Source organism: Myotis nattereri, assembly GCF_964212035.1.
Source record: "Myotis nattereri genome assembly, chromosome: 3".
NCBI classification, from domain to species: domain Eukaryota; kingdom Metazoa; phylum Chordata; class Mammalia; order Chiroptera; family Vespertilionidae; genus Myotis; species Myotis nattereri.
The window spans coordinates 189,744,962-189,812,420 of record NC_138077.1 but is presented as its reverse complement, the minus strand read 5'-3'; the positions used below and the strand labels follow the sequence as shown (position 1 = coordinate 189,812,420).

At 45.4% G+C, this 67,459-nt stretch overlaps 3 protein-coding genes across 5 annotated transcripts; 1 reads left to right on the top strand and 2 right to left on the bottom strand.

The window, feature by feature from the left end:
* Positions 1 to 10,678: 10,678 nt before the first annotated feature.
* On the bottom strand, positions 10,679 to 18,479 carry UQCRH (ubiquinol-cytochrome c reductase hinge protein). Of its 2 annotated transcripts, XM_081087308.1 has the most exons (4): positions 18,310 to 18,479; positions 14,631 to 14,654; positions 13,776 to 13,937; positions 10,679 to 10,888 (listed from the first exon to the last, which is right to left on the bottom strand). In XM_081087308.1, the coding sequence occupies exons 1-4, from the start codon at positions 18,361 to 18,363 to the stop codon at positions 10,856 to 10,858; spliced, it is 273 nt and encodes a 90-aa protein (XP_080943434.1). In that variant the 5' UTR covers positions 18,364 to 18,479; the 3' UTR covers positions 10,679 to 10,855. The 2 variants fall into 2 exon arrangements, with proteins under 2 accessions (XP_080943434.1, XP_080943435.1); XM_081087309.1 differs by lacking the exons at positions 14,631 to 14,654; positions 18,310 to 18,479 and adding an exon at positions 14,059 to 14,136.
* A 327-nt stretch (positions 18,480 to 18,806) lies between these two features.
* LRRC41 (leucine rich repeat containing 41) lies at positions 18,807 to 38,190 on the top strand (the record flags this gene model as incomplete). 2 transcript variants are annotated; one of them, XM_081085858.1, is made up of 10 exons in its annotated part: positions 18,807 to 19,005; positions 22,758 to 22,844; positions 23,488 to 23,558; positions 30,620 to 31,760; positions 35,296 to 35,556; positions 36,080 to 36,244; positions 36,336 to 36,434; positions 36,963 to 37,085; positions 37,303 to 37,378; positions 37,488 to 38,190. In XM_081085858.1, the coding sequence occupies 10 exons, from the start codon at positions 18,807 to 18,809 to the stop codon at positions 37,705 to 37,707; spliced, it is 2,442 nt and encodes an 813-aa protein (XP_080941984.1). In that variant the 3' UTR covers positions 37,708 to 38,190. The 2 variants fall into 2 exon arrangements, with proteins under 2 accessions (XP_080941984.1, XP_080941985.1); XM_081085859.1 differs by lacking the exons at positions 22,758 to 22,844; positions 23,488 to 23,558 and having other exon boundaries at positions 18,852 to 19,005.
* A 90-nt stretch (positions 38,191 to 38,280) lies between these two features.
* Positions 38,281 to 62,419, bottom strand: RAD54L (RAD54 like; the record flags this gene model as incomplete). Its single annotated transcript, XM_081086081.1, has 18 exons — positions 38,281 to 38,515; positions 38,609 to 38,772; positions 42,580 to 42,759; positions 43,076 to 43,154; positions 43,394 to 43,517; positions 43,688 to 43,798; positions 44,367 to 44,497; positions 44,603 to 44,677; positions 45,700 to 45,826; positions 51,916 to 52,066; positions 52,374 to 52,498; positions 53,187 to 53,475; positions 53,599 to 53,668; positions 54,042 to 54,177; positions 54,868 to 54,928; positions 59,639 to 59,758; positions 61,563 to 61,649; positions 62,390 to 62,419. The coding sequence occupies 18 exons, from the start codon at positions 62,417 to 62,419 to the stop codon at positions 38,305 to 38,307; spliced, it is 2,271 nt and encodes a 756-aa protein (XP_080942207.1). The 3' UTR covers positions 38,281 to 38,304.
* Positions 62,420 to 67,459: the final 5,040 nt, after the last annotated feature.

Below are 67,459 nucleotides of genomic sequence, written 5' to 3'. Positions count from 1 at the left end.
CAAAACCCACGCCTTTAAAGTCACCTATGGTTTCACATTTCAGTTTCTTTACAGTGGATTGCAATCTTATGAGAGCATCTACACACAAAATCTTCCCAGGTTTGCGTGCTCTTCTTTCCTAATCTTTACATTTGTGTTGTCAACAAGCAGGTTTTTCTTTTCCAACCAAAACTTGAAAATGCATGGAAGGCATTCACCTTGGTTTTCGTGGACACAGTCTTCTGTACAGAGTCACACTTCGTACGTGTCGTGTTTAAGTCAGTTATCTACCGTGACATCAGGTGCAGCTGACCCTGGCTGGGGTGTAAACACGCCTGAGCCCCAGGAGGCAGTGGGTCGGTGCTGGGAGCAGAGGTTCACGGGCAGCGCAGAGGTGCCTGCTAGGAGCAGCCGTGGGAGAAGTGTGTGTCACGTGTCATGTGAAACCTTGAAGCAGGTGGGGTTAGCTGGAGGTTAGTCACGGGACAGCTACTAAAATATATGTTATTGTAGATACTTTGAAAAGTAGGAAGTCAAATAGAAATCACGCATCTTCATACCATCCAGAGAGGTACTATGAACAATTTTGGTATTTTTTTCATGTATGTAAATGTGATATGTGTATTTTAAACTTAGGATCAAGCATGTATTTTTTCAATTATAAGCACTTCCTTGTTTTTTTTTGGGGGGGGGGGGGAAGAAACACGCGTGCGATTGGTGCCAGCAAGAGCTTTATATGTATCACACATGCACGAGTCAACTTAGCCTTTTTTAGATATACAATAAATTTGCTTAATTAGACCTGCTTTCTGATTTAGCTAAACTTTTTCAAGCCCAGTGAAGCACCCCAGCTTCTCTTTAGGTAATTGTCAGCAACACAGCAGTAAAAATCAACATGAAGCAGATTATTGTAGATCACGCAGAGAGAATAAAGGGTAAAATTTTTTTTTTAATAGTTCAGCTCTTTTTTAAAAAAATGTATTTTATTGATTTTTTACAGAGAGAAAGGTAGAGGGATAGAGAGTTAGAAACATTGATCAGCTGCCTCCTGCACACCTCCCACTGGAGATGTGCCCACAACCAAGATACGTGCCTTGACTGGAATCGAACCTGGGACCTTTCAGTCCGCAAGCCAATGCTCTATCCACTGAGCCAAACCGGTTAGGGCTCAAAGGGTAAAATATTTAACTGCAGCAGTGTTTGACTATATTCTGCACCGTGAGAAAACCTGAAGTCATTTTCAAGATCCACCATTTCTTACTTCTTTTCAGTCGGGTCAAGTTTCTAAGCTTTCTAAATCTCTGTTTTCTGGCTAATGAAAAGAAAATAGGATTCCACTGAGTCTCCTATCTACCTACTCCAGGACTTCTGTGAGGATCAAATGAGATGAGGCACGGGAAAACACTTCACGGACATTTGGTTACAGTGTAAAATGTTTGCACCTGGCTATAAAGCAAGTTGTGTTCCTGGGCTGAAGAAACTGCAAGGAGGCTAGTCACTACGGAGAGGAAGCAGGGCATTGCTATGTGATGTCATTACCCAGAGAGACATTTAGCATATTAGCCTTTTATATATGTAGATTGCCAAGCACCTGTATCATTTTACATTCTCACCAGCGATGAATGAGAGTTTCCATTTCTCCATGTCCTTGCTAGCATTTGGTATTGTTAGTGGTTTGGATTTGGGCCATTCTAATAGGTGTTTAGTAATATCTTGTTTTATTTTTGTTTATTTTTCTTTTTTAAAAAAAATATATTTTTATTGATTTTTTACAGAGAAGAAGGGAGAGGGATAGAGAGTCGAAACATCGATGAGAGAGAAACATCGATTAGTTGCCTCCTGCACACTCCCCACTGTGGATGTGCCCGCAACCAAGGTACATGCCCTTGACCGGAATCGAACCTGGGACCCTTGAGTCCGCAGACCAACTCTCTATCCACTGAGCCAAACCAGTTAGGGCTATTTATTTTTCAAAATCCTCAGTTTTTCTGTGTGCACTTTATTTTTTTTAAATATATTTTTATTGATTTCAGAAAAGAAGGGAGAGGGAGAGAGCGATAGAAAATCAATGATGAGAGAGAATCATTGATCGGCTGCCTCGTGCACGCCCCCTCCTGGGGATCAAGCCCGCAACCTGGGCATGTGCCCTTGACCAGAATCAAACCCAGGACCCTTCAGTCCGCAGGCTGACGCTCTATTCACTGAGCCAAACCAGCCAGGACTCATTGTTGTTTTAATTTGCAGGTCCCTAATACACAATGTTGAACATCTTTTCATATGCTTACTTGTCATTTGTATCTTTTTGGTAAGGTGTCTGCTCAGGTCTCAAATAGCAATCTAGTTCTAATACCATTGCTGAGTAATTCCACATTACCCCACTCATTTGAAATGTCACCCTTATAATATATTAAATTTAAATTATCAAGTCTGTTTTTGGGCGTCCAAATTCATTTCACTAATTTATGAGTATATTTCGGTAGGGCAATTGTGACTTTATTATTCTTGGAAAATTTTATTGGTCATTCTGAAACACCATTCCAGGTAAACTGTAGAATCATTTAACTTAGTAAAAAGCAAAGTTGAGATTTTGACTGGGGAGTATTAAAGTGTAGGAAAAGTAACATATTTGGAATGTTCTATTTCAATGCATGAATATGGTGTATGCCTCTGATGTCTTTCTTTCTTTCTTTCTTTCTTTCTTTCTTTCTTTCTTTCTTTCTTTCTTTCTTTCTTTCTGGATACAATTTTATTTTATTTTACTTTGGTAAAAGTTCATTTTATTTATTTGACAGTGCAATCCCAAGAGGACAAAGCAGATAATTAACATTACAGATTCTTAGAAAGGTTTTGCATTCTATTGACTTTATCTGAATGCATTAACTCACACACACATGCCAATGCAAAGAAACAACACGGTACTGGACTAACTACACAGAGACCTCATTGTTGGAACATAAACCAGGATTATTATAATACTAGTGGCCCAGTGCACGAAATTCGTGCACATTAAAAGGGGGTTAATTAGAAGAAATATTTTAATATTGCTATTTGCCCTTTCTCTATAATAGAAGTGTCAGAGATGAAAGAAAATGAGTAAAATCTATATGAAAATCTTCCTCCTGTCAGAGTCTGGGGCGGGCGCGGGACCCAGAGTCAAGTCCCCCCTACCCTCAGGGCCTCAAAATCGCGTCAGACCCAGACCAGGCCAGCCCCACCCTGTCAAGCCCCGGGCGGGGGGATGGGGTGCAGCTTCAGGTCCCCCGGCCTGGCACCAGGCAGGGGGACACAGTCTCAGGTCCCCCAGCGCACCCTCAGGTCCCCCAGCCCAAGTTCATCAGGAAATTGCTGCCAAACAAACGGAGAAAGCAAAAACAAGGTCTGGGGCGCTAAATAGCGTGTTGTCATCACCATTAACACCGCCTGGGTCTCCAGTGCAGGGGAGGCCCGGAGCGGATTCTCATCCTGTTGGTCGTCTGGGGTTTGAAGCTCAGGGCACGGGGTGCGGCCCCAGAAGTCCTCCCGTGGCTTCTCCCCAACATCGCTCCACACCACGAGGGCCCGCGCCGCTGCGGCACCGCCTGGTGGTGACTGAGCAGCCGCCGCAGCAGCTCCAACCTGTCGTGGTCCGCAGGATGTGAGTGCGGGAAGCCAGGGGGACGGGGCCTGGGACGCCACCGCCCGCCGCCGCGGGAGCATCGCGCCGTCCTTGTGGTCGGGAAGGAGAGTGGTCGGAGCCCCAGCCGCCAGGAGCAGACGAGGAGGCCACCAGAGAGGGCGGAGCACGCGGTGCCCGGCGCTCCGCCAGGGCGTGTGCAGATGTGGCAGCACCTCGTCACCGCGATAGTTCACATGACTCCCTGTGGCTTCAGCGCCAGCAGCAGACTCTCTTGGCGCTGGGAGAGCAGAGGTGGCCGCGGAGCCACCGACGTGTTTGCTTGCAGTTCGCGGGCACAAAATGGGAGGGCGTCTCGCCGGCTCACTTGTGTGTGTGCGTGTGTTTTGCTGGCGGATCCACGCGAGAGGGGGACGCCCCACTTCCTGTCCCACCGCACCCCGAGCCAGTCCTGCTGGGCTCCGTTTCTTCCTCCAGGTGACAGTGGGGGTCATTCAGGGGATGCACCTGACCTTCCCCTACAAACTCCAGGAAAGGCGCCCGAAGGCGTGTCCCCAGGACGAGGCGGCCCTGGGACCCATCAGGCGCAGGCTCGCGGCCGCTCCCCGCACACGCGCCCACATCCCTAGGATCACAGCGGCTCACGGTCGCGCGTGACCGCACGGAGGGTCTGGCGCCGTGTTCAGGGCGCCTGGACGGGCCACAAGGCCTGGGCTGTCCGCGGAATGGCCGGACAGGACACGCGGTCCCTGCATTCCCGGGCTTGGCTGCCTCCGCGCCGGGGTTTAACTCTAACTCGGCACCCGGCCACAGGGCGGGAACATGGGCCCATAGCGCCCATCTCACCTCTGGGGTTTCTTCCTGAGCACGGATCCCGGCGCTTCGGTCCCGGCTGCTACCGGCCATCCCGCCTCGGATACAATTTTAAATTTAATTTTACTTGAATTATTTTTCCTGTGTCTGGTTTCCGCCACCTGCCTCCCCTGGCAGATTTTGTTTTACCTTTAAAAGAAATTGATTCGGGGTCTGCAAACCGTCTGACTTCCTGCATTTGCTCTGCCCCTGTCCGCCTGGTCCAAGTCCCCGATGCCACCCCGCCTGGGTGGCAGCATCTCTCATCCCCCGGAGCCCCATTCAGCGCTCCCCTGCAGCTTCAGGGACCTGCTGAGCCCGAGCCCCAGCCTGTCACTAGTCCCCCTGGTCCTGCCTGCAGCCCCAGGGTTCTCAAACTAGTCTGGGAGGGGCCGGTGGGTTGACCTCTTGGCCAGAGGGGTGCAGACACCAGGTGGGCACTCTGCCTGCCCCTCTTCCCTGCCCCAAAACGCCTTGAGTACCGAGTCTATGCTGCCGTCCAGCTCATGGAGGGCTCGGCCTGAGCAGCGTGACCACCAGAGAGGACCTGTCTGCAGAGTGGCAGGAGGGACAGGCCTCCCAGGGCAGCTGGAAGCCCACCTGGCCCCAAAGCCCTCCTTCAGCCCCCCACTTACCCCTTCTAAAGGGTAACCGGGTGTGGTTTCCGCCCCGCCCAGCCCCGCCCAGCCCCGCCCAGCCCAGCTGCCTGCCTTGGGAGGAGGCGGCAGAGACTGTCGCCATCTGCTGTCCCGTTCCTGTTACTGCAGAAGGTAAGGGTCATCCCTGCCGCCAGGATGGAACAGACCTGGATGGGGAATCAGGACGGTCTCTGCAGCTGATGTGTGTGGTCCCCATTTTCACGAACCCAGGAGGCTCCAGGGTCCTCTGTGCATTTGTCACTGTATGACCCTGCAGAGAGGTTACAAGAGTTAAGCCCCAGAGATATAGAGGTCCCTTCAGGACACAAGCTGGGACAGGGTGGCCAGGACTTGTTTGCAGCCTCTAGGATCCGAGTCCTCTGCTCTTTCCTCCACATGCTGCAGGGACATCCTGCCAGGCGCTCTGCTCAGAAATAAGAGGGTACCTTTGCTGGCAGGTGTCCATGAACTCTCGGCTGCAGCAGTATCAGAAGTTAGCAGTGTCCCAGCTGATAATTTCACAAGGCAAGTTCTTCAAAACCTAAACCCCTGTAGGTTCCAGTTGGGCTACCTTCCTCTCCTCAGGTCCACACCTCGGCTCCCCTCTGGTTTAAGAAGCCTTGCCCTGACCGGTTTGGCTCAGTGGATAGAGTGTCGGCCTGCAGACTGAAGGGTCCCAGGTTCGATTCCGGTCAAAGGCATGTACCTTGGTTGCGGGCACATCCCCAGTGGGGAGTGTGCAGGAGGCAGCTGATTGATGTTTCTCTCTCATCGATGTTTCTAACTCTCTATTCCTCTCCCTTCCGCTCTGTAAAAAAAAAAAAAAAATCAATAAAATATGTTTAAAAAAAAAAAGAGGCCTCTTGCCTCCATTCTTGCTCTGCCCACACATCATGGTGGGTCTTTGGGCTCTGGTGCACAGCAAGGCCACTGTATTTTTATTTTATTATTATTTTTAAATTCTTCACTTGAGTATATGTTTTATTTTTACAGAGGGAGCGAGAAATATCAATTGGTTGTCTCCCATACATGCTCCGACCAGGAATCAAACCCACAACCTATGTATCTTTTGAGGTACAGGATGATGCTCCAACCAACTGAGCCACACTGCCAGGGCAGATAATTGTTGGGGTTTTTTTTCTTCACATGTTGTATTTTTAAGCTCCGTATATTCTATTTGATTCATTTTTATATTTTCCAATTCTCTCATTATGTTGATTTCCATTAAATTCTTCAGTATATTTATAATAGCAATTTCTTTTTTAAAAATATATTTGTAATGTTTCCAGAGAGGGAGAGATAGAAACATCAATGATGAGAGAGAATCATTGGCTGCCTCCTGCACGCCTCCAACAGAGATCATGCCCACAACGCTGGCATATGCCCTTGACCAGAATCAAACCCAGGACCCTTCAGTCCACAGGCTGACACTCTATTCACTGAGCCAAACCAGCTAGGGCTATAATAGCAATTTCAAAGTCCTTGTATACTGTTTTATCATCTCTGTCATTCTGGGTCTGTTTTTATTGACTGTTTTCTCTTGGTCACATTTACCTGCTTCTTTGCATGTCTAGCAATTTTTAAAAAATATATTTTTATTGCTTTCAGAGAGGAAGGGAGAGGGAGAGATAGTAACATCAATGATGAGAGAATCATTGATCGGCTGCCTCCTGCATGCCCCGCACTGGGGATCAAGCCCGCAAACCAGGCATGTGCCCTTGATCAGAATTGAACCTGGGACCCTTTGGTCCTCAGGCCGACACTCTATCCACTGAGCCAAACCAGTTAGGGCTATCTAGCAATTTATTTTTATTTTTATTTATTTTTTTAGAGAGAGGAAGGGAGAGGGATAGTTAGAAACATTGATGAGAGAGAAACATCGATCAGCTGCCTCCTACACACTCCCTACTAGGGATGTGCCCGCAACCAAGGTACATGCCCTTGATCCGAATTGAACCCGAGACCTTTCAGTCCGCAGGCTGGTCCTCTATCCACTGAGCCAAACCAGTCAGGGCTATCTAGCAATTTTTAATTGAATTCTTAGTGCTATGAAATTTACATTGTTGAATGCTGAATTTTGTTGTCTTCCTTTAAAATGTCTTTTTAAAAACATTTTTTTTTTTTTCAGAAAGGAAGGGAAAGGGGGAGAGAGAGAGAGAGAGACATCAATGAGAGAGAATCAACCCAGGCTTGTGCCCTGACTGGGAATCAAACCATGACCTCCTGGTTCATGGATCAACACTTAACCACTGAACCACACCAGCTGGGCTAAAATGTCTTGAACTTCGTTCTGGCAAGCAGTCAGGTTTTTTTGTTAATCAGCTTGATCCTTTCATGGCTCCTTTTAAGATTTGTAAGTAGCCTCTCCACGGTTAGTTTTAGCTTTATGCTGAGGTGTCCCCTTCTGAAGTTCAAGTTCAGTATTCCAGGTGTTCAAAAAATTCAACAGGAACTCCCCATATTAGCTCGTCAAAATTCAAACATCTCCCAGTCCTCTGTTAACTTCGGGAATTACTGTTTATAGCTATCCAGTAGTTCTTTGTCTGGATACATGGAGCTTCACTATACTCATTGGCAGCTTAGTACTCAGCAACAGACTCAAGCACCCTCTAAGCAGAATTCGGGAGCTCTTCCTCTGAGTAATTCCCTCCTGATAAAACTAGTAACATTTTAGTAAACACCAAGATCTGAGTAATGAATTAAGGATGTTTACTACAAAATTTCAGCTTTGCTCTCTTTGGAAATTAAAGATGTTTGAAAATCATATTACATACAACAAATATAATGTCGCCATTTGTAAAGGTATTTGTGAGATCACCATGAAATGGGTTTTAAGTCAGAAATGGCTGGGAAATGCTGGCCATCCCTCTAGCTAGGACAATAGGTTGAAAGAGCACCTAGGTTCAAGTGGCTCTTTGCCCCATTTTTGCAAACATAAATCCTTCAGATTCTCACCTCCATTGTCATGTGCTCCTTTATGAAGCTTTCCTTAGTCTTGTCTATACTGAGTGTCAGTCTGCTGATTACTTCTGAAGCACAAGGCACTCATTTTTGGCCTGGCTCACTTTCTTTGGTGTATAAATATTTGCATATAGGTTTTTCTCACGTGCACCAGTGGTTGCAATCCATAGATGTGTTTAATTTGGCCTAAAGCTTTAAAAATTATTTGTCCTCATTTAAAAATTAAATTTCACCTAAAACTTGGATTTCTAGCTCCTTAACAAGTCATCAAGCAACACTGGATAAGCATTCTCACATAGCAGTAGCTGACTACAGTGCAGAAGCAGTTCCAATGCCTACTGGGCCTGCTTCTCTCAGTTACCACTCAGGTGGTTGTGTCTGCAACTGCTAGACCTCCCCTGTCTAATATGGTAACCACCAGCCACAAGACTATTTGAATATAAATTAATTCAAATTTTATTTAATTATAATGAAATCTTAAAACTCAGTACCTTAATCACATTAGCCACATTTCAAGTGCTCAAAACCCTCATATGGCTAGTGACTAGCATGTTGGACAATGCACAACAGAAAAATGCACATATGGCTAGAGGCTAGCGTAGTGGACAATGCACAGCGGAACTTTGCCATTATTGCAGAGTATTCTATCGGACAGTGCTTACCTAGCCTGTCTCCCCAAATGGAACTGGGAACATTTTCCCTATCCCTTGAGCAACATATACTACTAGCGGTACTCAGAGCCTCAGCCTCATCACTACCATTTACTGTTTTTATGGGGAAATATGTTAAGTCCCAACACTAGACATGGGATTGTGATGGCTAACAGCACTAGCTATTGACTTTTACGTCTGAAGTCAGCCTCTGTTCTACACATTTGGGACTTTATTGGGGTTTTGGTTTTTAATAATTTTCAACTTTAACATTGATATAACTGCCATAGAATATTTAGATTCCATTTAACTTTACCAATTGTCTCAATAAGGCCCTTAATAACAGGATCCAGTTTAGAATTATGTGTTGCATTGTCTCTATAGTCTATCTGGAACACTTCTTCAGTATTTCACTTTCACAACCTTGACATGGTGAGGATTATTCTGTACAATGTCTAATTTTTTTAAAATATATTTTATTGATTTTTTACAGAGAGGAAGAGAGGAATAGAGAGTTAGAAACATCGATGAGAGAGAAACATCAATCAGCTGCCTTCTGCACACCTCCTAATGGGGATGTGCCCGCAACCAAGGTACATGCCCTTGACTGGAATCGAACCTGGGACCTTTCAGTCCGCAGGCCAATGCTCTATCCACGGAGCCAAACCAGTTAGGGCTATGTCAAATTGCTTTAATCCAAGTTACTGCCTGCGAAGCTTCTCCAGTGTACTTTCTCCTTTTGTAATTAATATATATCCCTTTCCTCCCCAACATTCAACTGATTCACTTATTTATATTAATACAGATTCATGGATTCCTATTTTTTTTAAATATATTTTATTGATTTTTTTACAGAGAAGGGAGAGGGATAGAGAGTTAGAAACATCGATGAGAGAGAAACATCGATCAGCTGCCTCCTGCACACTCCCCACTGGGGATATGCCCGCAACCAAGGTACATGCCCTTGACCGGAATCGAACCTGGGACCCTTCAGTCCACAGGCCGACGCTCTATCTATCCACTGAGCCAAACCGGTTAGGGCATGGATTCCTATTTTATTCAATGAGCCATAATCTAATGCTTTCATCACACACACATTTTTTTTTTTAAATCCTTACCTGAGGATTGAAAAGTAACACTCCAACCAAGCTACCCTGCCAGGGTTGTCATCACATATTTTGATTCTCAAACTGCTCCAGGTTTGAATAGTGGTTTATGTACTTTTGACTCGTTCCTATTGTTCTTTGAGTACTTCCTTCTTTCTGGAACAAAATGGTTTCTCTTGTATTTTCCCTGCCCTGGAATCACCCATTTCTCCAAGGGGCTCTGGTTTCTTTTATTGGAGAATGAAGCCCTCTTTGTGGGCTGAGCTAGGGAAAACATATATTCCCTGCATGGACACATATTGGCATATATATTTATTTACACTGAAATCTGTATTTACTTAGTTTATACCAATACCTTAACTCTGCAGGGTTCATTCTGGTCTCTTTTTCCTTTTCCGTATTTGTAATTTCATTCTCTGCTAGCTCCCATTATCTTCAATATCCCACCTACCCAGACTGGTACGGTAACCAATCTCTCATTGCCAGCACCACCTACCTGGGTGCCCCTCCATTCTCACCTTGCTTAGATTCCAATAACCCTCCCTACACAAACCACAAACCTATCCCCTCCTCACTCCTTTTAAAATATAAATATATATATGTAATTTTTATTTATTTTTTTTAAGAAAAACAACTTTGTTGGGAACCAAGACCAAAAAACTGTCAAAAGACACTTCTAAAATAAGCTTTCGTATGAACTGGGTATTTAATAATGATATTAAGCAATTACTATTCATTTTAAATGTGATAATGGCATCAAATAAAGAAATACTGTCCTTATCATTAAAGAGATACATACTAGGTGATGGGTTCAGAGGGGTTATTACCTATCCTTATGCTTGAAAATTCAAATAAAAAAATCCAATTACAATAAAGGTGTGCAGATTACTGAACTTTTATTAAGATGTAATCACTCCTAAGTACATAGAAGCAACTTGCCTAACCAAAATCCATGAGGTGTTCACATGAACTTACAGTTACACAAATAAGAAACAAATGGAATATTCAAAACCACAAGGAAATATCCTGATGCCCAAGGGTGATTAATCTGCACATTTATTTCAAGCTGTTAAAGAGTTTGTGGGCCACCTAGAAGGAGGAAAGAAAGGAAGTCATTAATTGGCAGTTTTAATGTCATGGCTTACAGGATTCTGCATAACCTAGACTGGTCCTGTCCCTTCTCTCATGATTCCCCTTCTCACATACTCACACCTCTCCTGAGCCACAGTGAATTCCCATTACCTGAATCTCCCTTCTACCTAGAACGCTCTTTTCCATTTTCTTTCATCTTTTCCTTTAGAATTAAGTTAACATGAAAGGCTTCTCTAGGCCCTCTTTCTACACAAATCTGTTCCTCCTCCGTCTTCCCCACAGAAACATATACCTCCCATATCATAGTGCTTATCAATTCCACAAATATTTATACAATTCTAAATGCCAGGTACCGTTCTAGGTGCTGAGTTACAACAGTAAACACAATAATATCTCTGCCTTTTATGGAACTTAGAGATAACAGAGAAATATAATGTAGACATAAGGTCATTTCTGAAAGTGATAAATACTGAATAAAGTTAAAAGATGCACAGCATCTTTAAATTTTGGGTCGCTGAAGGCTATCCTAAGATGATTAAAGCCAAGAGACTTACCAATTTACTAACTGTTCTCTGGCCCATAATGAAGAGAGAGACCATGCCTGTCTCACTCCCAGGTCTTAATCTAGTGCTTTGCTCATAAAAGTAACCATTTTTAACAATACATTTTTGTGGCATTAAGTACATTCATACTGTCCCACCATCATTAATCTCCAGAATTTTTTTCACCTTCATCAACTGAAACTCTGTACCCATTAAATAATTCCCCATTTTCCCTTCCCTCAAATCTTGGCAACTACCATTCTAATTTCTGTCTCTATGAATTTTACTACTTAAAATATCTCATATAAGTGGAATGACATCTGTCCTTTTGTGATTGATTGATTCACTTAGTATGTCTTTAAGTTTCATATTTTGTATATCCATCCATTAACGAACACTCAGGTTGCATCTACCTTTTGGATATTGTGAATGCTGCTATGAACACGCATGCATAAATATATTTTTCAAGCCCTTGAACAAAGTCTCAATTCTTTTGGGTATATACACAGAAGTGGAACTGCTGGATCAATATAGTAATTCTATGTTTAGAGTTTGGGGTAAAGTGCTTGATTTCCTTTTTTTTTATTTTTGAGAGAGAGGGAAGAGAGAGAACAGATTTGCTGTTCCACTTATTTATACATTCATTGGCTAATTCTTTTTTTTTTTTTAAAGATATGTTATTATTGACTTCAGAGAAAGGAAGGGAGAGGGAGAGATAGAAACATCAGTGATGAGAATCACTGATTGGCTGCCTCCTGCACACCCACTACTGGGGATTGAGCCTGCAACCTGGGCATGTGCCCTGACCCGGAATCAAACTGTAATCTTCTGGTTCCTAGGTCGATGCTCAAACCATTACTCAATGGCCGGGCGGTTGGCTGATTCTTATATGTGCCCTGACCAGTGAATGACTCTGCAACCTTGGTGTATAGGGATGACTCTAACCAACTGAGCTACCTGGCCGAGGCTTGATTTCTTTTTATTGCCAAAGAATATTTCACTATATGGATATATCAGTTCATGGACACTTAAGTTGCTTCTACGTTTTGGCTATTAAGAATAATGCTTCCTTTGTAATACTTGAAGCAATAAAAGAAAAAGAAAAAAGAAAAAAAAAAGAATAATGTTTCTGCTGGGCCAGTGTTGCTCAGTGGTTGAGCATCTACCCATGAACCTAGAGGTCACAGTCCGATTCCCAGTCAGGGCATATGCCCACATTGCAGGCTCGATCCCCAGTAGGAGGTGTGCAAGAGGCAGTTGATCGATGATTCTCTCATCACTGATGTTTCTATTTCCCCCTTCCTCACTCTGAAATCAATAAAAAATATATATATATGTATATATATATATATATTTTTTTTTTAGAAAATATATATATGTATATATATATATATATATATATTTTAGAAAGAATGCTTCTATGAAAATTTGTGTATAAGTTTTATGTAGACATGTTTTCATTTCTCTTAGGTATATATATCTGAGTAGAACTGCTGGGTACCTCTATCTTAAACCCTTTGAAAAATGACACTTTTCTACAGGCTGTACCAATTTACATTCCCATCAGCAGTGCATGAGGTTTCCAATTTTTCCACATAGGCCCACACTTGTTACCTATTTTTTTTATAGGAGTCAATCTAGTGCAGTGGTGGCTAACTGGTGGCCCGCAGACCATGTGAGGTCCAAACGGTTGGCGACCACTGATCTAGTGGATGTGAAGTAGTATCTCATTGTGGTTTTGATCTGCATTTCCCTGATAGCTATGGTATTGAACATCTTTTCATAATGCTTATCAGCCACCCAATCAGTTTTAACATAAGCAACCATATCAAACTTTGCCTACCCTATAATTTATTTTATTATTATTTTTAATGTTTTTTTATTCGATCTTTTAGAGACAGAGGAAGGGAGAGTGTGTCTACCCAATAATTTAAAATACCTTATTATTATGTCATAAAGTCAAGCAATTTTACTTAAAAAAAAAAAAAAAAACCACAAAAAACTTTTTGGACCAACTGCTATGTAAAAGACACACTGGAGGATATACATTATTTTAAAGAATAGCCGGTTACTTAAAAGTACAAAATCCAACTTCCCCGCTGTTTAGCAGTACAAGTTGGGATATCATTTCTCTACTCTGAGCCTCAGTTTCTTATCTGTAGCATGGGGATGATATCTGCCTCAAGTGAAAGTGGTAGGATTATGTAAGATTACTTATGTAAAGTGCCCAGCACTGTACCTGCATATACTGGGCCACAATAATGCTAGGATAAAAGGTTGTCAGAACCAAGTCTTCCCTGGCCACTGTAAGCTTCTCCCCTCTTGACTTTAGGCTGACTTACACAGTGGTCCCTTGCATGCAAGAAGTCAAAGAGCTCCTCCGTGCAGTCCTCCTCTGTTTGTGACCTGGAGGAAACGCGCTCATCACAGAGCGCTAGCCGCTCCCGAGCCTTTACACATTTCTCCAACTGCTCGCATTGCTCTCTCACTGTTGTCAGGGGATCCTGATGGAGAAACAAACAAACAAAACAGAAAACAAAATGGGGTTTCAGGTGGCGATCTACAAACCATATGCTTTGATTAACACAACCACTAAACCAAGGCAAGGTGCTGCCTCTGAATTACCAGGCAGAAGGCCAGCTGGCAGAGCCATACTGCCACCAGAAATGGCAGAATGGGGTCTCTCATTCAATTCTGATGCTAAGAGTAGGAAAAAATTTCACATTTCTGCCTTCCAAGGTTGCCAGTATGCACTGAAAGCCTCAGTCCTATCTGAGAAATAAGGTGATAAAGGCCTTACTTGTTAACATAGCATTTGGGATTATGTAATGTCTGTGACTTTCAATCTGTCAGCAAGGCCTATGCATCCCAGCTAGAAAGGCAATGTTAACACAGAGAAGGGCCATCCAGGGAATGGTCCTTTCAGAATTATTAAACCACAAACAGCAGAGGACTGAGTGCCAGGCCCTCAAAACGCTGCTCTGCTCCCTGACACAACTGGAGAAGCCCCAAACCCAGAAAGGACCCAGCTTCCCAGGCCCACACCCCCAAACACTCCCCTGCATAGGAAGTAAAGGCCTTTTCCACTCCCATTCTCTCCAAGTGTCAAATACAGAGACTCTCAAAATGGCTTCAGAGTTTTCTGAAGCGCAAACTTCCTTTTATTGTGATGGTTCCAAAACGGAGACAGCTCTTACCACTAATTCCTCCTCCTCTTCCTCCTACAAAAGGAAAACAAAATTAATGTTAGCAGCATTTTTATGACATATGTATTCCCAATCATATTGATCTTGTAATTACTGATGATAGACATTATATTAACCATGTTCTTAAATTTCTGTATTTTATGATGTTTTGACATTTTAGGGGCCCTGCCAATCCTAGAGTCAGCCCCTCCCAGGGCTGGCTAATTCCTAGAGATAGCAACAACTTGCCTGGGGACATGCCTCTCATATGCAAAACAACCAATCCAAATCCCTAACCAACAACTACTTACTTATCTAACTCTCCACAGGAAACCATATTGCCCCGCCCTAACCACCCCAGGGCCCAGTACCAAACAACCAGGGACCACTCCCCTAGCCCAGAGGCAACTGAAATGATTCTAACTATCCAATCCTAACCTTGCTAAAGCTTGCCTATCCTGCCTCACCCCTTCCTTCCCTTAGAAACCAAGGCTCTGTTTTCCCTTGCTCCTTCTGCTCCTGAGTGGTCCAGGCACTTCTCTATGGGGTCCTAGATGGTATGGCCTTATTATTCTAAGTTCTTTGGGGAACTACCTATAATAATAAAAGCGTAATATGCTAATTAGACTGGACAGCCAAAAGACCTTCTGGACGACCTTCTGGACAAAGGACAAAGCCAGGGCTGCGAGGGCCAAGGGCAGCCACTGCGGCTGTGAGGGCCGAGCCCTTTGCACAAATTTCGTCCATCGGGCCTCTAGTAAGTAATAAACCCTTCCTTCAAAAACAATCCTCTCAATGTCTGTAACTTACCATACCTCGTAAAAACAAATCCTGGGTACATTTCAACAAGGACATACTATCTCACTTTCATTAGCAACAACCTAAAGCAGTGGTCGCCATGGGTGGTCCGCAAGGTCCCAAAGGTTGGCGACCGCTGACCTAAAGAATGCACAACACTATTGTGTATAAAGCACTTTCCTATGATTTGATTAATCACAACAGCCCTAAGGGACTCCCAGTTGAGACATAACACTAATTGGACATTTTCTGATATAAATTCAAGCTGCCAGACGTTCATATGGAACATTAAAAAAGTACTTTGTTCTAAATTCTGGTGAGTCCCATTATTATCAGAAATAGCTAAATTTAGTCCTTACATCCTAAAACCAAGTTAGGAGAAAACTAACATTTTTTTCTAGATTCTGAACTTGAATTGGGATATGAAAATGGCCAAACCAAAACTCTCCTTTAGCCAGAGCTTAACTAAAGATGGTTACAACCACTGATTTTTGACTTGCAAAACTCCAGGGCTCTAAGTAGACTATCAATATAAGATGTTGACACATGCCTCCATCCACAAGCTTGGAAACACCAGGCCCTTCCTATTTATTTCCAGTGCTGGTGCACATTCTCAAACTTAGTTTTCTTTCTTCCAGAGAGAACAATGTAAAAAAAAAAATTCTCTAAGGGAGCATCAGCATAGGCCTAAATCTGGGGCAAAGAGTCTATCTGATCAGTATTTCAACCTGTCACGCATGTGTCCACATTTGGGAGAAGGGAAAGAGAAGGTATAGAAGGGAATAAAAGAACTAGCTCAGCCATCCCTCAATAAGTTTCTAAAATTCCAACACAATCTGGCTCATTCTCTACCATGTCCTCCCAAGTAGGGACCAAAACAAAGCCCATGAAAGCTACGAGGGGTAGGGCAGGTTCATTTATTCCCACAATTGGCAAAGGCCTCTTCTAAACATAAAGATGTTTCCTTGGCCCTAGCTGGTTTGGCTCAGTGGATAGAGCGTCAGCCTGTGGACTGAAGGGTCCCAGGTTCTATTCCGGCCAAGGTCACATGCCTGGGTTGCGGGCTCCATCCCCAGTGAGGGGCATGCGGGAGGCAGCCGATCAATGATTCTCTCATCATTGAGTTTCTCTCTCCCTCTCCCTTCCTCTCTAAAATCAATAAAATATATTTAAAAAATAAAAAAGATGTTTCCTTGGTCGGTTTGGCTCAGTGGACAGAGTGTGGGCCTGTGGACTGAAGGATCCTGGGTTCGATTCCGGTCAAGGGCACATGCCCAGGTGTGAGCTCCATCCCTAGTAGGGGGCGTGTCATTCATGTTTCTATCTTTCTCTCCCTTCCTCTCTGAAATCAATAAAAACACTTAAAAATAAACATAAGGATGTTATTTAGGAGGCAAAATTCTAGTTTTCCATTAAATAAGGTTTCTTGACCTTGCTCTTTGAAGAAAATCCATACTAAAAAAAGTTTTAAAAAACACACAAATCACATTCTGCCTGAGTTAGAAACCAGAAATCAATTATCCTAGAAGCAAGACCTTTATATCATCCCCCCCATTAGCAATACTACGACATTAACTGTTCTGTGTCTTTGACAATTTTGTGTCAAAAGTATCATGGCTTGTTTTGGAAAAACAAATCCAACTACAAGTCTGGTTATGGAATACTTCCTGTAGAACTTCCCGTCAATGAGAAAAACCAACCTCACACTAACTAAAAAGATTTAATCTCTGGGAGACCTCCGTTTTCTTAAATTCAAAACTGACGACTTATTTACTTTCTTTGTCTCATCTGCCGCGGGGGTGAGCCCTACCGAAGTGTCTAACACCCTCCCTGAACTTCCTAGGGCTGGCTCCACGTCTTCCTGGTCCTCTTTCTGGAAACAGTAAGACTAGGAAAAATTATGGGATAAACTAGTTTCCAACTATTCCGAACCCATAAGCACAAAACGGGCAGAGGATGGGAAATGTGACCGGCAACAAGCGCCAGCCGCGCCCACGGTGGCTGAGCCCGAGCCCCGGGGCCTGCGCCTCGCTCGGTTCAGTCCCTGGCTCCTGACCCAGGAGCTGTGTGTCCTCAGACAAGACGCTTACCCTCTCTGCGCCCGTTTCCTCACCTGTGGCCTGGCAGTACTAGCATCTAACGCCTCGGATTAGCGCACATAAAGCACTCGGAACGGGAAGCAGGCAATAATTATTATATTGGCGTTCTTGCTCTGGAAAAGAACTCCCTTATGCTGCACATTCCAACACTGTCCCCAAAGAAAGATCCCTCCCCCCCTGTCCCCTCAAAGAAAAAGAAGCCGCTTCTTCACAGGAACCGGAGTAAAGACAAGTCTCCGCAGCCTCCACAGAGGGTGTATGTGGCAGGGGTTCCAGACCGGAGCTGCTTCCCCAAACACGTCAGGTCAAAAATATAGGTAGTATTTTAAAAAACATGTTTTTATTGATTTCAGAGAGGAAGGGAGAGGGAGAGATAGAAACATCCACGATGAGAATCGTTGATCGGCGGCCTCCTGCCCGCCCCCTACTGGGGACCGACCACGCCAATTGTGCGGACCCAGGACCAGGCGTGTGCCCTTGACCGGAATCGAACCCAGAGCCCTTCAGTCCGCAGGCCGACGCTCCGTCCACTGAGCCAAACCCGCCAGGGCTGGAGATGGTATTTTTCCAAAAGTAGTCAACACAGCATTGTCGCTCTTCACCACAGTCACAGAAGAGGAAGGTCGAGGCCCAAAGACTAGTCATCGACTCGCCCAAGGTCACTCGGCGGATTCTGGGGGTCAAGGGAGCCAGCTCTCCCTGCCCCGCACGCTCCAGGAGGAGGCAGGGCCACGAGGGCCCCGGGCGGGTTTGGGCGGGCTCGGTCCCGGCCCCCGCCCCTCGCCGGGCCTTACCTCCTTGGGGTCTCCGGACCCGGTCAGCATCTTCCGCTCGTCCTCCAGCCCCATGTCTGGCGACGGTTCTGGATTGAACACGAGCAGCCACAGCAGCGCCTACTCCACTTCAGAACCAAGAAGGACTTGCAAGGGTCACTCGGCGGATATCCGGCGACCTGGCCGGAAGTGCGGCAGACTCCTCGCAGCCCCGAACATACGCTCGGATTGGCATGTACCACCGTCCACAGGCAGGGGCGAGGGGTGGCCGGTATTTACACCTGAGAAGGATTTACTAAGCAATGTCTCTTTCGTCCCGCCAGACCCAGATATGTTGATGTCAGGGTTTATTTGAAATACTGCCCTCCAGGAAGCTTTGTAAGTAGGCGGATCTACTCGCTGTTCCTTCAGCGCAGTTCTCCTTCTCACCCACATCGCTGATGAAACCGTCCTAACTGCTGACCTTTTCAAGATGGCGGCCCGCGGCTGTCACTCTCGGGCTCGCGCACCTCCCCAAGATGGCGGCGCCCGAGGCCTGGCGCGCTCGGAGTTGCTGGTTCTGTGAGGTAGCGGCGGCAACGACCATGGAGGCCACGTCCCGGGAGGCGGCGCCAGCGAAGAGCTCGGCCTCGGGCCCCAGCGCTCCCCCCGCCCTGTTCGAGCTGTGCGGGCGGGCGGTGAGCGCCCATATGGGGGTTCTGGAGAGCGGGGTGTGGGGTAAGTCGCGGGGTGAGGGGCTACCTCTGGCAGTGAGCGGAGGCGGCCCGGCGGCCGGGGGGCGCGGGGGGCGAGGCCGGGAGGCCCGGGGCAAGGCCCAGCCTGAGGCGCTGGAAGCCGGGCCGTCCGGTCGGAGCATGAATTCCGCGACTGACGAGGCTGGGCGGAGTGGAGACGGGGACCCAACCGGCAGGTGGACCCGCACCGCGGCCTGGCCGGGGGGCGCGGGGGGCGAGGCCGGGAGGCCCGGGCTGGGGCGAAGCCGGCAGGGCTCGGACTTCAGAGGCTGGACTCGCCGACCGGTTCGCGGGCACCGAACTGACACTCGGGCTGGACCGGGCTGGGGAGGCGAGGATGTCGAGCCGACGGGCAGGGATGGCCCTGCTGTTTGGGGGCGGGGGCCGAGGTGGGGAGGCCCGGCCTGAGGCCAGGAGGCCCGGCCCGGGGCCACCCAACCTGATTGACAGCGCGGAGCCTCCGCTCTCCGCCTGACACCCATGGGGGCCGAGACCCCGTAGGCGCAGCCGAGGGGAGAGGGCAGCCCACTGGGTTGAGGATGAGGAAAGGGCCGGGCCTGGGGGAGAGGCCGAGAGGCGTGGGGTGCCGAGGCCTGTCTGACGGCCCGGGGCCGAGGGGAGCGGACTGAAGACGGGGGCCTCGATGCCAAGCTGATGGAGCGACGGACTGACGGGCCCGGCCGGGAGCGCCCGAGGCCACTCGGATCGGCTTGGGCGGCGGGGCAGGGCCGAGAGCGGGTGAAGGGAGGCCCGGAGCGGGTCCACAATCCGGGGAGGCTCGGATGACCGACAGGCGGGAAGGGCCCCGGAGGCCCCAGGCGGGGCCACGGCCCGGGTACCCCGTCCTGGGAGGGGGCGCGCCGCCGCTAGGAGGCCCCGATCCGAGTGGGAGTGAGAGGAGGCCCCAGGCCTGAGAGCGGCGCGACCCGCGGGCCCGGCTTGGGTGGAGGGCGCCCGCGCTGGGCAGCTGAGGCCGGCGGCCTGGGGCGCTGGGATGGGGAGCCCGGGAGGGGGGACGAAGCGAACCGCCTGGCCGAGGGGCCGGGGAGCGTGGCAGGCCGCGGTGGGCCGAGTAACGGAGGCGACCAGGCCTGCAGCCATGGGCACTGGGAGGCCTGGGGTGGGGTGGGTGCGCCTGGTCGCAGCCTGGCCGCTGAGGAGTCAAACTCGGGTGGGCATCGTGAGGACGAACAGTGGGGATGGAAGGGAGGAAAGGAGGGCCCTGGAGGACGGGCCTGCCGCGCAGGGACCGGGGAGGCCTGGGGCCTGACAGGCGGTGGTTGAGGGGTGGGGTTGAGGCCTGGGCTGAAGTTGGTGCCTATCGCAGGCCAGGCCGGCCCAGGCCTCGGGAGGGGGAGGGGAGGTAGAGGAGGCCTAGGCCTGGGGGGGGGGGGCGGGGGGGAGGCCTCGGGAGTGGTGGTGGCGTCTCTGCCAGGAGGAAGGCCCAGGTGAGGGCAGGATTGGTGGCTCCAAGTGCTGGGATGGGGCTCTGGTTCTACCATGAGGAGGATGTGGAGAAAAGGCCCAGGAGTATGGGGTTTTGGGGGTGGGGCCCCTGGGAATAAGCCCCAAGGCTGTGGAGATGGTCAGGGAGGCCCAGGGTGCGGGCAGGCCTTGGGGCGGGGGGGGGGGGGGCTGATCCTGAAGAGGCCGGCGTCTTTATGTCCGGGGGGGGGGGGGGGGGGATGGTGGATGCCTCAGGCCCAGTGGGGGAGGGGTGGGGAGCCTCTGCCAGGAGCTAAGAGGAGGGCCAGGCCGCCACAGGGCCAGGAGGAAGGGCCGCAGAGAAGCCCCGGGGCAGGTGGAAGAAGGCGGGGGCCTGGCTGCTCAGCCTGGAGCTTCTAGGGCAGGAAAGGCCCAGAGGAAAGAGGACGCGGTGTGGGGGCCCCGCGTTGAGAAGAGGAAGCATTCAAGGTGTGGGCCGGAGAGAAGCAGGGAAGAGCCGGCTTAGGAATGGAGAAGGGGAGAGGGGCGTGTGGATCATCCACAGGAGAGCGGGTGGCTAACCCGGGGTAGATTGGAGGGAGAGGAGGACAGCTCCATGGCCGGCTCCAGGTCAAGTCGCAGGAAAAGCTGGGTCTTAGGCCTCTCGGAGGAGCCGAGGAAGAGGCCTGCGGAGCAGCGCTGTTTGGGAGGGACAACCAGGAAAGGCTTCCTGGAGGAGGCGGACTGATTTCACTTTCTGGAGAAAGTGAGTAGAGGTAGCAGGAAAGGATACAATGAGGAAACATAAGTAAAACAGGCATGTTATACCTTGAAAGCCAGTGTCTGGGTTGACTTGCAGTAGAGAGCCTCCATTAGTGTAACAGCATAGGGAATTAGTGCTTTTATTCAGGCAAGTACTTTGAGTACCTACTATATACAAAGAATTGTCCTAGATTCTTGAATAGCAAGATTCAGTCATTCCACAAATAAATATAAAAAGAGATACTAGAATGGAAGTTTTTAAAGATTTTCATTAATTATGGTATACTCCAAGTTCTTAAACTTATTCTTGGCTGGACAGAGATGCTATTAACAGAATAAGAATAGTAATCACCAACATTTAGTGAGCTTATCATGGCCAGCATGGCCTTAAAAAGATTACAAGCATGATCATTAATTTTCACAACAATGTTATGAGGTAGTTATTATCTCTTTTAAAATTGAGGAAATTTAGGTTTAAAGACATTAATTTGCCCATGGATTCATAATTAAGTGGTACAATCAGGATTTTATCCAGTTTTGTGCAACTTTAGAGACCAAACTATTTAGCCATAATACTGTAATGCCTCTCAGATCTAGGGAAGTCAGCAAGCAAGTTTTGATTTTAAGATATACTGAATTTTTCCCTGACCAGTTTGGCTCAGTGGATAGAGCGTCGGCCTGCGGACTCAAAGGTCCCAGGTTCGATTCCAGTCAAGGGCATGTACTTTGGTTGCAGGCACATCCCCAGTAGGGGGTGTGCAGGAGGCAGCTGATCGATGTTTCTAACTCTCTATCCCTCTCCCTTCCTCTCTGTAAAAAATCAATAAAATATATTAAAAATAAATAAATAAAAGATATAGTGAATTTTGAGTATAGAGCCTAACTAGTTCTATTCTTCTTAGGAAAGTGCTAGTTTTGGACATAGGGGGTGCCCAAAGAATGGAAGTAGCCAACCTGGAAGAATGGGAAGGGAATTCAGGAAAGGCTTAATAAAGTGCATGTGATACTTAAAAGATGAGTAGTTGTTATTCAGAAAGTGACAAGGATATTCCTGATGGAGAGAACAGCTTAAGAAAGTGAATCTCATGTACAGAAGCAGAAAGCAGGGTAACACCTTAGATAAATGAAAAAGCAGTTTAGTGTGGCTGAAGTGTAGGAGACAAAGCAGGGAGCTGGAGAAGTTTGTAGGACCCAGATTATGAAGGACTTACTTAATCACACATATTCAACAGGACTTTTTAAATGTAGGATCATTCATTATGCTTGGACAGAAGCAAACTGACCAGCTCCTAAATGAGCATACTAGCTTGCTTTGTGGGATTATCTCACTCTTGTAAATGTGTAGGCCATGGAATTCTAGCTGCCAACTAAGTGGCTAAAGATAAGTGGACTGGAGTTTGAATTATCTTTAGGTTCGTGTCTACAGGGTTCATTTGTTAAAAGAGAAGTTTGCTCTTCTTCTTTTTCTTCTTTTTTCCCCTCAATAGGATAAATAATGCTTAGAATCCTGGCAGAAAAAAAGTAAATTTTGTGTTTTGGTTTTTGTAGCCCTCCCAGGCCCAATACTTCAAAGCATCTTACCTCTGCTCAATATATATTACTTGGAGAGGATTGAGGAAACTGCCCTCAAGAAAGGTGAGTGTCTTTCTCTCTCTTTCTCAGAGAATGATTGTAAGCAAGACACCATAATGTTCTTCAGGTAAATATTACACCTGATACCTGTGTAAAACTTCAGGATTTTCAAAAAGTACCCTCACACCTACTTTCTTATCTGATTCTTCAGTGCCCTATAAAACAAAACAAGTGTGTGACTCCTGGTATACTAATAAAAATGAGACCACAGTCACACCACAATTAATAGCAAAGCCAGACTAGAACCCAAATCTTCTGAATCTTTGTTTTTCTGTTTTACCAAGTTGCCTCCCAAGCCCCACATTGGACACATCTGTTAAGAGCTAACATTTATCTAATTAACCCTGATGTGCCAAGCACTGTACTTGGCACTCTACCTGAAGAAACTTATTAAAACTTTTCAACAGTTCTGTGAAATAGTTATTATTAACTACATTTTACAGATAAGGAAACTAAGGAACAGAAAAATTAAGTAACTTGCCCAAGGTCACACAGCTAGAGTGTGGTTTGCTGATATTTAAACCAAGGCAGTTTGTCTTTAGAGCCAGTTGCTCTTGTGAATCCAGAGAAGGACATTAAAAGGCTGATATACTTCACTCATGGTGGCCAAGGAGCAGCCAAGTAAATGTGATGTTTCTGCCTACAGGCCTCTCCACTCAGGCCATCTGGCGCCGACTATGGGATGAACTGATGAAGACAAGGCCTTCCGGTCTGGAAGTAAGTTAAGACATCAGGTAGAACTCTGGCCTGACTTTGCACAGTGAAAGCAGGAGCAGTACACAAACATAAGTTGTGTATGGGTAAAGTGCAGGGAGGAATGGATTGAATGTGGAAGGAGAGCTCTGATGGCTTATCATAAGATCCCTCACCATTTGGCTTTTGTCACTGACTTGCTTGCTCACCGTGTTTACTGGTGACACAAAACATAGAAAGGTAGTGATCACAATGATGGCAGAACCCCGATTCACAGAGGTCTTAATAGACCTGGAGCAATGGTCAGACTTAACAAGATAAAATTTAACATGATAATCCAACTCTTTTTATTTTATTTTATTATTTTATTTATTTATTTATTTTATTTTTTTATTTTATTTATTTTTATTGATTTCAGAGAGGAAGGGAGAGATCGAAATATCAATGATGAGAATCATTGATTGGCTGCCTCCTGCGCACCCCCTACTGGGCATCAAGCCACAACCCTGGGCATGTACCCTTGACCAGAATCGAACCTGGGACCCTTCAGTCTGCACACCGATGCTCTATCCACTGAACCAAACCAGCTAGGGCCAACTCTTTGAGTTTAAAAAAAATTCCAATTGGGTGATCTCAGGGTAGGGGATGAAGGGGTCTGGCTTGTATAAAAAAAATAAGGGGTTTTAGTCAACAGTGTGCTAAAGCCACTCATATAGAGACTGTACCCTGAGCTATGTGAACTAATGTAACTATAATATAGGCCGAAGGACAAGGGGGATAGTAGACCTGCCTGGCTCTGCAGCAGTCAGGCTACTCCTGGAGTATGGAGAAAGAAGTCAAAGCCACATCATGTGAGTCACATATGGAAGATTGGAGATGTTTTTCCTGAAAAAAGAGAAGACTTGGGGAACATGAACTCTTTTGAAATATTTGAATGGTTGTCTCATGAAAGAGGGATTAATTTACTTGTTCTGTTTGGAAGCTAAAGGAGGGTAAATGTTTGCTAAACTGAGTGTAGAAGTTTTAAACTCTGAGCTTATTGGTGATGAAACATGCAAATTCCAGTGGTAAGAAGCTTTCCATCTCTAAGTGTTCAAATAGATCCTAGATAACTACTTGACACAAGGATATTGTAGAGGAAATTCAACATGGTAAACGTTTGAACAAGATGAGTTTTAGGGCTCCTTTTAACCCTGAGATTCTGTTATTCATTGGTTCAGGTATAACTCATTGGAGATCTCATTTAAGCAGAACTTTATTTTTTACTCTATAATTAGGTGACAGGACAGATTGAGTTCAATAAACATTTACTAATACTTACCACATACCAGGTCATAGGCTAGATATGGGAAATACATACACAATTCCTAATCTTGAGGAATTACCAGTTTAGTGGGGAAATACATCATGTGTGGTAGGGTAAGTGGTGTGATAGAGAGTAGCAAGAAGGCTGAGGGAAGGAGAACAAAAAAATCTTTTCTAGGAAAGAGTGTTTGAACTGGGATTTATATGGTGAATGAGGCCAAATGACACGGAAACAAGCTCTTATCCGGAACTGGAGGTTGCATTTCTGGGATGCACTAGGTTCAGTAATATTCAGCTCCATATCCTTCAGCTTTTTCACTTTCGGATTTGGACACAACCCTTGGAGTTCAGTGTGATGACACTAAGGCCTAACAAAATCCTCAGGCACTATGTACAGGAATTAGCCCTTATTAGGAAGAGAATTGTATGCAAAAATATTAGAAAATAGTAACAGCTTCATGCAGCCTTTCAAGAAACATGAGATTCACTTTGTTCCATGTTTCCCAAGCAGTGTGGTTGACTAGCCAGTGATGGAGATTGTGATATCTTTCTCCTGGGGAAAGCTTTTTTCCCCAACATTAGCTTGAGCTTCCTGAAAAAGAATGTCTATTTGTTAAATTGTGGGGGTGTTTTTTTTGTCTCGAAGCATTTCAGAAATTTAGGAAACCCCAGGCTTGGTGATCTAACAATCACCTAGACAGGGGTCCTGACTTGGAGCATATTCATTTATTCCAGAGGGTGTCTTCTTCTGCTTCCCACTTTTGCATGACAGTAACCATCACTTCATTCATGATTTGAAAACACTTATTGAATGCCTGCTCAGTTCCAGGCACTGTGCTAAGTTCTAGCAATACAGTGGTGAGCAAATTAGACATAGCCCCTGACAGCTTATAAAGCAATAGTATTTCTAACTGTAGTACTAGTGTGTGTGTATTAAGAGATCTGTAGAGTACTATAGATATTCTGGAGACAAAGCAGTATGGAAATGAAGGATTATTCAATAAATGATTCTCTAGTAATTGATTAACCATTTGGAAAAAATAGAGTCTCAATTTACAATACACTAAAATAATTTCTATATGGATTAAAGATTAAATTGTAAAAAATAAAAACACAAAACAACTAAAAAAGAATAAAGGTTAATGGTGCTACAGAGTGCTAATTATTAAGTGGATAGGATCAAATAAGAAAATATGGACATATTTGACGATATAAAATGCCAAAACTATGAATACAATTTAAAAGATACCTAAACTGGGAAAGAATGGTTGCAACAACATTTGCAAATCAAAGGGATACAGAGAATAAGACAAAAGCCCCAGTGGAATAAAATGAGTAAAGATTTGGATAAGTCACAAAATATATAAAAATCTCCAATAAAGTGAAAAATGTTCAGTCTCAATAATAAAAAATAAGAAAGTAAAATTGTACTTCTTATATTGTAAAGTCCTGTTTTGATTTGGTTTTGTTTTAAAAGGTAATTCTGGGGGTGGGTAAAACTTGCATTTTAATATGCTATTGGTGGGAGCAGAAATGTTAACAACTTTCTTGGTGGGCAATCTGGTGATAATTGTCAAGAGTCTTCAAAATATTCAAATTCTTTGGAAATTCTGCTTAGAATTTATAGTATATAAAAATTGAGATACTCATGAAAATTTATTTCCAGATGTTCATTACAGCAAAGTTTAATATAAAAAAGCTAGAAACAATTTAAATACTCAATAATACAAGAATTATTAAATACTAGAGGTCCGGTGCATGGCATTTGTGCACTGGGGAGGTGGCAAGGGGCAGGGGGAGGGGGCTGTCCCTCAGCCCGGTCTGCATCCTCTCGCAGTCCAGGACCCCTTGGGGGATGTCCAACTGCCCGCAGGGAGTTGGCCTAAGCCAGCAATCGGACATCCCCTGAGGGGTCCTTAGCACTGCTGAGAAGGTGGCAGAGGCTCCCATCACCGCTGCTGTGCTCGCCAGCCAGGCTCCCTTGTGGGAGCACACTGACCACCAGGGGGCAGCTCCTGTGTTGAGCGTCTGCCCCCTGGTGGTCAGTGCACATCATGGTGACCAGTTGTTCCTCCATTCAGTGGATTTTGCATATTAGGGTTTTATTATATAGGATAGTACATCCATATTTTCAAAATATTAATAAAGTCATATTCCAAAAGTATTTAAATACATGGTGGTAAAAATGTTTAATGAAATGGTGCTATAATGTTTAAAAAAAAGCCTTTGAAACTTCTGAATTGTCTCAATGTTATAAAAACAGGTATCTAAAGTTATTCACATACATATATGTACACTCCATGGAGTTGGTTTACACATGACTTTTTATTTTTATTGAATACAGACAGGAAGGGAGAGGGAGAGACACATCAATGATGAGAAAAAAATCATGATTGGCTGTACACTGCATGTCCCCTACTGAGCCCGCAACCTGGGCATGTGCCCCTATGGGAAATCAAACCTCAACTTCCTGGTTCATTGGTCTATCCTCACCCACTGAGATACCCCAGCCAGGCTGCACATGATTTTTTGTTTTATAATTCCACAAAAAAAATTTCTATTATCAGAAAGGCAACAGTGGACAATAGTTTAGTACAAGAAAACATTTTGCCCTTCCTAGCTTGTACACACACTTCTTCTTCCCTCCCCCTTCTCTCCTCCCCCTCCCCCTAATGTCTGAGCTGCCAGCCCGTTGTGCATAGGCCAAGGATTATGTTGGGGACAAATATCATTTCACCTCTTTGGTGATGCCTTATTTCCCCTGCTGTCACTAAAATGAAAAAATATATATGTATATAAATTTTTTTAATTGATTTCAGAGAGGGAGAGAGAAATAGTAACATCAATGATGAGAGGGAATTATTAATTGGCTTCCGCCTCCATGCCCCCTACTGGGGATTGAGCCCACAATCTGGGCATGTGCCCTTGACCGGAACCGAACCCGGGACCCTTCAGTCCGCAGGCCGATGCTCTATCCACTGAGCCACACCGGTTAGGGCTAAAATGAAAGTATTTAAATCAGTTTTCATTGAGTTATACAGGTCCATAAAATGAGTGGCTTGGACTAGATCTCTCAGGTATTTTTCAATTTTGAAGTTTTAGCATAGATTTTAAAAATTAATGATGGAATAAAATGCAGTGAAAACTGCTGTCTGCTCATGCATTAATTCATGAGAATAAAAGCCACTGAGATAGTTGTCATAACTAACTTTATTACTCATTTAATCCTCACAACTTTATGATGTAAGTATATCTTCTTCACTTTGCAAATGATGAAACTGAGGCAGAAGAAGGTGCAGTGAGTAGCCTAAGGTTAGTTTGTGAACAGAAGACCCCAGCATTCAAGTTGAGGCAGTCTGGCTCAGGAGCACATGCTCCTAATCACTATATCATGCTGCTCTCACATGATATAGAGTTTGAAGTGTTTCATTTCTGATGGAACCAATACTCTCTTCATCAACCAATAAAATGTCTGAAAAAGCCCAGTATATAGTTATCTAAACTACATATTTCACATACCTCATGGTCGGAAACAGCCACAATATCTTGGTTCACATCTTTGTCCATATTTTAGGCCCAGATCTATAATAACCATCCAATCTTCTCATTTTTGAAGTTGAAGCCTTGCTAGTGTTACCAATGTTTTTCAAGGATGTGAGTGTGGCCAGTGAAGGTGTAGGAAAAGTGCTAGAGTGAGGTAGGATTTATATTCAGGAATAACCCTTTTGCTCAGTAGAGATTTAGTTGCCAGGTATTCTTTTCTGTTCCCTAACACCCCCAACTGCTACTGGTGAGAGAGGTCCTCTGTTGCCATGCAGTTACCTCAAACATGAAGAAGTCATTCCTAATTAATATTCCAGCAGGCAAGCTTGGGGAATAGTGAGGGTAAAGGGAATGACACTTTGCCTCAGAATAATAGGGGCCCAGTTCCTGCCGAGAACCTCAGATATAGATTGGGGGTCACTCTGGTATGAGGGAATGCATAGAGGTCGGGTAAGTACCAATGTGTCTTTTAATCATGGGAAACACTCAGGCCCCCATTACCTTTGCTTCAGGCTGAGTAAGTACCCTGCTTAGCAGGCTCTGCCTCCATCAAGTCCATTTCACATTGCCCCATCTTGGCTAATTATCAGCAGCAGAAGTTACATTTTGTATTTTACAGTTTACAAAGTACTTTAACTTTCATTGCCTCATTTGATCTTCACAACAAACCTGTGAAGCAGGTTTTACAGATAGAAGTTCAGAAAGGTCCAGAGTATAGTAGCAGAGCTGGCACCTGTATCAAGGTCAGCCAACTTTCTATGCACCTTAGAAGAGAATGGCAACTTAGGGAAGTCTGTGTCCTTTTGGGGTAGATAGCAGTAATTCCTAACCTCTGAGATCAAAATCATTAGGGGAGGCTTAAAAACAAACAGATGCACAGACCTTATTATCAGATGTAACATAGAATCTTCAAGTCTGGGTACCCAGTGTATGAATTTTGGGCGAAGAAGTTCCACAGTAAATGCTGACGTGCAACTAAGGTTCAAAATCACTTGTACTTAAGTTCTTCTAAATGTATCAGAATAGCCTGATGAAGTCTCATATCCATCAAAGAAAACAACTATTGCCTTGGAGAAAACAAATTTAAGATTTGGTTCCTGCTCTCCAGGAATTTCTAATATGTCTGGGATAAGATGTACATAGGCAGAGACTCAACACCATAAGGCGTGTCTACCAAAGTCTAAGACCTGAGTAGTCCCAACAAAAGAGGCAGGATGGTGAAGGAGGCATACAGAGAGACAAACACTGTGTGAAAGGTTAGATCCTTTCAGGAAACCTATTTGGTTTGGCAATGGGAAGCATTTTGGGCAAATGTAGGAAAGGACATAGAAAGCAGATTGGGTCAGTGAGGTAATCAAGTTTGGCCAGAGCAAAGCATTCATGGAGTAAGATGTGCGGGAAATAAACTTCTGAGGTAGGCAGAGGTTATATTGTGGAGGGCTTTTCCTGACAAAGTGAGGATCTTCAAATTAACCCTGGATAGTGGGAAGACATTGGGGATTTTATAACAGATAATGTACAAAAAAGAAAATAAAGCAGAATAATGTAATCAGGTATTTTACAAAGATAAGTCCAGTGGACTTGTGAAAGTTTGGAATGGGGGAAGGGGAACAGAGAGCAGTCAGGAAGCTAATAAAGTCAGATGTGAAGTGATAAGGTTACTGAACAAAGGTGGGTAATTTTAAGAATGGTAAGTTGGGATCAAATTCTAGAAACAAACATGGGAGAATTTACAGGATTGAGTGACTTTCACTTGTGAAGCACTTTAGCAAAGTGGTCTCTGGAACCAAATTTCCTGGGCTCAAATCTTTGCGTTTTGTAAAAAACTTTCTTACTGGGTGTTTGAGAGACAAACATCAATTTGTTCCACTAATCTGTGCACTCATTGGTTAATGTTTGTATGTGCCCTGACCGGGGATTGAACCCATAACCTTGGTGTATCAGGATGATGCTCTCACCAACTGAGCTATCCTGCCAGGACCTGGACTCAAATCTTGATTCTGCCACTTCCCTGTGTAATCACAGTCAATAACCTTTGTGCCTTTTTCTTTTTAACCTGTAAAATGAGGCTTATAGTAGTAATACATGCCCCAGAGATGTGAGGATTAAATGAATTTGTATAAATTACTTAGAATGTTGCCTGGCACAATAAATAGCTAGGAGGAAGCTAGTACGATGATGGTTCCATGGGTAGCACTCTTAGTATCACAGCTGTCTGGCATGTTCTCTGCTTTCAGAGCGTGACGTGTTGGCGAGCCAAGTTTATGGAGGCCTTTTTTTCCCATGTTCTACGTGGAACCATTGATGTGTCTTCTGACAGGCGTCTTTGTGACCAGCGCTTCTCACCGCTTCTGCATAGCTCCCGCCATGTCCGGCAGCTCACCATCTGCAACATGCTGCAGGGTGCAACTGAGCTGGTGGCTGAGCCAAACCGCAGGGTTCTGGAGACCCTGGCCAGTTCCCTGCACACCCTCAAGTTTCGCCACCTGCTATTCTCTGATGTGGCTGCTCAGCAATCACTTCGACAGCTGTTGCATCAGCTTATTCACCATGGGGCTGTCAACCAGGTGTCACTGTACTCCTGGCCTGTGCCTGAGTCAGCCCTTTTCATCCTTATCCTCACCATGAGTGCTGGCTTCTGGCAGCCAGGCCCTGGTGGCCCTCCCTGTCGCCTCTGTGGAGAGGCCTCCCGAGGCCGGGCCCCATCCCGAGATGAAAGCTCCCTCTTGCTGGGCTCACGCAGGCCTCGCAGGGATGCTGCTGAGCGATGCGCTGCAGCCCTGATGGCTTCCCGTCGGAAGAGTGAAGCCAAGCAGATGGCCAGAGCCCCACCCACCACTCGGGTTACACGCCGGAGCACACAGGAGAGCCTGAGAGCAGGTGGGATAGACCGTAAGAGGGAGCTGCACCCTCCAGCCACCTCCAATGAGGCTCCTGGCACCAAGCAGCCACCCTCTGCTCCAGCCACATCATCTGCCTCTCCTTCTTCTTCCACATCCGCATCCAAAAGGGCTCCAGCTAGCTCAACCCCACAGCCTAAGCCCTTAAAGCGTTTTAAGCGAGCCACAGGGAAAAAGGGTGCTCGCACTCGTCAGGGGTCTGGTGCAGAGTCTGAAGACCTGTATGACTTTGTTTTCATTGTGGCTGGTGAGAAGGAAGATGGGGAAGAGATGGAGATTGGGGAAGTGGCTTGTGGAGCTTTGGATGGGTCAGATCCCAGCTGCCTGGGGCTTCCAGTGCTGGAGGCCTCCCAACGATTCCGCAGCATTTCCACCTTGGAGCTCTTCACAGTCCCACTCTCAACAGAGGCAGCTCTGACACTGTGCCACCTGCTGAGCTCCTGGGTGTCTCTGGAAAGCCTCACACTATCCTATAATGGTGAGTGCTCCAGAGGGCCAGGGTTTGGGTCTTCCAGCAGCACATGTATGCCCAATCCTATGGAGGAATACCTGGGGTATGTGGTCCTGCCTGCCTCACAGGGAGGCAGAAGGCATACAGTGTGGCAGGCTGTTGGTGTTAGGGAAGAACATGGGGTCTGCAGGCATGCTTAGTAGTTGGAAGGCTTCCTGAGGGGCAATGAGAGCCTGAAAAATGAGTACATTTTAGATATGGTAGGTCAAGGGCCAGTGGGAATAATGTATGCAAGCCCAGCCAGGACTGAAGCTGGATCCCACTAGGCATATAAAAGCAGCTGTACAGACAAGGAAGCGTGGGACTTTTTTCTTTTTTAAATCCTCACTCAAAGATATTTTTTCAGAGAGAGTGGAGGTGCAGATATTGAGGTGAGATACACATCAACCGGTTGCATCCTGCCTGCAACCCAGTGGGGGGGGGGGTTGGTGGGAGGGGGAGGTAACCCACAAATCAGGTACGTTTCCTTGACCACAAATTGAACCTGCAACCTTTCTGTGTGCAGGCAGACAGTCTAACCACCTAGACACACCATCCAGGACAGAGGTGTGGGGCATTTTATCAGACCAGCAACCTGCAAAGCAATTCTTTCCTACCTGGTTGTGCCCAGCTAGGCAAAGTTAATTCTGGCTAAATTTAGCAATTTGCCTAGTTTGCCGAGCATTGCTAGAGAAAATCATACAACTATGTATATTGGTGCTACTGTAGTTATCAACCTTAGATAAATCCTGTGTTTGCAACATCAGCTCCCATTCTGCCACTTCAAAACCTTTACCTCCCTTTCTTACTAGTAGGTGACCTTACCTCCTACTTCAGATAAAACAGACACCACACACATAAACCCCTTCAATTTATTAGCCAGCCTACAAACTCTCCTCCACCACAGTGGAAGAGAGAACCATCCTGTCTAAAGCTTTTTTTTTTGGTGCCCTTGGCCAGAATAGAACCTGGGACCCTTCAGTCCGCAGGCTGGCGTGCTCTATCCACTGAGCCAAACCAGCCAGGGCTAAAGCGAACTCTTGTCTGTGCTCTGGACCCATACCCTCTCACCTTCTTAGGAAAGCTTGTTTCTTAGTATGAAGAGCTTTCATATACTGCTTAGTATGTGCCAAGCATACTTTAAGTATTCCCATTATGTTAATTTAATCCTTACAACAAGCCTGTGAGGTTAAGTAACTTGCCCAGGATACCCAGGTAGTACATTGTAGAGCCAGGATTGAAACCCGCACAACCAACCTGGCTCCAGAGCCCATGCTTTTAAACCACTACTTAATGTTGCCTCCCTTCTCTCCACTGTCCCTCCCCCACCATTTAAACATTCAGTTGGGTATTTACCAAAATCTACCACCACCACGTCTCTATCCCGTATTAACTAGACCTATTTTCTCTTGCCCTTCACAACCTCAAGAGTCACCTGTTTCCTCTCACAGCCCATCCAGTCTTGCTTGCATACCCACGATACATCAAAGATCTGTCAGCAAGGTCTTCCTTTGTTGCTAAATTCAATATATGCCTTTCAGTCCTCACATTAGTTCTTGGCAGCATTTGCCATTAAGCAGTGTTCCTCATGAAATATTCTCATTCCCACTTCCTCAAAATCCTTTTCTCTGGATGTTTCTTTCCTAATGGTCAGAGCTCTCCCACTTTACACACTTCCTAGACAATTCTGTCCATTCCCTTGGTTTCAAAGGCCAACTATGCTTAAGACCACCCCTGTTCTAACATTAGTTCAGATCTTTCTTTTAAGCTTCAGACATATTCATCCAATTGATTACTAGATATCATTTCATAAACCACAAGCTCCCCAACCTGAATGTATCTTCTTCCCTCTATGATGCCCCTTCTTTTAATGGACATCACGGTTGACTCAGTTGCTGAAAAAGAAACCTGCATTATTTCTTACTCCAAATATATTTGGTTACCAGGTCCTATCTTTACAGTCTTATTTCTCAAATCCATTTATTCCTCTCCACATCCTTCATTCAAAGTGTTATTCTCACCTGGATTCATCACTTCAGCAGTTCCTCCTGAGTCCATACTCACCATGCAATCCACTGTCTATGCTTAAGTCCAAGCACTTTTTTCTCAAAAACTTCAATCATTTTTTAATTTAAAAACCCTTCAGTGGTTTCCTGTCACCATATATCTTAATTTTGCTTACAGGGTCATCTTGTTTTCACCGCTGCTTACCTCTATCTTGAACATTTTACCCCCATACACCAGCCACTGATTTTTCAGTTCTTAGAACCTGCCACTCTTCTTCAGGCCTTATATATACCAGGTTCTCTGTGCCACTATAACTCTTCTCCCTCCATTTAGTTTATCTCCTTTATGTTTATTGAAAATAATGTTTTTAAAAAATTTTTTGAGAGGGATATATAGAGAGAAACATCAATGGGCTGTCTCCTGCATGCTCCCTACTGGGGGTCAAGCTCAGAACCCAGGCATTTGCCGATTGGAAATCAAACCAGTGACCTTTTGATTCATGGGTTGATGCTCAACCACTGAGCCACACCAACCAAGCTCCTTTGTTTTTTAGGACTCAGCTGGAAACCTTTATTGATGTAAGCTGAACTAGGTCTTATGTACGCATCCTTTGTACTTCCACAGTACTTTACTTACCCAGTTCCCATCATGTTTTTTGTTATCAGGCTATAGAGGCAGGAACAAGATCTGTTGCTCACTACTGTCTTAGCAAAAAACCCCAACCTTATTGCCCTAGCTGGTTTGGCTCAGTGGATAGAGCATCAGCTTGCAGACTGAAGGGTCCCAGGTTCGATTCAGGTGTAGGGCATGTACCTCAGTTGCAGGCTCCTCCCCAGTCCGGGCCCTGGTCAGGGCGCGTGCAGGAGGCAACCAATCGATGTGTTACCTCTCACATTGATATTTCTGTCTCTCTCTCTCTTTCTTTAAAAAAAAAAAATTTAAAAAAATCAATGGCAAAATATTCTCAAGTGAAGATTTAAAAACAAAATAAAACCCTACCTTATTTACCAAGTTCTGGTTTAGTTGAATGAAATAAGCAAGCAGATTCCACAGAATTATTTGCTTTGTGGCATTAAGCAACTTTTCTAACCTTCTGGGTCCTACTCCTTTCTGTGGGATGTGTTTATCCTTTTTTGCCCCATTCCCACCAAATACATTTTTAAAGTGGTCCCTATTGGATTATTGTCCTTGGTTTTCAGATGTTTCCCATGACTTGCAGAAAAAGTCCAGAGACCTCTGCTGCTGTCTAGGTCTATCATACAGCTGGCAGCTACATGCTGCCTCACCATATCCTGTCTTGTTTTATGACTGCCTGACTGATGTTTGAAGGCATAACCCAGTACAGTAGACATCAGTTTGCTGGTTACCTGAGGAAAAAAGCAAGATAGCATAGTTGAGACAAGTGATTTTAATCTGACCCAAAGTTCAAGATTTTATAGTTATCAATAGGAATATTTGGAGTTGTCTCTGAATGCTACCCTTGCTGACACTCCCACATGGCTCTTTCCTGCTATAGGTCTGGGCTCTAACATCTTTCGCCTGCTGGACAGCCTGCGGGCCCTGTCAGGCCAGGCTGGATGCCGCCTCCGTGCCCTGCATCTCAGTGACCTGTTCTCACCACTGCCCATCCTGGAGCTGACACGTGCCATTGTGCGAGCCCTGCCCCTGCTGCGGGTCCTCTCTATTCGTGTTGATCACCCCAGCCAAAGGGACAACCCTGCTGTGCCAGGGAATGCAGGGCCCCCTAGCCACATAATTGGGGATGAAGAGATACCAGGTGAAGCACTGTGTGTGTGTGTCTGTCTCTACACAAACGTGCAGGTGCATTTCTGTGGGGAAGGTGGGAAGATCTCAAATTCAGCCCTGCCACCTGGCTTATCTGGAATATTCCCTTTACCCTGCTATTCTTAAGGGCCCAGACTACAAACCTAATAAGGAGTGACCATACACTCCCTTTTCTGGAGTCTGAACCAAGAAAAATTGTTAAACTAAATTAGGTCCTCCTCCTGTATGTATATTCCCTGAACTCCTGTATGTCTCCTATGCCACCACTCTGCATACTTTGCTGTATTTGCTTGTCCAATTAGTCTAGTCTTCCTGGACTAAAAGCTCCATGAAGATAACAACTAAATTTCATATGTACTGCTCTATTCCCAGAACCTAAGACAGTGCCTAGCATATAATATAGGCACTCATGGACAAGTACACATATGACTTTAGTGAATCCCTTAAGGTCAGAATAGGACCTGTTATGCGGGTGAAGTAGATGGCCAGCTGAAGTCTTTCCTTACCATATCCAGAAAACTGCCTGGAACAGCTGGAGATGGGGTTTCCACGAGGAGCCCAGTCAGCCCCACTGCTCTGCTCTGTACTGAAGGCCTCAGGTTCTCTGCAGCAGCTGTCCCTGGATAGCACCACCTTTGCCTCTCCCCAGGATTTTGGGCTTGTGTTGCAGACACTCAAAGGTAAGAACCAGAGTGGTAAAGGAGGGCAGACGGAACCTTGCATTATTTGTTGGAAAAGCTAATAAGGCCCATGGCCTATGCCCCCATCCAGAGTACAACCTAGCCCTGAAGAAACTGAGCTTCCACGACATGAATCTGGCTGACTGTCAGAGTGAGGTGCTCTTTTTGCTACAGAATCTAACTCTCCAAGGTAAGTTTTTTATCCAGAACCTGTGCATTCCTGAATGCTTATTGTGGCTCTGCCACTGTCTCACTGAGTGAGCCAGTTTCTATATTGGCCTTAGGTCAACTATAATATTATAGAGCCTGCTTGGTCTTCTTTCTAAAAGATCCCAAACTCAACTCCTCCTATACTACACATGGAAAATTACTCCTAAAATTACTCTAAAAAGTGCCTCACCCAAAAGTTTTTACCTTTTAGTGGCTGACAGAAATGATGGTAGTGGAGAGATTAATGTGCTAACAGGTTCTCCTCATAGACTTGAAAGTGAATGGAGACTTTTGCCCATGCAGAGAACCTTCCTAAGTGAATATCTAGGCTTAATCTGTGGTTTGAATCTTGATTTAGTTCTAGCCTTATTGGGGGTCTTGGATAAATTCCTTTCTCTTTCTGGGCCTCTATAAAATGTTCACACCCTTTGCTAAGGCCAACTGGGGCAGGAGGGGCAGCACCAATCCTAATGCAGCCATCAGAACTTATTCTGATTTCTCTTGACAGAGATTACCTTCTCCTTCTGCCGTCTGTTTGAGAAGCGCCCGGCCCAATTTCTGCCTGAGATGGTTGCTGCTATGAAGGGCAACTCCACATTGAAGGGCCTCCGGCTGCCAGGGAATCGCCTGGGTGGGAGCAAGGCCCTGGGAATGGAGAGGGAAGGGGGGGGGGGGGGAAGCCAGTCTTTTGACCTAGAAACTCAGTGGGAGCATGGGGGGGGGGGGGGTTAGAATATAGTTGTGTGCTGAGACTTCAGAAGGCTGGGCTCCTCCCCAGCCAGAAATAGGCTGGAATACCCTTATTCCTTATCCTGAGTGTTTACCAGCATTTCTCCCCTTCTCCCTAGGAAATGCTGGCCTGCTGGCCTTGGCAGATGTTTTCTCAGAGGATTCGTCCTCCTCTCTGTGTCAGCTGGACATCAGGTATACATTGGGGGTTGGGAGGAGGGGAGGAAACACAGGATAGAGCTGCAGGAGCACAGACCAGAGATTAGTTGCTTTCTGGGTGTCTAACCCATCTCATCCCTACCAGTTCCAACTGCATCAAGCCAGATGGGCTTCTGGAGTTTGCCAAGCGGCTGGAGCGCTGGGGCCGTGGAGCCTTTGGTCACCTGCGCCTCTTCCAGAATTGGCTGGACCAGGATGCAGTCACAGCCAGAGAAGCTATCCGGCGGCTCCGGGCTACCTGCCATGTGGTTAGCGACTCGTGGGACTCATCCCAGGCTTTCGCAGATTATGTCAGCACCATGTGATGGGGCCCCATGCCTCACAGGTCCATGCTCAGTATCATCAGCTTGCAAGGGCTGAGGCATGGGCTGCCCAGAACTCCCAACCAATTCTGTCTTTCTCTTTCTGCCACCTTTTTTCCCTCTATTTTCCTTCTTCCCTTGCACTGAGGTTCTGGAGGCCTTGGTGGGGCCCAGCAAAGGCATTCCCAGAACTGGGTTTAGAGGCTTTGGGCCTCTTACTCAGCAACCTGAGAACCCTGAGCCAGGAGGTTACAGTGGTCATCAGTCACTGAGGACAGCCCCCCTCCCCCTGCTCTGGGGTTCCTGCTTTCCCACCTCAAGCAGGTACCCAAGCTTTAGAGAAATATAGGAGTGCCCACTACCAGGCCTCTTCTATGCTGGGCTCACCATGCTGCTCCCAGGCCTCAGTCCCTTTCATACCTTTATTCCTTTCTTTTTTTTAACCAAAAAAGTTTTTCTTATAAAATAAATTTTGGGCAAACATCATGCAGCCCTTCTTGATGATTTTTCTCCCAGAGAACAAAATCCAGCAGGGGCCTATGGAGCAAGGAGCCCCTCTTCCTGTCTCCTCCCTCTTAACAGCTGCACCAAGACTAGTTATCAGCAGAGGCCCCGCTGCTCTTCATGGGAACGCTGGTGGAAGACGAAGGTGATAGCAGTGGAGGCAGCATCCCAGGCAGCCTGGAGTACCTCATCCCTGAGCCCCCGCTTATCAGTGCTATGGTTCCATTGAGCCAGGTCTGAGGTGCAGTCAGAACCATCAGGGGGTGGCCTGATTTGGTGGTTGTTGACACAGCGGCGGCAGCGCAACCTGGGGGCAGAGGACAAAGCTGTGGTCACTGTACACCCCATCTCCAAGCTATAAGGAAAATTCAGATAATGGCTACAAGGGCACTCCACCCACCTATCATGTGTGTCACTGAGGCTAGCCTCATCCAGGGTAAACAGCTCCTTCAGCTCGCCCAGAGAGAAGTGTCGTTCCACATCCTGCTCTTCATCCACCACACAACTACTCAGTGCCTTCTTGTGGCTCTGACGCTGAAAGATCTTCTCCTCGATGGTTCCTGCCTGGGGGAAGATTGGGGGAGGCAGGGAGGCAGGGCTGAGTCATCTCCATACATAAGGAGAAGGAAAAAACAGGGAATGAAACTATAGCCATCCAAGAGAAAGAAAGATAAATGAAAAGTAAGATCCTTGCAGCAATACCTCTGCTTAGCTAATCCCATTGTGTAGCCCAGTGGTCGGCAAACTCATTAGTCAACAGAGGCAAATATCAACAGTACAATGATTGAAATTTCTTTTGAGAGCCAAATTTTTTAAACTTAAACTATATAGGTAGGTACATTGTTATTAACTTAATTAGGGTATTCCTAAACTGGCCTTTGCTAAAAACATCCTCAATCTGAGGGGTCAACCTCAGTGAATGTACCCCACTTCTTCTAACACCACTTCTTCAAAATACACTCGCCCAGCCCTGACCAGTTTGGCTCAGCGGATAGAGCGTTGGCCTGCACGACTCAAGGGTCCCAGGTTCGATTCTGGTCAAGGGCATGTACCTTCGTTGCGGGCACATCCCCAGTAGGGGGTGTGCAGGAGGCAGCTGATCGATGTTTCTCTCTCATTGATGTTTCTAACTCTCTATCCCTCTCCCTTCCTCTCTGTAAAAAAACCAATAAAATATATTAAAAAAAAAAAATAGACTCGCCCAGGCCGAAAACCGACTTCTGCGCATGGGCCACCAAGTTTCAATCGCACTGTACGTGCACGCCCGCACATGGTATTTTGTGGAAGAGCCACACTCAAGAGGCCAAAGAGCCGCATGTGGCTCACGAGCCACGGTTTGCCGACCACTGGCCTAGCCTATCTCTTGGGAATATGACTTGTGCAGGTCTGCCCATCCAGGATGTTTTCTGTACCAATGGAGGGTTTCAGGGCCTGGCTAAATTCCTTTAGGGTTAGCTGAGGTTTGTCTGTAGCAGCTTCTCCAGACTTGCACACCAAGCCCAAGTCTCACCCAATAACTATCATTTGGGTATTATATGCCAGACCCTGTGCTAACACTAGGATACAAAGAAGAATCAAATATCCTTATTCTTGAACTCAGACTAGTGGGACAGACATATAAGCTACTTGGTACAATAGATTTCTGTACAGAATGCCTAGTAGCCCACAAGAGGGATGGGCAAAATGGAACTGTGTTGAAAAGCATGAAAGTAAGGATGATCCTCAAGCTGAATCTTAAAAAAAAAGAGAGAGACTAGATCATTTAGAAGGGCAGAGAGAAGGAAAGGCATTCCTTGCATAGGAACAAAGGAATAAGCCTGGCCTGTGGGAGGACTGAGGCGTTCAGCCTATCCAGATGACAGTGGAAGTATAGTAAAAGCTGGGACTGAGAAAGTCAGCAGAGTCTGTATTGGAGAAGCTTGGATGCCAGGCTGAAGAGCTTGACCTTGTCCTAAAAAGCAAAATCACAATTTTTTGAAAGCTCATTCTGAAAGAAGTATGTAAAGAATGGGTTAGGATAAGACCAAAGGTAAAGAATCAGGAAGCTGCTTGCAATATCCAAGTAGAGATTACTGTGACTTTAGCATGGGATGGAGAGGAAAGTTAAATTAAAAAAATTTCAGGAGTTTAAAATCAATGGTAATTGGAATCTGATTGTTAGGAGACAGAATAGTCTAGTACAGGGGTGGGCAAACTTTTTGACTCGAGGGCCACAATGGGTTCTTAAACTGGACCGGAGGGCCGGAACAAAAGCATGGATGGAGTGTTTGTGTGAACTAATATAAATTCAAAGTAAACATCATTACATAAAAGGGTACGGTCTTTTTTTTTTTTAGTTTTATTCATTTCAAACGGGCCGGATCCGGCCCGCGGGCCGTAGTTTGCCCACGGCTGGTCTAGTAGGATAATGCCCAGATTTGGGTTGAGTGGCCAATGGAACCATTAAATGACAAAATTCAGAAGGGGAGCATGTTTCATCATAATGTATATGAAGTGCTTGTAAGATATTCAGGTGGAGCCCTAGTCCATTTGACTCAGTGGATAGAGCATGGCCTGCGGACCAAAGAGTCCCAGGTATGATTCCAGTCAAGGGCACATACCTTGGTTGCAGGCTCCTCCCCAGCCCAGGCCCTGGTCAGGGCTCATGCAGGAGGCAACCAATCGATGTGTTTCTCTCACATCAATGTTTCTCTCTGTCTTTCCCTCTCTCTTTTCCTCTCCCTAAAAAATAATGGAAAAATATCCTTAGGTGAGGATTAACAAAAACAAACAAACAAAAAATATTCAGGTGGAAATGTACAGTAGGTGATGGATACATGGGGCTAGAACTCAGGTAAGAGATCTGGGCTAGCCCTGGCTGGCTTGGTTCAGTGGATGGAGCGTCAGCCTGTGGACTGAAGGGTCCCAGGTTCGATTCTGGCCAAGGGCACATGCCTGGGTTGCGGGCTCGATCCCCAGTAGAGGGTGTGCAGGAGGCAGCCAATCAATGATTCTCTCTCATCATTGATGTTTCTCTCCCCCCCCTCCCTCTCTGAAATCAATAAAGAAATTAAAAAAAAAAAAGATTTATGGAAGAGTGCAAAAGGCAGGGGGAAGAATTTAAGCCTCATAGCCTACATTTTTTTTCTGTGAAGTAGGACAGGGTCTCTGCAGAAGAATGAGAGACAGGGTTAAGAAGTAAACTTGAGGGCAGTAGTGAAGGCTTAAAGTGGTTGTTGAAAGAAAATGAGATATGACCCAGCCAAAATGGTGAATGTGATTAGTGGCAGTGCCCATCTGTAAGTGCAAATTTACCTGGTGTAAAAGCTGAGAACAGCTGTACCAAGTGAAGTAGGTATTAGGGAAGGAGTTCCTAAAAGGATACACAATAAGGATCAGGCCGAACAGAAAAGGAAGTAAAGCTAGATTTGAGGACTGGGGTCAGGGTACTAGGGATGTTAGGTTGAAGCAGATGTAGGAGGTATAAGAAAGCTGGAAGGTCAGGAAGTGATAGCTGTTAACTAAAGTTTTGGGTACTATGTAAAGTTTCAGTATTGTTTAAGTTCCACAGTGTAGCCTTTAGAGTGAGTAAAATTGGGGGAGGTCAAGGAAACATGAAGGCCAGAATGCTGGATAACTGCATGGTCCTTGAAGTCCACCAGGATGATAGCTGGATTGGGAAACAAATAAAGATTGAGCCAAGGCCGGTTTGGCTCAGTGGATGGAGCGTCGGCCTGCGGACTGGGGGGTCCCAGGTTCGATTCCAGTCAAGGGCATGTGCCTTGGTTGCAGGCACATCCCCAGTGGGGGATGTGCGGGAGGCAGCTGGTCGATGTTTCTCTCTCATCGATGTTTCTAGCTCTCTATCTCCCTTCCTCTCTGTAAAACATCAGTGGGATGTATTTGGAAAAAAAAAAAAAAGATTGAGCTGGTGTCTAAAAATCATTAACAAATTATGAAAATAGCAGGAGGTAGATGACTGTTGTAAGGAAAAGAGAAATCAAACTAGACAACTTGAGCTTCAAAAGAACTATAGGATGGATGGTCTGAGTGATCACTGAGAACTTGGAGAATGCCAATACCTCTTTTTAATACCATGGGACATGGAGTATAAGAAGACTACAAGGCCACATTGGAGAGTAGAAATCAGGTATGAAGAAAAGTAGGTGTCCTGTGAAAAGGATGGGGCCACAGGGGAGTTTGTTAACTGCTGAACACAGGTATCCAGAGAGCATTGTAAAGAAGGGTTTGAAGGAATGGGATGGAGAGAACAGAAGAATAAAAGGCTCCTGGCTAAGCCCATAGCTAAGGCCACTGCTAGAAGCAGAGGGCCCAAAGAGAGGCACTAAAAAATAACCCAAGATGGTCCTAAAGGTCTTATTCCATCCTTACAGACAGCAGGCGATAGATATAGCAGGTCTTCTTTTGACCGTCACGCCAGACCCGAGCCATAGCTTGTTCATCATTAGCCGGGTTCCAGTCAGGGTCAAACATGACCAGGCGGTTAGCCCCAATGAGATTGAGGCCACAGCCCCCCGCTTTGCTGCTCAGCATGAAGACAAAGTCAGGACTCTGGAAAGAGAGGAAGCAGAAAAGAACCTTTCGCAGCCTGAACTAGAATCCTCCTCAGCCCAGTCAACTGTCCTCTCACACATCGATATTCTTAGGCTCAGACCAATTGTGAGGATCACCAGTTTGCATACCATCCAACTTCCCAGCCCACAGAGTCAGTGCCCAGCCCAGCCATCACTAACCAGTCTAACCTTACCACACCCACCAGAAAAAAATCCAGGAAGACACTAGAGCGCAGCCCCCTTAAAGCTTCTATATCAACCCTGATCCTGATGTTACTACATTGGTGGTATGGGGGCAAGGGTTGTGCATTTACCGATGGACTATTGAAGCGCTCTACAACCTTGGCTCGCTTCTTAATGGACATGGTGCCATCCAAGCGGACATACAAATACCTAAAGGGAAATCCAAAGATCAAAACCCAAGAAAGAAGCAGAGTTTCTTGGAGCCAGAATTACGAAGGGACTACACTAACCAAACTTGAGGCTGTTTCCTGCACAGCCTGAGGCCCCACACTCACAAAGGGAGGGGCAAGAGCTAGGAGCCAGGATTCTGTCCTGTGGGAACACCTAACAGACCAGGGGCTATTCTGCTTGGGGAGGCACTTTGGCAGCCTAGTTAGGCTCTTCCCTACCTTCGGGCCCGGCAGAGCTTCTCAAAGAGGTCCAGTGTCTGGGTGTAATTGGACACCAGCACTACTTTATCACTGCTGCGGCTTCGGGTCACCGCCAGAATGTAATCAAGGACGAGCATTTTACCTGGGGAGATGAACTATTAGTCCCCAGTGTGTCATCCCAATGGCCCAAAATTCTTACTCTTGATATCCTGCCTTGAGACAAGATAGGTTTAGAATATAGAGACAATCTCCCACCCTTCATCCTAGAGAAGCCAAAACAACAACAGCAGCAAACGGTAGGAAAAGGCTCACCTGACAGCTGGGGCTCTAGAACCTTGGAGCTATAACCAGGGGGGAATATGTCCAAGGCACCTTCAAAGCCATCCTCTTCTTCCACACACTTGTCATAGATGAGAGCTGGATCTGGTAAAAAAAATAAAAATTAAAAATAAATTTTTTAAAAAAAGGCCAGCTACATTGCTTTCAGAAATTTCCACTTCAGTTCTCATTAGAAAGAACCTCCTCTAGAAAGAAGCCTATCCAAACGACCTTCTTCAGCACTCGATTTGCTTGGTCCCAAATTCCAGCGTGTAGTCAGTGCCATCTGGGAGAATGAACGGATAACCTGGCTCACCAGTGTGTTCTCCCAACAAAAAGGAAGCTATACCAGAGACAGTACATTTGTTATTTTTATTCCTGTCTGACATTTTGTGTGCACATGTGTGCATGAACACACACACACACACAGTCCTCTATACCCCAAGCATCAAGCATAGGCTGGGCAGAGGATAAGCTGAAGTTTTCAAAGCAAAGGGTCTGGTTTACAAAGTAAACAATGTAGGGCTCATGCCTTGGGGAGGGAGGAATCACATATGGCCTCTATGAGGACTCTGAGGACAAGGATTAGTGAAGGTGGCTGGATCGCCTGTGGGAGCCTACCCTCCTTGCTCACTCTCACAGAAGATCTCTGAGGAGCATGGACCCAACTCACGATTACAAAGCTTCTTTAGTGAGGTGATGGAAGACAGGGAAGATACACTCATCTTGCCCTCACGCAACTCCTCTGCTGGCTTGGCCTGTCTCAGAAACCTCTGGTATAATTCAGTCTGAAGTGGTGTCAACCTGAAAAAAAGGCAGCTGGGTCAGTGAGAAAGGCTGAACCATACTTGGGCCCTCTGAGGACAACTTGAAAACTGGGCTTTTACACCCCTAAGTTGAGTTCAGTACCTACAACAAACCACCTGCTCAATCTTCACAGGCAGATACTTAGACAGGATATCAGATGTCCTCCGTATCAGACACCTAGAGAGAACAAGATAAAAAGGTAGGTGCTGGTAAAACCACTAAAAAAACTACTGGAATAAAAATTACCACCTAAAGGACCAAAAATGACTCTTTTGTACTATTAAATGTCAGAGACCCATCAGTCCTAGGGCAAAGCTATCTATACCGGGGTCGCAGTCATGGGAACGGAGACCCTTACAGTCTAGCTTTAACTGACAACTCTTTCTCTTCCCCTTCAAAAGGTTAGCTGGTCTTCAAGAAGAGGCCAAGGTCTCCCATTGTGTCTAGTGCTCTGATAGGGAAAGCAAGCTGCAAACCACTAAGTCCTTAGGGAAGTTTCTGCATTTGCCCATTGCTCTTGTCAAATGACCCAAGGCTCAATGAAATTAAGCCCACACCTCCTAGCAGACCAGGAAGAACAGGGATCAGGCACCTAAGCAGCAGGTCCTGACACACTGTCTCCTTCCTGCCATCTAAAATTGGGAGGGAGAGGTGGCAATTGGGAACAACAGGACTCTTCAGGATGTAAATCATCAAGTGTATATATCTATAACAGGAGTCCAGAATGTACCTGCCCTCCTGTGCTATGTGGGCCCCATAGAAAAAGCCATCTCAGTCTGGAAGCCACACCCATCCATCAGATCTACCCCTACCTATGAGGCCTGGGAAGGTAAGTGTGGTTCTTTAGGTTTGAGATCAAATGGTAAGAAGCTTCTGAAATACTAACAGTGTTCTGAGGGATATTTTGCTCAGGAAATCCAACAGCGTCAGAAAAGAGCTTCCTCAGCAGGTTGCTAAGCTGACCAAAACCAGACCACAGGACTGAGGCCAGGAAGAAAGCAGGGACTTGGCCTGCAAGACCCCCGATTTTATTCAGTAGTTATAGTCAGAACACAGATCCCACTCCCTTCCTAGAATCCCGGCCTTCATAGGTCAAGGTCCCAAAAGACTGGCCTTGGATGGCTTAGGGGGCAACTATGATGACCTCAGTTGGGGGAACCCAAATGAAGTGCTGCCTTCTAGTCCCACCCTGCCATTACCTATTCACAATGCTGGTGAGCTCCCGCAGTCGCTCCTCTCCTAGCTGCCTCTCTGCCTCACTGGCAGCTGCATCTCTACCCTTCAAAATTGGCAACTCAAAATGCTTCTTGAACTCCTGGGCAGTTCCTAGACGCAGAAGAGAAGGGGAAATTAAAGAATGTAGAAAAAGAATTATTTCCCACTGCTAGTAATGGCAGACTTCTTTGTTACAGACCAACCTTCCTGCCAAGACCAACAAAGCTAAACAAATTACAGGCAATTTGTTTGAATGAATCGGAGAGCTACCAAAACACAGAAGACTTAAAAGGCCAAATAGTGAGATAGTAGATTAAAATACAAACATGTAACTAATCACATTAACTATAAATGGACAAAATAATCCAATAAAAAGACATTCCAGCCTGGCCAGTGTGGCTCAGTGGTTGATGTTGACCCATGCACCCAGAGGTAACTGGTTAGATTCTGGGTCAGGGCACATGCCTGGGTTGCGGGCTCCATCCCCAGTATGGAGTGTGCAAGAGGCAGCCCATTGATGTTTCTCTCTCATGGATGTTTCTATTTCTTCCTTCCTCTCTCTAAAAAAATCAATAAAAACACACATATTTTTAAAAAAGACAATCCAATTATCAGATTGGATTTTTTTTAGAGCACCCACCTATATACTGTTTGTAAGAGATAAAGGTGCATGTATCAGTACAATGAAGTTCATGCCACAGTATGGACAAACCTTGAAAACATTACACTAAGTAAAATAAGCCAAAGACAAAAATTCAGATATTATAGGATTCCACTGATATGAAATATCCAGAATAGGTAAATCCTTACAGACAGAAAGCAGATTGGTGGTTGTCGGGGTCAGGGGTAAAGGGGAAATAGAAAGTAACTGCTTAATGGGTATATGATTTTCTTTTGCCCAGAAATTAAAAAAAAAAAATCAATACCTCCAAATAGCCAATGACTATATTAAAAGATACCTAACTTTATTAAACATTAGGCAGATGGAATGAGATATTACTAAACACCAACAAAATGACTAAAATTATTTATTTATTTAATTTGTTAATCCTCACCTGAGGATATTTTTCAATGGCTCTTCAGGAAGGGAGAGGGGAGGGAGGAGGGAGAGAGAGAAACAGAAACAGAAAAACATCAATGTGAGAGAGACACATCGACTGGTCGCATCCCGCATGCACCCGACTGGGGGCGGGGATGGAACCCACAACCCAGGTATGTGCCCTTGACTGGAAATTGAACCCTCGACCCTTCAGTGCACAGGCCAAAGCTCTAACCACTGATAAACACCTGCCAGGGCGACTAACATTTTTTGAAAATAAATAAATAAATAAATTTTTAAATATATTTTATTGATTTTTTTTACAGAGAGGAAGGGAGAGGGATAGAGAGTTAGAAACATCGATCAGCTGCCTCCTGCACACCCCCCACTGGAGATGTGCGGGCAACCAAGGTACATGCCCTTGACTGGAATTGAACCTGGGACTCTTCAGTCCGCAGGCCGACGCTCTATCCACTGAGCCAAATTGGTTAGGGCTTTTTAGAAAATTTTAAAGATAAATATTGGTGATAGAGAGCCATGGTTAACAAACTACAGCCATGGGCCAGCCACCTGTTTCTGTAAATGAAGTTTTATTAGACTATAGCAATGTCCATTATGGCTGCTTTCACTCTACAATGGCAGAACTGAGTAACTGTGACAGAGTTTGCCTGTGAGCCTAAAACACTATCTAGCCCTTTCAGAAAAAAAATTGCTGACCCATGATATAGAGTAGACACTGGAATTCTCATACTCTGCTGGTACAATCACTTAAAGTGATGATAGAGCTGAACACATGCATAACATATGACACAGCAATTCCACACTGAGGACAGAGAAATGCATATCATGCTGAGGTAAAAACATGTGCAAGAATGTCCATAGCATCATTATTAAAAGAATAAAAAACTGGAAATAAAAATTGTCTATCAATAGTAAGTGAAATAAACCATGGTATATCCACTAAAGGAAATAGTATACAAAAATGAAAAACTACAACTACAGGCAACAACATGGATGATTTCTCATAAATATAATGAACAGAAGAAACCAGATGCAAAGGAGTATATACTGTATGATTCCATTTATATATATAAAGTTCAAGAATATTTCTGGGAAGAAAAAAGTAGTGATTAGAAGGGAGTGGGAGAGTGCCTCTGAGATGGGAGGGCTGCTGAGATAGTGATAGTAACTGATCTGGTGGTGGTCAATCAAGTATGTTCTTTGTGAAAAGCTTGCTGCTCAGCTGGTTCTCACCTTAAGTGATTTTCCTAAGTACTGTCAAGTTGGGGTGACACTAAAAAACCATTCCACAGATATCTAAGTGCAAGAACTTCCCAAATGGTGGTTACTGGGGCAGGGGAGAGTGAAAATAGCGAGCTATTGTTTAATGGGTAGAGTTTCAGTTTTGTAAGATAAAAAAAGTTCTGGAGATAGATGGTAGTGATGGTTGCACAAAAATGTGTATATACTTAATGACACTTAATTGTACACTAAAAAGTAGTTTTTAAAAAAAGAAAGAAGCTGCCCAAGACTGTCTGCTCTGAGGTCAAAGCTCTCGTGAGGTAACAAAAATATCTGGAGATATTATTTCCATCCACAGTTCATAGTGACCCCATGCTCTGCAAAGAGCCTGCCACCTCTGCCAGAGAAAAATAGCCAGAGTGGGGAAATCCTAGCCACAGCAACCAGACAAAAAGAAATAAAAGGCATCCAAATTGGAAAGGAAGAAGTAAAACTGTCATTATTTGCAGATAATATGATACTATAGAGAGAACCCTAAAGATCCCACCAAAAAAACTACTGGAACTGATAAATGCATTCAGTAAAATAGCAGGATACAAAATAAATATTCAGAAATTGGTTGCATTTTTATACATCAATAATGAACTAACAGCCGAACCGGTTTGGCTCAGTGGATAGAGCATCGGCCTGCGGACTGGGGGGTCCCAGGTTCGATTCCGGTCGGGGGCGTGTGCCTTGGTTGCGGGCATATCCCCGGTGGGGGATGTGCAGGAGGCAGCTGATCGATGTTTCTCTCTCATCGATGTTTCTAGCTCTCTATCTCTCTCCCTTCCTCTCTGTAAAAAATCAATAAAATATATTTTAAAAAAATAAATAAATAATGAACTAACAGAAAGAAAAACTAAAAAAAAAAAAATCCCATTTACAATTGCACAAAAAACATAAAATACCTAGGAATAAATTTAATGGAAGCATATACCATACACATGGATACCCAAAGCAATCTATAGTTTCAACAAAATCCCTATCAAAATTCCAATGGTGTTTTTATAGAACTAGAACAAATAATCCAAAAATTTATATGGAACCACAAAAGACCCTAAATAGCCACAGCAATAAAAAAAGAACAAATTTGGAGGGATCACAAGATTATAATAATCAAAACAGCATGGTACTAGTAACTAGAATAAAAAACAGACACACAGATCAATGGAAAGGAACAAAGTGCCCAGAAATAAACCCACACCTATACAGTTAACTAATATATGACAAAGGAGGCAAGACTATACAATGGGATAAAAACAGTACATTCAATAAATGGTTTTGGGAAAATTGGACAGATACATAAAAAAATGAAACTAGACCATCTTTTAACACCATATACAAGAATAAACTAAAAATGGATTAAAGACTTAAATATAAGACTCAACAACATAGAACTCCTAGAAGAAAATATAGGCAGTAAAGTCTGACATTTCTCTTAGCAATATTTTTCTGATATATCTCCTCAGGCAAGGAAAACTGAAGAAATAATAAATAGGACTATATCAAATTAAAAAGTTCTTTTGCACAGCAAAGGAAACCATCAACAAAATGAAAAGATGACCTACTGAATGGGAGAAGATATTTGCCAATGATATATTAGATAAGGGGTTAATATCCAAAATTTATAAAGAACAAACCAATAAACAATCCAACTAAAAATGGGTAAAGGACCTGAGTGGATACTTCTCCGAAGAGGACATACATGGCCAATAGACTTATGAAAAGATGCTCAATGTCACCAAGTATTCAAAGAAATGCAAATTAAAACCACAGTGAGAGACCTGGCCAGGCGGCTAAGCTGGTTGAAGCATAGTTCCATACACCAAAAGGTTGTGGGTTCAATCCCCTGTTGGGGCACATACAGGAGGGAACCAATCGATGTTTCTCTCTCTCCCTTCCTCTAAAATCAATTTTTAAAAAGATCCTGCCCTGCCCTGACCGGTTTGGCTCAGTGGATAGAGTGTCGGCCTAGGGACTGAAGGGTCCTGGGTTCAATTCCGGTCAAGGGCGTGTGCCTTGGTTGCTGGCACATCACCAGTGGGTGTGTGCAGGAGGCAGCTGATCGATGTTTCTCTCTCATCGATGTTTCTAGCTCTCTATCCCTCTCCCTTCCACTCTGTAAAAAATCAATAGAATATATTAAAAAAAAAAAAAAAAAAAAAGATCCTGCCCTACCAGTTTGGCTCAGTGGATAGAGCGTCGGCCTGTGGACTGAAGGGTCCCAGGTTCGATTCCGGTCAAGGGCATGCACCTTGGTTGCGGGCACATCCCCAGTAGGGAGTGTGAAGGAGGCAGCTGAATCGATGTTACTCTCTCATCGATGTTTCTAACTCTCTATCCCTCTCCCTTCCTCTCTGTAAAAAATCAATAAAATATATATTTTTTTAAAAAGATCCTCCAGTGAGGATTAAAAATCAAAACAAAACAAAACCACGATGAGCTATCACCTCAAACCTGTCACAATGGCTATCATAAAAAAATCAGCAATTGTTGGCAAGGATGTGAAGAAAAAGGAACCCTTATGCAACATTTTTGGGAATGCATATGTTGCAGCTACTACGAGTATGGTTGGAGGTTCCTCAAAATATTAAAAATAAGACTGCCTTATGATCCAGCAATTCCATTTCTGGGTATATATCCAAAGAAACCCAAATCTAATTTGAAAAGATATATGCACCCCTATGTTCACTGCAGCATTATTTACAATAGATAAGATATGGAAGTGCCCTAAGTGCCCATCAGTGGACGAGTAGATAAAAAAGTGTTGATAACAGCCCTAACCGGTTTGGCTCAGTGGATAGAACGTCAGCCTGCAGACTGAAGGGTCCCAGGTTCGATTCTGGTCAAGGGCATGTACCTTAGTTGCAGGCATATACCCAGTAGGGGGTGTGCAGGAGGCAGCTGATTGATGTTTCTAACTCTCTATCCTTTATCCTTCTTCTCTGTAAAATATAAAAATATATATATATATTTTTAAAAGTGTTGATACATATATACTATGGACTATTACTCAGCCATAAAAAAGAATGAAATCTTGCCCTGGCTGGTGGCTCAGTTGGTTGGAGCATCATCTTGTACATCAAAAGGTCACAGGTTCGATTCCCAGTCAAGGCATATACCTAGATTGCAAGTTTGACCTCTGGTCAAGGTGCACATGGGAGGCAGCTGATCCACGTTTCTCTCAAACAAAAAATAAACAAAAACAATGAAATCTGCCCTGACAATGAAATCTGCCCTGGCTGGTTTGGCTCAGTGGATAGAGCATCGGTCTGCGGACTGAAGGGTCCTGGGTTCGATTCTGGTCAAGGGCACATGCCTGAGTTGTGGGCTCGATCCCCAGTAAGGGGCGTGCGGGAGGCAGCTGATCAATGATTCTCTCTCATCATTGATGTTTCTATCCCTCTGTCCCCTCTCTCCCTTCCTCTCTGAAATCAATAAAAATATATTTTTAAAAAACACACACACAAAAAACCCCACAATGAAATCTTGCTCTAGCCAGTTTAGGTCAGTGAATAGAGCATCGGCCTGCGGATTAAAGGGTCCTGAGTTCGATATCCAGTCAAGGGCACGTACCTTAGTTGCAGCCTCGTTCCCCGACCCGGTCTGAGCATGCAGGAAGCAACCAATGGATGTGTCTTTCTCACATCCATGTTTCTCTCTCTCCTCCCTACCCTCCACTCCTTCTAAAAAATAAAATAATAATAATTATTATTATTATTATGGCCAGAAAGGACCTTGCCGAGATGCTTGGCAGAGCCAAGGTCTCCCTGACAAGAGAAGTCCTCCTACAAGTACTAGCATTCTCTTTTCTCTCCTCAGCTAGAGTTACAGGTAAGACTCCTCTCCAGTGTAGCAAACAAGGCTGGATTCTTACCCAGTATGCCTGAATTAACAAAATGTACCAAGCTGAAATACTCAAGGAGATCATTCTGGATGGGAGTCCCGGAGATGAGCACCCGCCGGCTGGTGTTCAAGCTGTCCAGGGCCTGGTAAGTCTGATTTTCAGAGTTCTTGAGTCTGTGTCCCTAAAAGGAAATTCTCACTTAGGCCTGGGCACAATATGGCATCCCTAATAGGAGCAAAGTCTTATGTAGAGAATCCCATCTCTGGCCATCAGTCCACAGCACCTCACCCTCCTCGGAGTTCCAAAAAGTGCTTACTCCCTCTTTTGACAGATTGATATCATGGGCTCTCCTCTCATCTGCCTCCTCCAAAGCAGCATGCTCTATACTCAGCATTCCCCAGGGACTGACACAGACCTTGGAGGGAGTTCTCAGTGAGGAGACTCTGACAGACTTTCTCCTACCACCCAGACTGCTGAGAGTCAAGTACCTCATCACATATGACCAGTCCAACACTCCCTTTCTGGAGGACTCCAACATGAAGGCGGAATGTCTCATAGGAAATGATGAGGATGGGAGAAGGCACTCTGGCTCCACGCTGGTTCATGAATCCTTCTACAACAGAAAAGGTGTCAAGGAACAAATCTTAGAATATCTTTTTTTTTTTTAATATATTTTATTGATTTTTTACAGAGAGGAAGGGAGAGAGATAGAGAGTTAGAAACATCGATGAGAGAGAATCATTGATCAGCTGCCTCCTGCACATCTCCCACTGGGGATATGCCCACAACCCAGGTACATGCCCTTGACCGGAATCAAACCTGGGACCTCTCAGTCCGCAGGCCGACGCTCTATCCACTGAGCCAAACCGGTTTCAGCAGAATATCTTTAAAAAAAAAAAAAAAAGTTTGATTGCTGTTTAATTCAGCCTGGAAATAACTATTTCAACTATTTTCCATAGAATTCTCTTCTCTGCCACCCCTCATTGCCCTCAACCCTGGCCATCAGCAAGCATTCACATAAGAAAGGAATACAATGCCCAGCTGGTGTGGCTCAGTGGTTAAGAGTCAACCCAGGAACCAAGAGGTCACTGGTTCAAGTCCTGGACAGGGCACATACCCGGGTTGCAGGCTTGATCCCCAGTAGGGGACATGCAGGAAGCAACCGATCAATGAGGTTTCTCTCATCAATGTTTCTATATCTCTATCCCTCTCCCTTCCTCTCTCTCTAAATACCAAGAAAAACATATAACAAAGAAAAGAGTAGTTTGTGTAGAAGAGTAGTTTGTGTAAAGATTCCATACCCAGCTTTTGATCTATCTCGTTCTTAGAGCCTCCATCGATGGCCAGAGGTTGAATCCTCCCTCCAAGCCATTTCCCAACTTCATTGTACCAGTTCTTCACCAGGCTGGAGGGCGACACCACCACTGCCTTGTCAATTTCTGGCTTGCACTCTGGACTCTGGCGCAAAAGCGTCCACATCAACGTGATACACTGCAGTGTCTTGCCCAGGCCCATCTCATCAGCCATAATGCAGCCATGGCTGCCGGGGACGCGCCGACTGGTGACACAATCCCACAGGAACTTCACGCCCTGGGGAAGAAGAACACTCAGCCCACTTTGGCATCCACACTGCCGCTGTCCTAAAGATGGCAGCCTCAAGCTCAGCCCAGCCCATAACTCACTCCCCCGCTCCCCCACCCCCACCCCACTTACCTCTCTCTGATGAGGCCGCAAGACCTTACTGAGAATAGGATCAACAACCACATGGACAGGGAGTTTTTCCCTGAGAAAATACAGCAAAGAAAACATGGAGCTCAGACATAGGCAAGGGCATGCCCTAAGGAAGTTGTGTCCTGCTGATCCAGAAGCCACAGAGGCAGCTGCCTAAAAAAGGACCTTCTTGGCCTGGTAATCAAACCATAGTAAATTCCTGCCCCGGGGAAATTTAGGTAAGAGGGATGGGCTCTCTATGTTATCACCTCAACCCCGCCTGCTCCCGAGTGAGGAATCCCCACCTTGGTCATGTCCACATGCTCTTGCCTAGGCACTCTCCTTCCCCACCACTCTCTGGATGGCACAGCAGTCATGACAGCACTCTGAAAACATATGCCCGTCCCCAGGGATCAGAACTGCTCAAGAAATACCAACACACATACTTGTCAAGCTTCAGCTGGTCATGGGCGCTCAGCGGGGGAGGTTCATACAGAACCAAGGCACCTTCTTCCAGGGGGTCATGGAGGGCCCGGCGGACCCCAGCCCTTTTGAGGCCCAATGCCCGAGAGCCCAGTGGACCTAGAAACCAACAATCTGTTAACTAAGCCTCTATGTTGAGGAGCTCCAGCAGGCCCAGCTCAAATTCCTATCCTTCACCAGCCTTTCCAAAGCCTCCATATGACCCTCTCTCTCCCAGAACCTCTCCAAATACAGTTTGGGCACTGCTACCTGACCGTATCCCAGTCTGCCTTAGATCAGAGTCTCTATTATTTTAGTTTGCCATTCAGCTACAAACCTCAGAAGGGCCAGGTCTTGTTCATCTCAACTCAAGTCAATCTGGAAAGGTCTAAAACCCTGAAAGGGCCTTTCAAGACTTAGAGCTGGCCTCCTCTCTCCCAGCCCCAGTGCACAATGCTATGCTCTATACAGGACAAGGAAAACTTCGTAGAACCTAAGCCTCCAACCGAGTCAACCTCATAAAGATGCCATTGAACTCACTTGGACTAAATGAAACCTGGACCCATCAGTCACCCTGGCCCACCAGGAGCTTCCTGAGCACTGCACATCCCCACCAAGAAGATGAAGGGCGGCCTTGCTGACACTATCCAACAGCTTTTTTTCATGTAGACCTCAGTGGAGCCACCCCATACACAGTCACCACTGGACTGGCATCTTCAATTCCAAGGTAAGCTTATATGTTCAAAAGCTGAGGTTTTAAGCACAGTGACGCATGACAGAGTTAAAAAACAGAAAAGTCTCCATTTTTACCTTGATAATTTGGAATGGGGATTTTGAAAGGCTTTGACAAAATGCTTCGAATAAATGCTTCCTAAAAAGAAACAGAGGGAGAAAACAGGGATTCAGGACTCTTTAGAGATGTTATGGGATACTATTTCTACAAATGCAGCCTAAAATGCCGATGTAAGCACCGTAATACAGTAAGAGCATTGTATTTTTATTACAGCTCATTAAGAATCACCTAGAACATTGTGCTCCATATTAGATTTGAACAACAGCTTCTTTTCTTGCTTTCTTTGTCTCTTGATTAAAATCTTCCCCTCAAGAAAACAAGAACCGAGGTCTCCTTCCTCTCACTGGTAACAAATGTGTTACTGTCCTTATCTTACCAGACAAAACTGGCCACTACTCCTCAAATATTCTGTCTCTGACTTCTCTGCCACCACTCCTACTGTTCCCTTCTCCGGGGCCTCATGCTCAGTCCCCTAACGGGTTTTCTTTTTCCTCTGCCTAATCCCCCTTAAAAGTAAGCGTTCCTCGGGGCTCGGATCTAGGCTCTTCTTTTTCTTTTTTAATCCTCACCCGGAGATATTTTTCCATGATTTTTAGAGAGAGTGGAAGAGAGAGGGAAAGACGGGGAGGAGACTGCAACAGAGGTACATGACCTTGACTAGAATCGAACCCGGGACCTGTAGGTCTGCAAGCTAATGCTCTATCCACTGAGCCAAACCAGATAGGGCTCTAGGCTCTTCTGACTGCACACTCACCCTGACACTTCAATACCCGTTGGAGGTATGGCACTAAATATCATCAATATGCTAATGACCCCAAGTCTATTTCCAATCAGTACCTCTCTCTTAGGCTCCACACCCACATATGCAACCACCCCCAAACCTAGACATTCTACTGGTGTCTAAGGCTAAAGTCCTCATCTCCAGGGTTGCACTATGACTTTTGTGGGTCTGAGGCACTTTTGCCTTTGGGGCCAGAAGGTAAGTAGTTTTTGCCACCCCAAAATGTGCCTTTTGGGATATGAATTATTTTTTTAGGCTGGTTATTTTTAACAAACAGCATTCTTGGACGAAGCTCTGAAAGCCAAGTAGCAGTTATCCTGGGTAAAAGGACATCTACATTTGTAAGGGAAATCTTTATTTGTAAGAGTGTCTCCCTCACTGAACCCTGCCTGCCTCTACTATCAATGGAAAAGGCTTGGACTTAAATCTGCATACCCTTGTTTATTGCACTTTTCCTGGTCACCTCCCCTGACTGACTCCACCATTTTTTGTTTTTTGGTTAAGGTGGTATTTAAGGTGATGGCTTCTGCCATTTTGGTGAGTTACAGTTTTCCTTGGTCTCAGGAGGTATTCATATGATTATATGTCATGAAGCTTTAATTTTTCTTCTGCTAATCTGTCAATGACAATTTGATTATTAGTCCAGCCCGAAGAACCTAGGGTAGAGGAGAATTTTTCCTCCCCCAGAGGCTCCTCCTCCACTGCTTTCCACAGGCTGTTCCCTCCATCTAGATCATGTCCACTCTCTTCACCCGGCTGACTTCCATGCCACCACAGTATGTCCCTCAGATTCAGGTCTTCACCAACCTCCAGGCTGTTAGGACCCTATTGCATACTCCCACCACACCTGCACTTATTGTCATATAGTTACTTGAATGAATCCTGAATGAAAGTCCCAGAGTACTACATGTAACCATGTAGAAACTTCATTTCTTTAATATAACTTTTCTCCTTTCTTTTCTTCTGATTCAAACTGGCTTCATCCAGTATCCTTCTTCCTTGCATGTCCACTCCCTTAATCATTAAGCCCCCAGGACAAAGAGATTCTGATCAGAATCAAAAAATCTTAGGAACAAAGCCTCAGGTCTATTGACCAGCAAAGACAGTTTCAGTCAAACTAGAGACAACATCTAAGCCTCAATTGTGTTTCAGCTCCAGGCTCCAAAATGCAGGGAAACCAGACGAACTGGTGCCAGGGCTGACAACCACCCTCTACCCTAGCACTGACCAATCAGCAGAACCACAACCCGAACTCCATTAGTCACCATGATTAATGATGTTTCCCCAACGTAGCCCATCCATGGAAGCCACCGGGAGCCAGGCTTATGAGCATTAATTCATTTGTGACTCCGGGTGTGGGTCATTGCCTGAACTAATAAATCCTTATTTTCTTTGCTGCAAGCTCCTGTTCGTGTTTTATTGAGCTTTGATGCACACAGGGAAGCAGACTCCTTTAGACCAGTAACATACATATCATTTGTTTATAACTCAATAAATAAACTTAGTGAATTACATACATACGGTAAAACTATTACAAAAAGCAAGAGATGATGAACATAATTCAAGATAGTGATTTACCTCTGGGGATGGGAAAAGGGGGGAGCGGTCCTAAGCCAGGAGTCAGATATCCTTAACACTGCCATGGAGGCGGGAGAGGCTCCTGCCACCGCCGCTGCGCTCCCCAGCCATTAGCCAGGGTTAGGCCCTGTGGGATTGGGCCTAAACTAGCTCTCCAATATCCCCCCCGAGGGGTCCCGGATTACAAGAGGGCGCAGGCCAGGCCAAGGGACCCCACCGGTGCACAATCAGAGCCGGGGAGAGACACAGGAGGTTGGCCAGCCGGGGAGGGACTGTGGGAGGTCTCCAGGGCATGTCCAGCCCTTCTCAGTCCTGATCAGCCGGACCCCAGCAGCAAGCTAACCTACCAGTCAGAGCATCTGCCCCCTGGTGGTCACTGCCCATCATAGTGACTGGTCAACCGGTCGACTGTCTGTTCCCTGGTGGTCGGCGCATGTCATAACGAGCGAATGAGTGGCCTTAGCATATCATTAGCATATTACGCTTTGATTGGTTGAACAGCGGACCAGTCGACCAGACACTTAGCACATTAGGCTTTTATTATATAGGATGTCACATATGTATTCTTTCACATTTATCATATAAAAATGTTTCTAAATGTTTGCTGCATGCACAAATAACCTCCATTACATATTCCCATAAACAGATTCCCATTTTTTTCCTTCAAAACCTCCCTGTAAAGGAAAAGCACACTCCTGTATGTGTCCTCTACTCTCAATACGACACTGCTTCACTTCTGACTCCACATGTGTGTTTTCCACACATCAAGCAATTCTTTGGCACCACCTGGGTGTCCTACAATTTTAAAAAAATACATATTTTTATTGATTTCAGAGAGGAAGGGAGAGGGAGAGAGAGACAGAAACATCAATGATGAGAATCATTGATGGGCTGCCTCCTGCATGCCTCTTCCTGGGGATCAAGCCCTTAACCCAGGTATGAGCCTTGGCAGGAAATCGAACCATGACCTCCTGGTTCATAGGTTGATGCTCAACCACTGAGACACTCTGGCTGGGCTACAATTTATTCTTAAATCCTCACCTGAGGACACATTTTTATTGACTTTTAGAGGAGGAGAGAGAACCATCAATGTGAGACAGAAACATCGACTGGTTCTTCACATACACACCCCAACAGACCAAGTAGCAAACCCACAACTTAAGTGCCCAGACTAGAATCAAAACTGCAACATTTTGGTGTACCGGATGACACTACAACCAAATGAGTCACTCCTGCCAGGGCTGGGAGTCCTACAATATAACTCAAATCTGATACTATCTACACACAGAAAGCATCAGATTAAGTCTTCACAAGACTGCTTCCCACCACCACTGCAGGTGGTTCTGTCTGACAGGCTATAAGTTAGAGGTTCCCACAACCCCTCCTTGGGTTTGACTCATTTACTAGGGCAGCTCGAAGAACACAGAAAACGTTTACTTACTAGATTACCGGTTTATCTCGAGGATATTAAAGAATATGAATAAACAGCCAGATGAAGAAACACGGCAAGGTGTGGAAGGTTCCAAGCACAGGAGCTTCTGTACCTATGGGCTTTGGGGTGCTCCACTTCCCAGCTCATGGCTGCAGTGCTGTTTACCAACCCAGCTGCTCTGGGACCAGGAAGCTCTCCAAACCCTGACCTTTTGGGTTTTTATGGCGGTTTCTTTACATAGGCATGATTAAGCATTGGCCATTCATTGGTGGGTTGGTTCGCCGGGCAACCAGCCCCAAAATCAGGTGCTTTACAAAAGTTATCTCATTAACACAAACGCAGGTGTGGTTGAAGGGGTTATAAATAACATTACTTAAATTCCAGAGCTCAACATCACAGTCCCTCAGAAAACTTGGTAGAAAAAGCTTTGGATGGAACCAGGCAGATTTGACTAGGTTACACTGTAACTTTCGACAAGTAAACCCCTCCAAGATTCAGCTTCCTCCTCTTAAAAAAATGAGAGTTACACAAGATAATGCACAGAACCTGCCATAGTGATGATTACGTTTGATTTTACTAAACGAAACACATGAAAGCTGTAGGACTCTAAGTACTTCTTAAAACCATATGCAGAGTCAGAGACTGAACCAATACCCTGCCATGGCCTTCTTTCTCCTGTACCCTCATGTCCTCAGGAATCTGAGCCACCTGAGATCTGGTGAAGAGGACTCCACGATGTTTCTCTCCTCCCCTCTCCCTCCCTCTCTCTCTCTAAAATTAATTAAAATATATTTTTTAAAAAGAAGGGGACTCCAAATCAGCACACATCTCTAAGGAGAAGAGGCCAGGCCTCTTCCAGTCCCCTGGACTGTGAGCAGGCCCACAGTCCCCACCCAAGTCTGTCTGCTGGCTACTCTAGTGTCTTCAGGGGTAGGAGCCTCCCTAGGCAAAACGACAGGGGAGCCATATACATTGGCAGGCTGTGGTTCTGACTCACATGCTGACTGCTGTCCAGACAGAGTGGTCGATTCGTTAGTTGGGTGAAAGCTTTCCGAAAAGGAGACAGGAAACACTGCTGGCTCTGGGTCTCACTGCTGGATTTCCGTTTCTTAGGAGTCTAGGAGAGAGTAGAGGGAAAGGTGAAGTCTAGAATACCACAATGGCAACTAACATTTAAAATGCTTTGTAATTTTAAACCCTGGCCGGATAGTTCAGGTGGTTAGGTAGAGCATGGTCCCAGTACACCAAGGTTCTGGGTTGGATCCCTGGTTAGAGCATCAACCAACGAATGTACAAATAAGTGAAACAACAAATCAACATTTCTCTCTCTCCCTCTCTCTTTCTCTAAAAATCAGCAAATAAAATTATTTTTAAATTTGATTAAGACACTTAAGTGCCAGACCCTGTTAAAAACTAATCACATTTATTACCATATATCATTTTCACAGTGATCCTATGTTAAATATTTATTGTCCTTATTTAACAGGTGAAAATTGGAGCTTAATGAGTTTAAAGAACTGGCCTCATCTGAGATGGTGCCCTGGAAGAGGTGAATGAAGTGGGCCTGTGAAGGGCAAGTCCACCAGTAGCATGGAGTCATGTAACCCCAAATCTTCCCTCTAAAAAGCCCGAAGAATAATTGAGCAACTGTTTGCTTCCGTCCCTGAGTTTTCTCAAAGGAGAGACAAGAGTACAGCTGTCCCCAACTCTCAGGTCACTAAAACCACTCTCCAGTCAGTTCACACCATGGCAGTGAGGACCCCAACACCAAAAACATTTTCAGGAGCAACCAGAGCAGACAGCACCATTTATGACCCAGCTGCACCAAGGGCTGCCCAACTTCAAGTCTGAGACCCCTGACTTAGGAGTCTAGGAGAGAGTAGAGGGTGCTTTACAAAAGTTATCTCATTAACACAAATGCAGGTGGTGTGGTTGAAGGGGTTATAAATAACATTACTTAAATTCCAGAGCTCAACATCACAGTCCCTCAGAAAACTTAGTAGAAAAAGCTTTGGATGGAGCCAGGCAAGGGGCAGCCAATGTGCCGCCATCATAGGTAGAGGAGCCCCACGGTAAACCAGCAGTACAACTACAGAGCAAGCCCCACTGAGCCATCAGGCAAGAACCCACTTGTACCCGCGTGCCCAGGTACTTGAAGCTTCAGTGATCATAGAAAGGCACACCAGGAACAAACACCAGGCCCCTTCCCTCTCTCTACATCAGTTTGACATGCTTGCTCTCCATGCTTTTACTCACAAACTTCCCCTGCCCAAAATTGCCTTCTAGACCTTCTTTAGCTCATCTTTTCCTCCAAAGTTCCAGTGGTCAAGCCCTTGAACTGCTCTCTCTGAAGTAAATGCTGCACTGTCCTATTGATTTTGGTTTGCACAGATCCTGCCTACAGCCAGCCCCGAAAGCCTGGGAAGAGGCAGCAGAGCACAGGACCCAGCGCACAGCTGAACATACTATACTCGAGTATTAGCAGAGACTGGAGGGGAACCACCCCTCCAATCTAGGCCCAAGTGACCTCAGGATGCTAAAATGGACCCAGTACATCCCACTATTTTGTGACATTGGGTAAAGGGACAAAAAGCAAAAGAACAGTTGCTGTTGGGGAGCATTTTTTTTTCCCAAGGCAGCCAAAGGGCCCAACCCAAGGTGCTCTTTGGCTTTGGAATACTCCTTCCTACCAGGAAAACTGAGTCTACATTAGCTTCTGGTGAACACTTGAGAACAAATATTTTATTTATCTATGTTCGATGCCTGACACATAGTAAGCACTCAGTAAAAGTTTACTGAGAGAGGCCTCGAGGTCATCAGGTTCATTCCATGTAACCCCAGAAACTAGGTCTAAGATTCCTTTCTGCCCAAACACTCCTGCATCCCCACCTTTTCTATCCACTTGAGGGCAGAGTACTCACCACTACCCCAGGCTGCCAATCTTCATCATCAGAAGGTCTGCCCTCCGGTTTCCTCTTGGCCAGCTGGCTGGGAGCTAAGCTCCTCCTCTGAAAGAGAATGGAAACTGAGCCCCCGCAGGATCCCTGCAGCCTGAGCCCATCGGACCCAGCCTCCCCGAGGCCTCACTTACCATCCTAGAGCCAGGAGCACAAATATCAGGTACCCATCAGCCAAAAGACCAAGGCACCCAGAAGCTGAAAATGCAGAACCAGGGCCAGTAGAGGGCGGCCTGCTATATTAGCGAGAACGTGTCTAATTAAAGAGGAGGATGGATGGAGGGAATTCAGCCAGTGCCTGGGGTTTGGGCCCAAACCTGAGTGGCCAGTTAGCTGAGGCCGGAGAGCAGGCCAACCAAGCAGAGATCTGGGACGGCTGGGCAAAGTGGAGTCGGTACAATGGCCTCAGGTGGGCATGAAGGAAGGAGGTAGTTAGGGGGAAAGGCGGGGGAAGGGTAATTACAGGCCAGGAGAGGCTGGGGTGGAAATCCCAGGCCAGGAGAGAGAGGCTGGGGTGGAAATCGGGGACCTGGGGAGGCGAGGCGCCCGAGCCCAGAGAAGGGGGTTTCCCAGGTCGGGACCGCAGATGCGAGGTCCGGACGGAGGGAGGCCGAGCAGGGATCCAGGCAGGACAAGTAACAGACCCAGGCTTGGGAGGGGAACCCCAGACGGAGCTAAAAAAAAAGCTGAGACCAAGGTGCTCCCGGCACGCCGGCTTAATCTGGTTCTTCCCGAAGCGCGCGTTAACAGCCGCCAGGGCTCTCCGGTCCCGCCAGGCGGGTCAATCGAACCTCCCGCGGTGCGGCTGCCGCACCACCCATTGGCTGCGTTCGAAGCGTTCGGCGCTCGCGACCCAGGGAAGGGGCGGGCCTAGGGATGCGAACTCCTAGGTGCTCTGCGCTCCGCAGCTGAAAAGGCGAAAGGGACGGGCTTAGGGGTGGGGTTTAGGCGGGAGGGCGGGGCCAACGGCGGCGGGAGCGGAGGAGCGAGGTGGGCGGGGCGAGCAGGCGGGCAAGCAGGCGGGGCGAGCAGGCGGGGCCAACGGCGGCGGGAGCGGTGGAGCGAGGTGGGCGGGGCGAGAAGGCGGGGCAGGATTTCTGAGCCGGTGGGCGGGTCTCCAGCTCTAGTGCAGCGATGTTTCTGTCGTAGGCGGGTGAGCTGGCCTGGCAGCAGCCGGGTGAAAGCTGAGGATTATAAAAGGCAGTGCAGGTCTCCTTCTCCCGAAGGGCCTGGAGCGGAGGTCGGGGTTTGGGGTCGGACGTGGCCTCCCCAAGGGTGGAGGTTGGCATTCCGTCTGCTCCGGCATGGAGAGCCCCCAGGGAATGTGATCTTTTTAGTTGGGGATGTTTTGGAGAAAACTGCCTTCGTTTGCTAGGCAAAACCAGATTTGGAGTTTTTTGGAAACTTACTCTGTCAAGGTAAGAAATGACCAAACCCATTTTGTTTTTTACTAACATTTTTATTGGTTGATTGATTTTTTTTGTGTGTGTGAAAGAAACAAAACATCGATGTTGTTCCACTTCATTCATTCATTCATTGGTTGATTCTTGTATATGCCCTAACCAGGGACGCTGGCAAATTGGGAAAGAAGCGCTAATCAACTGAGCTACCCAGCCAGGGCTCAAACCTGTAAGAATTGTAAAGAGCACGGTCGGAAGAAATCAACCAAGGAACTTGTATGCATATATGCATGACCCATGGACACAGACAATGGAGTGGTGAAGGCCTGGGGTGGAGGCTGGGAGAGGTCAATGAGGGAAAGAGGAGACATATATAATACTTTCAACAATAAAGATTTTTAAAAAAAAATAATAAATGAGCTGAAAGGAAAAAAAAAAGAGAATTGTCATGAATTTATTTGAACCAAACTGAAGACAATGGCCAGGAAGCAAAACCTCAATAGACTGAGAAAATGCTCTGGAAAAGGGCAGTTTTGCCCAGCCAGTGTGTCTCAGTGGTTGAATGTGGACCCATGGACAAGGAGATCATGGTTTGATTTCTGGTAAGGGCACATGCCAGGTTTGTGGGCTGGATCCCAGTGGGGTGCATGCAGGAGGCAGTCAATGATTCTCTCTCATCATTGATGTTTCTATCTCTCCCTCTCCCTTCCTCTCTGAAATCAGTTATATATATATATATATATATATATATATATATATATATTAAAAAGGGCAATTTTGCACCTTCTTTTATATATTACAATCAAAAGAGGAACCTAAGTGGGTTCCATGAAATCCATTGGTGATAGATTAGGGAGGGGGAAAAAGCAAAATGGGGTGAGGAAACCTTTGGAATTGGATAAAAAGTAAAATGATAGATACATTTTTTGTTACTTTTTTTATTGATCTTTAGAGGGAAAGAAACATCAATGTGGAGTGAGACATCCATTGGCTACCTCCCACACACCCCTACTGGGGATCCAGCCTGCAACCCAGGCATGTGCCCTGACCAGGAATTGAACCAGCAACCCAACCGATCCATACCTGCCAGAGCGACACATACTTTTTTTTTTTTTTTTCACATAGGTGGGTACAGGATAATTAAGTCAACAATTAACACAATAACAATGACAATGAGAGGATTTGTGGTCTCCTGGCTCCAGTGTGGTAGTGTGTTTTGTGGATATACATTTGTTTTTGTTGTTGTTAATCCTCACCAGAAGATACTTTTCCATTGATTTTTAGGGAGAGCAAGAGAGGGATAGACACATAGAGAGACATTGATTGGTTGCTTCCTGCACAGGATCAAGTCTGCAACAGAGGTATGTGCCCTTGACTGGAATCCAACCTGGGACCCTTCATTCCCCAGGCCAATGCTCTATCCACTGAGCAAAACCGGCTAGGGCTGGATATACATTTGGATATAAAACTATAAAAAAAGATGTAAAGAACTAAATACTCTAGTCAGGAAAAGGTTACTGATGGCAGAGGAAAGGGATTATACTTGGGATAGGGCCATGGCCAGGACTTCTGGGTGGGTTTTAGTTCTTGACATGGTAATGGTAACAGAAGTGTTGGCTGTAGAATCTTTCATTAAGTCTTACACTTTTTTTCTGTGTTCTCTACATTTGTGCTTTATTTTACGAGTCCAGTTCTTAAAAGAATAACAAGGGAGAATTATGAACAACTTTATGCTAATAAAGTCAATAACTTGGATGAAATGAACAAATTATTTGAGAAACACAACTTACCAAAATTAACTCAAAATGAAATTAAAAGACTGAATAGCCCTATATGTATCAAAAAAATTAAACTTGTTATAAAAATAAATCTTCCCATAAAGAAAACCTCAGGCCCAGATGATTTCACTGATGAATTCTATCAAATATTGAATAATACTGCCAATCTTACCAAATGCTTTTAGAAAACAGGGGAGGAGAAAACACTTCCTAACTCTTTTTAGGAGGCCAGCATAACCGTGATACTAAAACTTTTTTTTAAGTTTATCAGAAAATTGGGGCCCTAGCTGGTTTTGCTCAGTGGATAGAGCGTCAGCCTGCAGACTAAAAGGTCCCAGGTTCAATTCCCGTCCAGGGCATGTACCTCGGTTGCAGGCTACTCCCCGGCCAGGCCCTGGTCAGGGTGCGTGCAAGAGAACCAATCAATGTATTTCTCTCACATCAATATTTCTCTTTATCTTTCCCTCTCTCTTCCACTATCTCTAAAAACCAACAGAGCCCTAGCTGGTTTGGCTCAGTGGATAGGTGTTGGCCTGCGGACTGAAGGGTCCCGGGTTTGATTTCAGTCAAGGGCACATGCCTGGGTTGCGGGCTCAATCCCCAGTGAGGGGCGTGCAGGAGGCAGCCGATCTCTCTCATAATTGATATTCCTTCCTCTCTCTCTCTCTCTGAAATAAATAAAAATATTTTTTAAAAAGAGAGAATAAATCTCATTAAAAATAAAGAAATAAAAATCAATGGAAAAATATCCTCAGGTGAGGATTTTAAAAAAGAAGAAAATTGGGGAAAACTGAATATCAACTATATTATATTGAGAAATTATTAATTTTTAGGTACGATAGTGGTAATAAAATCCCTTATCTTTTAGAGATACATACTAAACCACAGATGAATTGGAATCATACCTAGTTTGGCTTCAAAATAATCTCAGGGGAGAGCAATTGAGGGAATAAATAAATCAAGATTGGCCATGAATTGATAATTACTGAAGCTGACTGATGAGTGCCTGGAAATCCATGATATTATTTTTTCTATTTTTGTGTATGCTTGAAATGTTATATAATATAAAAAATAACTGCAAGTGATTAAGATACTAAATATATAAAAACTACAAGTTCACAATAATAATTTGAAGAGAGAGCATCCCTGGCTGGGTAGCTCAGTTGATTAGAGTATTGCCAAGGTTGCGGACTCAATCTCTGGCCAGGGCACATATAAGAAGCAACCAATAAGTGCATAAATAACTGAAACAGCAAATTGATGTCTCTCTCTCTCTCTCTGAAATCAATTTAAAAAGAGAGAGAGAGCAGCCTGGCCGGCATGGCTCAGTGGTTGAATGTCAACCTGTGAACCAGGAGGACACAGTTTGATTCCTGGTCAGGGCACATGCCCGGGTTGCAGGCTTGATCCCCAGGTGGGGGCATGAAAGAGATAAATAAGGAAAGAGATTTAAGCATTTACCTTAACATTCTGATATGAACTTTAATTCAGGGTAACCAAATGGTCCTAGAGGATGTGAAAAAGTTTTTCCGTACAGAATTAGAACTAATAAAGAGAGAAATAATGGTCTTTTTAAAATCATAATTTTTTTTTTCAAATATATTTTATTGATTTTTTACAGAGAGGAAGGGAGAGAGATAGAGAGTTAGAAACATCGATGAGAGAGAAACATCGATCAGCTGCCTCCTGCACATCTCCCACTGGGGATATGCCCGCAACCCAGGTACATGCCCTTGACCGGAATCGGACCTGGGACCTTTCAGTCCGCAGGCCGACGCTCTATCCACTGAGCCAAACCGGTTTCGGCTAAAATCATAATTTTATAATCCCTGGTGAAATAACCAATTCATAAAATGGTCATTAAGGGATAGTAAAATGATTTGGTGAAAAATTAACAGGGAACCTTATGATGCAGGATCAGGCTGTCACCACCTGAAAATGGAAGGAGACTGGGACCTGAAATGCACAGTGGAGGAGAGCTGTCCAGCCAGAATACCTGTTCTCCTGTGTAAGTTAAAAATAAATCTTTATTGTGTTAAATCACTGAAATATGGAGCAATTCATTATAAAAGTTAGCTCATTATAAAGTTATACCATTTGTATATATTAAAACACATAAGTTTTCTATATAATAAAAGCCTAATATGCAAATCAACCGAACGGCGGAACGACCAGTCACTGATGCGCACTGACCACCAGGGGGCAGATGCTCAACACAGGAGCTACCCCCAGCCCGTAGGCCCCAGGCCAGCCAAGGCGGATGCCAGCGGGGGATTCCCCTGATCTCCCCACCAGGCACCTCGCAGAGGGAGTGAGCGGCGGCGGTGGTGGGGGCGGGGCCAGTGAGTGGGTGGGCACCGGGCCGGCCAAGGCAGGTGCCAGTGGGGGCCCCTCAATCGCCACACCAGTTGCCCCACAGATCGGCCCTGATCGCCGGCCAGGCCTAAGAACCCTATCTGTGTACAAATTTCGTGCACCGGGCTTCTAGTATGTATATATTTAAAGTCACATACACGCACAAAGACATAGTGAACACACTGGAGTGTATGCCTGGGTCAGGGGGAAGAATGAGAATAAGGATCAAGGATCAAAAGCAAATAAAACAACAGACCTAGTATAAACTGATGATGAGAGTTTAACTATTAAAGAATAACAAATAAGGAAAAAATTACCCTGGCCAGGT

What these genes read in the sequence shown, in the direction of transcription:
- UQCRH (XM_081087308.1), bottom strand. Translation starts at nt 18,363, where the DNA reads ATGGGGCTGGAGGACGAGCGGAAGATGCTGACCGGGTCCGGAGACCCC. An exon ending in GGTCCGGAGACCCCAAGGAG is followed by an intron (nt 14,655 to 18,309) that starts GTAAGGCCCGGC and finishes TTCCTTTTGTAG; the next exon opens with GAGGAAGAGGAGGAGGAATT. An exon ending in TGCATGCAAGGGACCACTGT is followed by an intron (nt 10,889 to 13,775) that starts GTAAGTCAGCCT and finishes TCCTCCTTCTAG; the next exon opens with GTGGCCCACAAACTCTTTAA.